General features: G+C 39.9%; 8 protein-coding genes across 9 annotated transcripts in view; 3 read left to right on the top strand and 5 right to left on the bottom strand.

Moving 5' to 3' along the window:
- LOC139290565 (forkhead box protein O6-like) overlaps positions 1–3632 on the bottom strand; it is a 27894-nt gene extending 24262 nt beyond the window's left edge. Inside the window, exon 1 of the mRNA XM_070912383.1 lies at positions 3144–3632. Within this exon, the coding sequence (XP_070768484.1) occupies positions 3144–3632 (489 nt within the window). The remainder of the gene's footprint in view (positions 1–3143) is intronic.
- A 6002-nt stretch (positions 3633–9634) lies between these two features.
- On the bottom strand, positions 9635–11933 carry med18 (mediator of RNA polymerase II transcription, subunit 18 homolog (yeast)). The gene is made up of 3 exons (XM_070912512.1): positions 11731–11933; positions 11453–11555; positions 9635–10571 (listed from the first exon to the last, which is right to left on the bottom strand). The coding sequence occupies exons 2-3, from the start codon at positions 11523–11525 to the stop codon at positions 10015–10017; spliced, it is 630 nt and encodes a 209-aa protein (XP_070768613.1). The 5' UTR covers positions 11526–11555; positions 11731–11933; the 3' UTR covers positions 9635–10014.
- Positions 11934–18800: 6867 nt separating this feature from the next.
- Positions 18801–24781, top strand: cyp4t8 (cytochrome P450, family 4, subfamily T, polypeptide 8). The gene is made up of 12 exons (XM_070911592.1): positions 18801–18992; positions 19565–19709; positions 19885–19929; positions 20020–20147; positions 20342–20466; positions 20594–20748; positions 20935–21041; positions 22376–22566; positions 22703–22836; positions 23421–23485; positions 23822–23904; positions 24604–24781. The coding sequence occupies exons 1-12, from the start codon at positions 18801–18803 to the stop codon at positions 24779–24781; spliced, it is 1548 nt and encodes a 515-aa protein (XP_070767693.1).
- Positions 24782–25418: 637 nt separating this feature from the next.
- ppp1r8b (protein phosphatase 1, regulatory subunit 8b) lies at positions 25419–30935 on the bottom strand. Its single transcript, XM_070911681.1, has 7 exons — positions 30883–30935; positions 30270–30330; positions 29759–29912; positions 29021–29238; positions 28408–28552; positions 27952–28016; positions 25419–27627 (listed from the first exon to the last, which is right to left on the bottom strand). The coding sequence occupies exons 1-7, from the start codon at positions 30933–30935 to the stop codon at positions 27274–27276; spliced, it is 1050 nt and encodes a 349-aa protein (XP_070767782.1). The 3' UTR covers positions 25419–27273.
- Positions 30936–32881: 1946 nt separating this feature from the next.
- On the top strand, positions 32882–36650 carry themis2 (thymocyte selection associated family member 2). Its single transcript, XM_070912458.1, has 6 exons — positions 32882–32984; positions 33409–33549; positions 33627–34052; positions 34324–35546; positions 35792–35909; positions 36538–36650. The coding sequence occupies exons 1-6, from the start codon at positions 32882–32884 to the stop codon at positions 36648–36650; spliced, it is 2124 nt and encodes a 707-aa protein (XP_070768559.1).
- A 1933-nt stretch (positions 36651–38583) lies between these two features.
- On the bottom strand, positions 38584–43511 carry rpa2 (replication protein A2). 2 transcript variants are annotated; one of them, XM_070911892.1, is made up of 9 exons: positions 43471–43511; positions 43092–43186; positions 42713–42814; positions 41877–41990; positions 41310–41384; positions 40839–40949; positions 40469–40597; positions 39847–39941; positions 38584–38961 (listed from the first exon to the last, which is right to left on the bottom strand). In XM_070911892.1, exons 2-9 carry the CDS (start codon positions 43164–43166, stop codon positions 38874–38876), a joined length of 789 nt encoding a protein of 262 aa, XP_070767993.1. In that variant the 5' UTR covers positions 43167–43186; positions 43471–43511; the 3' UTR covers positions 38584–38873. The 2 variants fall into 2 exon arrangements, with proteins under 2 accessions (XP_070767993.1, XP_070767992.1); XM_070911891.1 differs by having other exon boundaries at positions 43407–43504.
- A 1343-nt stretch (positions 43512–44854) lies between these two features.
- smpdl3b (sphingomyelin phosphodiesterase acid like 3B) lies at positions 44855–47493 on the top strand. Its single transcript, XM_070911890.1, has 8 exons — positions 44855–44942; positions 45046–45259; positions 45597–45694; positions 45809–45952; positions 46131–46300; positions 46568–46748; positions 46855–46988; positions 47131–47493. Exons 1-8 carry the CDS (start codon positions 44855–44857, stop codon positions 47491–47493), a joined length of 1392 nt encoding a protein of 463 aa, XP_070767991.1.
- A 713-nt stretch (positions 47494–48206) lies between these two features.
- mecr (mitochondrial trans-2-enoyl-CoA reductase) lies at positions 48207–51700 on the bottom strand. The gene is made up of 10 exons (XM_070912018.1): positions 51412–51700; positions 50618–50715; positions 50333–50464; positions 50105–50248; positions 49441–49543; positions 49052–49154; positions 48883–48956; positions 48728–48788; positions 48579–48651; positions 48207–48480 (listed from the first exon to the last, which is right to left on the bottom strand). The coding sequence occupies exons 1-10, from the start codon at positions 51606–51608 to the stop codon at positions 48317–48319; spliced, it is 1149 nt and encodes a 382-aa protein (XP_070768119.1). The 5' UTR covers positions 51609–51700; the 3' UTR covers positions 48207–48316.
- Between the last annotated feature and the right edge of the window lie 4009 nt (positions 51701–55709).

Below are 55709 nucleotides of genomic sequence, written 5' to 3'. Positions count from 1 at the left end.
CCCTGCACTAGCCCCCACAAAGACACACACAACACTACCAACCCTTGCGCTTTGTTGCAATTGACATGTGCTCCTCCCACGCACAAATGCAGTACGCATCCACACATGGATGCTTGCACTCATATATAATTAGCCATAAAGACATAAAACACAAGCATACATACAGGGCTTCAGAGTCAATTGCTAACTTTAGTTCAGACTCCTGCAAATTTCTATGTTGGATCAGCTTAGTTACAGAACACTGGAAAATAAAGGCCATTGAAGTTGTCTCTAATCTACACTACAGTAGTGACTAGCACCCCAGTGGAAAGTGTAATCGGGTTCACAAGTGCACAATTCTATGTAACCTCCCTTCAGTAAGGAGGTGATTAGGAAGCCATGACCTCAGAATACTGCGGCCTTCCTAGAAGTCAAAAGCCATTAGGTATTTATAGAGGCTTAATGGCACTGTCTAGGTGTACTGGCTGTCTAGTACCCATCATCAAGCCAGCATCACATCCTTTCCAATACCAGTCATGGCAGCATAATTTACGACACACAATCTGCTTTGGAAGATTATTTTTCAAGAACCGCCACATGTACTCCAGGTCTGAAGGGTTCCTTTGCTTTTCCTTGGTCATCCCCCACCCACCACCGCCTACACCCCCAACCCCCCGCCCGTCTGCCAACCTCCTACGCAAACAGCATAGCTATACCACTTAATTTCATTTTATTTCATCAGCAGCTTACCAACAATTCTTTTATCTTTTTTTCCCCTCACCCTGTCACAACAGAAAAAATGCAGACTGTTTTGCATCACATCCTTTCTTCGTGCGTGATATTGTTGATTGAGATGAAAATGTAGTGGATGATACAAGTAGTGTTTTCCAACTTGCAAATGCTGCTGTCAAATATAATTGCCTGATATGATTGTAAAATTACATGTATGAGAATGCAACTGGTTTGTACGCGAGTGATGGGGGAGATAGTGTGATTTTGGGTCCTGTATGGGTTCACAGACTGAATCTGAACATGTGACTTCCCATTAAGACTTGTAAAACTTGGTCTAACAAGCTGCCTTTGCATACAATGTGTCAATTTCTCATAAAAGAGATAATGGTTTATGTTTTTTTATTCCACAACTACCTTAATGAAATAATTAGCATGTAAATTTCTTGTCATGCAGTGAAAAAATTGGCTTACCACAGTAGGCAAAAATTAAGATTTATGGACCTTCTGTCACATTCTCAACAAAGGAATATTCCACGGGGCTTCATTATGTATTCAAATCCTGCAAATTCAAATGGGATTCTCATTTTATGAGCCAAGTTCACTTAAAAGTTGAACACATTGATTGCAAGAGCCAAGGTAGGCAGTTGCATCAGAAATTGGGGTTTTACTGCACATACATGCATGCTGCTGAGCGACAATATTTCCATCTGCTGTTTGTTTGGTTCCTGTAAGTAAGCTACAGTGTATGTTGTCATTACCATTCTGCCTCTGACCAAAACCAGGTCAGCCCTGTTACTGACATTATGGCTGCCTGCTTTAAACGACTTACCTAATGCCCCGTCATTACCTGGAATGGGCCCCATGTCTCGCCTGTGGCCTGAAATAGCCCAGGACCTCAGACTGCCACTGTCAACCCCCCCCCCCTAATTTGCAGTTTCATAAATAGCAGACTGGGAATTTGGCGCTAAACATAAAGAGGCCCTGTGGTTGGTTGACGACTCTTGGTGCAAGTGCAGGGCTAATGAAACCAAGTCTACCTGGAGACACACCTTAGCAGGGTTCAGTTTAATGGGGCAGGCTTAAGGTGTCAGTCAGGTGCTTGTGATTAAGGCTGAGGCCAACAGAGGAGACACAGCTCCAAGGAGGTGACAGAGTTTATGTTATGCAACAGCAACACAACAAGTTTTGACAACAGACCGATTTCTCAGGAAGACAAAAGTATGAATGCATGTTGTTGGACACGTGCCATTATTTTGGTTTTTGACTGTATTTGATGACATGAATGACACTCCTACATAGTTCTGGAGGAGTAGAAAATCATGTGACGCTGCCAACTCAACAATACTTCCTGTCAGTATTTAATGGGATAAATTTAGCAATAAGCATTAACAGTCTTTTCGGTAATGGGTTTATGCTGGAAAAGAGGTATGGCTGGCCAATGTGAGGTCGTCTCCAAATCCTGTTTATGTGGTCTTGCTTTAGTAAAAAACTGATATCCTACAGACCCAGAAATGACATGATGAACAATCTAGAGCGAGATTCTGATGACTGCCAATGCATCCGCAAAGGGCTATGATACTGTACAGACCCTCACTTCTCACACATTTCCATGGAAATTATGCAAACTTAACATCTATGGTCTCAAGATCTCAGCTCAGCAAGGTGCACCATCAGGTCAGGCACTGCTGCCCTACTAATCTCCCTGCCCCTTCTCCCTGTCCTCAGATGGCCATAATGAATAGAAACAAGATGAGGCTGGGAGCAGAGGCTGATAACATGGGCAGATGTCCAGGAGGTTACTCTAGGCTCTCAGCCAGACAAGCAGCGGTGGTGGACTGTGGTCAGTTGTGAACACCCCTCTGAATATTTACATTGTGGACAGCTGACCTGTGATCTCCTACAAGTGTCCCTCTGTTGATTCTTAGATGTGTTTCAAACTGATAAAAAAAAAAAAAAAGACTAGTGTGTGCTGCCGATTTGCAAGGAAATGCATTGAATCTTATGTTTAACTGACACATTTATTCGTAGGCGATATGGAAATAAATCATTAACCATTGTGGTCCTGCTCCTGGTGAAAGGATTTCATGCACTGCTGCGGACGCTGTTGTCCACCATGAGCTGGTCTCTGCAGCTTGGATGAGCGTATAGCCTTGTTACACACACAGCAAGAGACTCCACTCCAGTCTATTACATTCTGCCATCAATGATCTATTAGAATGACTGACGGCAGTAATGAACTAAGACAAGATAACGCATGGCACCATTCATGCGTAACCGACACGGAATCCCACGGTGACATGTGTATGGCACGAGGGGCGAAAAAAATCATAATGGCTTAGTGAATAAGAATAATACTCGATATTATCACTTGACACTCTATGATTAACACGTCAATAAACCCATCATGCTGACCCGTGTGTTTCATTCCTTACCTTCCAGCCAGCTGAGCTATTACTGTCGCCCTTATCTTTGAAATAGGGCACATAACGGACCATCCAGTCGTATATCTGTGACAGCGTGAGTCTCTTTTCTGGGGTGCTCTCTATGGCGCGGGTAATGAGATCCGCGTAGGACTGGTTCCCCCACGCGTTCCGCCGCGAGGATTTGGCTTTGCGCAGCGGTCCGGTCACATCGAGCGCCGCGCCAGCCAGGCATGGGTGCGTCTCGCCTGTGGGTGCCGGGGCGCCGGCTGGATGCTTCAGCTCTCCCGGCGTTCCGCCCACGAGCCCCGCTCTGCAAGCCGGGACGTCCTCTGGTTCCACCTTGATGTTGGCCAGCGGAAGACCCCCGCTGACCTCGTGTCCACCGGGGAAATCCTCCGGGCAAGGCAGCGGCCAGGTGCATGAGCGAGGCCGGCTTTGCGGCTCGAAATCTGAATCAACCTGATGAGCGTCTAGTTCGTCGTCCTCCATCATCAACATTTACCCTTCAGTTGAAAATTGAATAAATCAAACGAAGAGCAAGGGAGGGAAATACCTCCACGATGCCCGTATCCCACTGTCTTCAATGAAATTCACGTGAAATTCACGTTGAAATTCGCCTTGTAATACTGCTATTAAGCGTACAGTCTGAATCAATAAGAGGCAATCCAACGGGGTAGAAGGATCATGATGAATTCAAGCAAAATCACAGCCTCGCGTGTAGCGATAAGAGAAGTAATAAAAGTAATAATAATTTGTCGTCCATTTTACCAGGAGTAAAATATCAAACGGTGATTAAAATGCTTCTTACTGAACAGTCCACATCACCTCAATACAGTCAGTCTCAAACGCGTGTCAGAGCCAGTCATGGGGGCTTTTCAATCCAGTTGCAGCAACAGATGATATTTCAGATAAGGAGCATATTTGCAAAGCAGCCGTCGATAAATCCTCCAGAAGACAACAGGAAGAATGGGGAAAGAGGGGAGAAATCACCCGGGCCGCGTAGAGACCATCCACTGAGGCGATAATGCGTGATTACCGTGAATTATTAAATCTTCCAGTCTGCACGGATTAAGCTGGCAGCGACACATGCAAGTCCATTCAGCCTGAACAGCACCCAACTGTCTGCAATTATAATGAAGAGGCGTGCGCATGTGACGAATCGATAAATTCCCAGTCTGAAAATTCTAAAGAAAAAAAAATAGTCCAGCAATCAAATTTCGTATATCCACTTGTCAGGTTCATAAAATTGGCTTTTATCACTCCTCCTCTTGCACTCCTCGATCCCCCTTGCCTTTTCTCACTCTCTCAGATCCCACACATGTTCTCATTTGCTTACAACTCGTTCCGTCGATGTGAACCGAGGATGACGCGCCGGCGCTGTAGTGGAGATGCTGCCAATTGGAGTGCGCTCACGAAATCAATACTCTCTGAACATGATTACAGCGAAATCCCGAACTCCCTCTCTCGCTCTCTTTCTTTCTCTCTCTCACCCCTCTCTCATATGAACGGAGGGAGCAAAACCCAAATTCTTAATCAAAACTCTGCATAATGATCTTTCTGGCGGAGCGTCACGCGGCGCTTTGTGTGCCAGCCTCCACGTCCAGCCGTAATAAAATAAGACAATCTGGAAACTACACAAGGGGAAATTCCTGCTCAATCTCCAAAAGGGTTTTTGTCTTTTAAGAATGCAGTATCTGATCGGTCTTTGTGCGTAACAAATTGTCCCGTGCAACGTGTGCAGCGTCCAAATGCCCTCCAGGGAGAACTCACGGCGAGCGGGAGGTTTCACCTCTGCTGATTATTTGCGGGCTATACCTCAGTGAGTGTAATTTTCTATGCCGATTAGACAGATTTAGTTCAGATTAAGAGAGATTAGGTAACCCTAGATTTTAATCCGGGAGGAGTGAGGTGAAATGGGGCTTTTCAGAGGCCAGAATGAAAAATCATCTCTGCTCCACATTCCAACCAAAGTGAGGAGAAAACACTTGCATGTTATCATCTCAAATCGCATTTAAGACTCAACGCCAAAGACACGCCGCTCTGGCAGACACAGCCCCGGTCAGACCCGTGAGTGTAATTCTGCTACACTGACCGAGGGGGATTCCGCCCCTCCACCCCACCTCCCCCTCCTAGAATCTGGCGGGCATACAGTCACAGGTGCTCGAATCCCATTGGCTGTTTATTTCCCTCATAAATGCTATTAGGATAAAAACATTTTTTTTTTTAAACAATTGGCCTCATACTGTACCTCGCCCTTTCACCTTTATCCATCCAGAAAAGATTTGCTGAGCCCACAAGCTATTTTACAGCAACCGTCTGCTTCACATTTTTATGCACATTCACACCTGTTATGTTGATGGTTGCTGTGGGGACAATATTACTTATTCATGGACTTTTACAGGCAGTCCTACTTCTACATACTCGCTCACACACGCACAAGCAGCTACAATTTCGGATAATATTTGGAAGTTAGGCAGCCGTTCCATGCCAGCATTTTAACCACCCATGGGTAATCAGTATGACCTATGGGGGCATGTTGGTATGAATGCATTGCAGTCAAAATATTCAACAGCTGAATAATAAATTGTCCCTCACCAAGGAGGTGTGCATTCTCTGCAGAGTCTGGGACCCCAAATTGAGAAACTTAATAAGAGTGGATTCTACTATTTTACTTCGAGTTGAAATAAAACATCCTCACATTGTAGAGAAACATGCGCAGCTCGCGAACACCATCAAAACAAGCACCTGTGCAGCAAGGTGGCTGAAATTGTCTGAGGACCCCGCCCTATTCATGCAAAGTGTGCATGGACACGGATGGAAGCTGTACTTAAAAGTTGCACAACATGGCCAAACTGTGTGCACTCAGACATGACTAATGTTGAGAAATCGGTGTCAAAAATAGCACGCTTTTAAATGCGGGAGGATGTGTCATAGTGTGTCATGGAATGACTTAATGCTGAACATCAGATGGTTAAAATGCCATGTTGGTAATAGTTTGTGTAAAATGTCTACAATCCCTATTGCACCTAGAAATTTAATTAATGGGAAATTGTTTATTACACTCTTATTATCATTTGGCCACTTATATGTGCCAAGAATAAAAAATCAAACCAATCCTGGAGAGAGACAAGTCTTTCATATCCTCTAGTCTCTAACACAAGGTGCTACTCATAATGATTGCTCCCAAGTGCCAGAATTTTGGTGATAACACAATGTGTCTTGATTACACATGAAGTGAAAGAAAAATAATTGTGAACATCAAGAAGACAAACGACCAGATAGAGAGGCTCACAGCAGGACTGAATCTCTGGAGAAACAAGACTCTGAGGAAGAGGAGAGGACTCAGACAGACAGACAGAGAGGTGGGAGGCCCAGGCAGCAAGAGTTTGAAAACTATGAATGTGTTCGGGTCCCTTCCAGGCTGACTGCTACGCTGTCCCCATACCAGACATTCCAGAGGCAGCGTGGCTGGCTTCAGGCTCTGAGTGGCTGATCCTGGAACAGCATGTTCTGCACAGCAGTAATCACCTCAGCCAGCCACAAGCAAGGCAGAGCACCACATCAACAACAAGGCAGAGCTTTGTGCCTGTCAATTTGCACCCTGAAAAAGTGCTCTGGAATTTCATTCACATTAAAAAGGGACACATTTTTTCAGCCCATGCAATGCCCATCCTCATTTCCTTGGCCCTGCCACTTTGGACATCCCTTGCAACCTCATGATGTTGTGCAACTCATCCCTGCAGAGTGGGATTAGGACGGGAGGAGGCTGGAGAAGCCACAAGAACACCCTTGGGAGATCGATGCCTGTCTGGGAAAACACCTCCCCTGGTTCTCCTCCCCTCTCAGCAAACAACCCACACTCTCTAACAAGCATATGGGCTCCCAATGACACATGAAGGAGAGGGCTCAAATCCAAGTATTGGGAATGTTCCTGAGTAGGCGAAGCTGGATTTCACCCCTTTGTGGCATTGGCCCAAAGTAGGCTGACTTAAAGACTTCCTGCCCTGAGCAAGAGCCAGCTTTCTGTGGCATCTTGGAATCTGCGCTGACCAACTATGAACATTATGTTCAGAGGCAGCATAGACAATTGGTGCCAAGAGTTTTAATTAATTGTTGTGGAATGGAAAGTAAAAGTCATGTGCAGGTAATGGCCTCTATCCGCATTTGAGAGGTCTAACCAAATATGATTAACTAACACTATCTGCCTTAGCCAATTAATTACATTTAACAGTTAAAAGACCCAGAACAACCAAATGGACCAAAGAGGAAAATCAGTGTGCACTGCTCTCATACCCAAAAGAGCAGTGAGCATAATTGTATTATTATAAACTGATGATGTCAAAGACACTTAAAGACAGTACGGCCGAGTGGACAGTGCACTGAAATTCTGTACTCCAAATCAAGGTATGGGTACGTATGAAACATAGTACAAACTAATACAATACGATTGTACTTTGTTTTAACGTTGAAGTTCAAGCCTCTCAAATGTGAGGATTTGTTGCTTTTCTCTCTCTTTAATATAATTTTCAATGAAATACTGTTGGTATGCAATATGATGACATCATCTTGGGCTCTGGAAACTTGTTAGGCACTATTTTTGGACATTTTATAGACTAACTTATCAATCAATGAAAAATAAAAAGTAGATCGACTGACAATGAAAATAACTGTTTGTTGCAGCCAAATATAGATATTGAAAATGAACAGACCATCTGTGTCATGAAATTACAAACTTATTTTCACATTTAAAACCACATGATGTTCTGTACCAATTACATTTTCAAATAAAACGATAAAATGTGTTGGAAGAGGGTGTCACTCTAGTCTCAATTTCTTGAAATAAACCATGCAGAATTTCATATTGCCTCCAGCAACGAGTTAAATCTCTCACTTGTGCAAGTCAGTGGTTGGCTGCATCCACAATAGCCGCGCAGGCCTGATGCCAAGACACTGATTAGCCTAGCTATGCCTCTGTTCTCCAGGCAATGCGGAGTGGAGGTGCAGTGGGAGTCCAGCTCATCACCAAAGAGCACTGTGCTAAACACAAGTTTAAGTGGAAGAAAGCCAGCATACTGTAGTGTATCCATGCTGGACATATAAAGCCTTGGGCAAGGAGGCATCTGCCTCTTTAATACATAATTCACTCAGAGCTAAAACATCATGCTTTAGTCCTAAGGGCCAGCAGTCTGCTTCTGGTTGTTGGAACATAAAACTGTCTCCATCAGATAATCCGGTCTCATTGACGGGCAACTTCATGTACTAAGTAGCGAACTATAGAATTAGGTTAAATTTGAGCACAGATCTGATTTGCCTTGAAAACAGACAAATTAAAGAATCCCTGAGCAATTTAATGTACAGTATATTAAGATGTTCAGAGTGTGGTTTTCAAGGTGTACCAGATGTATGTGGAAGCAATGTCATCTCACCTTTCCACCTCAGCGAGCTTGTCCTCATCAGCCTTGATATGCAGGTAGGTCAACATGTAGAGACAGCCATCTGCCCTCGAGCTCTCCCTTCAGACACGCACACGGTCACTTTACATCGCAACCCCTGCAATTGCATCTTCCTGTAGGGTTATTATTAGAAGCACTCCTGTCTTATAACCCACATTATCATCATAACTGACAGGATGTGCATTAGTTACTTCAGTCTCCGCAGCAGATTGGCCATGACACACTAGCGTACAGGCCATTTTGGAATTCAGCATGAAGAGTGAAGAACCTGAAGCAGCTGTAGTGCTTTCATGTGTAATAGTCCCAGCTCAAGTTCCCATGAAAGAGGCACTAATGGGTTAACAGTAGAAAAGAGAGGGGAAGAGAGGGAAAATCAATGCTTTTGTTGAGGGGAAGAAAGAAAGCCTTTCACAGGTCTATGTATCATTAAGCAATTGAGAAAGCTAATTAGAGTGAGGGGAAAAGATGTGCAGATCTCACAGCTAATTATTTCCATGGCAACCACAGCTCCTGTAGATGATCTGAGGTAGCATTCAGCTGGCAACACAGCCAGTTTCACAAAGAGCAAGAGAGACCCCTAGTGGGACAAAATGAACATGTTCATGAGAAGCAGTAGAATCAACATATCAACTTAACACACACAGCTTTAAACATAGAACAGAAATCATATTAAATAGAAAAAAGTTAATTCAATAGAAAATGAACAGGTCCTTGTGCAAAATACATCAAACTCTAAGAACAGTCACTATGGTTAACTGATATAAAATTATATAAAACCTTGTGGGTTTCTTTTAGGTGTTAATCTTGCCTTATAGGAGGGGAATAAATATATTTTAAATCAAAGAACATAATCAAGAACTAACCTTAAATTTAAAACAATTAAGAAATTAAAATACCAGGAGTAACCCTTAGAACTATACGTCATGTAAAGATCTTGTCTAATAGGTGTTTTATAGCAATACTTATTGTATAAAGAAGTCATTCATTTACTGCTTTACACTCAATGCAGGCACTGGCTTCTTACATTTCATCAATTTATTCCCAAACACATCATTATTGTTACGTCTGTAAACACAGCAAACTCTGCAGTGCATAGAGCACCCTTAAGGATATACTATAAATACAAAAACTTAAATGAACTAGCAATGAGTTCAACCAAATATGTGCAGTATTAATTGGTGAAAGAGTGATAAGGTTACCATGTCCAAACTTTTGTAACCTTGCTTTGGTGGAATGCAGTAATATTTCAATAACTGTAGAGTCATTTTGCAGCTCATATAACAAATTCACCAGAAGACGTGTAACTGTTAAGTCAAAGTTAAACTGTATTTCATTTTAGGTGAAATGTACATAAATAATAATAAAAAAAGAAAGAAAAATAGGAGATCTAATTTATCCATGATAGTCAGAGATGACTTGTCCCTGATTCAATGTCTCTGTTTGCTGGGGTCAATCTTCTCCAGGTGAACCAAAGGTTTAAGTTGCTCAGCAAAGCTGCGCATGTCCTCTGACACAGTGTCCTGGCCAGCGGGAGCCAACACACTCAGCTCCACCAGGTATGAAAGTGATAGACGCTCTGTGTTCTCTGTGTTCCCCGGTACCAGGATGCGTGACAGCTTGCTAACCACAATTTTCATAGCGCCTTTGCGGAATATGTGCCCATTGGCCACAAACTCATGGTCCATGCGAAAGCCCATCTCATTGAGGAACTCCGGCAGGCTGTGAGAGGCAGCCACATCAACACAGTTGCGCACCAGAGCATGGCGGCTCTTGTCTCCCACTTCAGGTTGGCCTAGGTAACGTAGGTGCCATGGAGATGTGGGGTGGGAGAGGGAGCGCCGGGCACGCAGGATGAAAGGGTTTCCTTGTTGGCCTTTCAGAAGATACACCAGTTCATGATCTGTAAAGCCCTCAGGTTCCATGTTGTCACACAGACCTCGAAGGCGATGCAAGAGGCTTTCCAGAGCCTGGTCTAACACGCTGCCTGAATTAATAAAGGGCAGATGCAAAAATATATTAACAATGTGATGTGATGATCTGAAGAACATTGTATTTATAACTGTAGTTTCAACATACATTTACACAGTAAACAAGGTTAAGGTTAAAGATCTGTTGTCACCATTGACATGCTGGCAATATTGCAATCTCAAGCAACATTGTAATACAACAGTCCTGCCATAAACCCTACCTTCATGAAGATTATAATATTAGGTTTCTGATTAAACTGTTGACTGTAGTTTGTAGTAATGTTGAATTCCATTGCATTTTAGTGAGTTTCTATTATCTTATCCACTCCATTTATATCAAGGGGGCAGAGTATTTGAAAGATTTTGAAACATGTTAGACAGCGCTCTCCACCACCGTCATCAAAACACCAAAGGTGGAAATATATTTTGGAAGAATGGTACTCATCCCACCACTAGAGTTCAACAGTATGTATGCCAAAGAGCACTGAAGCTATTCTGGCAGCACATTGTGTCCCAATACCTCATTAAGACACTTGTTGTGTTGGTTTTTCCTTTGATTTGTCAGCCATCTGTATACCACATAACTGCCCTCAGTGGTTGTAGGAACACCATATTTTGACATTTGTCTGTTATGCATTATTAATGATACAGAACACCATGTGGTTGTTAGGTTAAATTTTGATTTACAGAGCTTTCAGACATACAGATGCTTATGTTGTTGACATCTTATCACGTCATAACACCATAGTTAGTAGTATTCTCAACCTTGCCACTCATCGGATATTTTCTTTGCATCATTCAGTCCTACAGGCCAAGTATAACACTTATGGATAGTTAACAGTCTATTGAGATGTTTCATTTTCTGTCCTCAGCTCTGCATGTTTGAGACATAGCTTACCTTGCAGCAGGTATTCCATCATATTGATTGTGCCCCCGGTGACAGGCATCACTGTAACAGGAGGAGCTTCCATCTTTTCTCAGGAACAAAGTTGTTTTTGAATCTGAATAAGGAAAATATCATTAGCTTAGCTATATCAGTGGCGTTTAGACACCGTCTTCATCACCTGGCAACCAGTGTTCGCTAACATATATCGAGCTAGCTAATTAAACTAGCTAGTTGACAATTAGCGTTAATGCAAACTCACTCGCAACATTAACGGTAGTTTGCTTAATTACCTGAGAAACCTCGAACAACAAAAAGTAGCTGTTCACTTGCTGAGGAAAACCGAGTAAATGCTGGCGTGTTCGTCTTCGGTAGAGCCTCCACAGCAAAGACTGGGGATCCGGTAGGCCTTCCCGGTTTGTTCAATCAGCACACCGCTTGTAGCTACCCAGCTAACGCTAGCTAAGCTAAGTTAGATGTCATGTGTTAGCCACAATGTGAGCTGTGTTACCTAGTTAACCGTTTCAACGTTAACTTATTTGAATGGGACGACAAATATCGTTCTGTGCAAACAAATAGCCGACTAAAACAAAAAAACAGCTCGGTTAATAATCAGTGAATGGATGAACACAGCTCGCAACCGTGAATGAAAAGCATCCTTCTTTATTCTCCCTCTGTTTTTTTCGCAGCAGTTAGCATCCAACTTGGAGGCGCATTACAGCCACCTACTGGAGTAAGTTATTTTCCTATATGGCAAATGAAGTAATACTACTTTAAAATACCCCATTCAACTTAAACAACATTTACTGCATACAACATTTTCCTCAAGTAGTTAGCTAAAAGTACTAGCTAAAAGTAGTAGTAGTAGTAGTAGTAGCAGTAGTAGCTAAAAGTACTATCATTAAAATGTATTTAGCGTTAAGTATTAAAAATGAACGTCATGCACAATTGTGAATAACGGCCTTTTCCCGTGTATAGTCACATCATTGTATTATCATTAATGATGCATTAACGTGTAAGCAATGGTCGAAAAATTACTCAGATTATTTACTTAAGTAAACGTATGAATACCACGCTGTAAAAAATACTATCTTATTGCCAAATCTTTTCTAAAAGTAATAGTTATTCTCACCAAAATGTGTTTTAAAAGTAAAATTAGGCTACTCTGCATACTGTTAAACTATTGTGTATATTATTACTGATGCTGATTAACATGCAAGCTGCTAAATTATAGCTGGTCAAGGAGGAGATGATTTTTGCTTTATATAGCCTTGTATAGTTTAATATTTAACAACAATTATATTTTATAAGATGGTCATATGTTTTTTATTTAAAATCTGAATCTGTAAAGTAACTAACTGCTGCCAAATGGGTGGTAAAGAGGAGTAAAAACAGTATTTAAGTACAGTATTTTCCTATAAAATGCAATGAAGTATAAGTGTAAAGTATCATGAAATGGAAATACTTAAGTAAAGTAGCGTACTTCAACATTTTACTTGAGTGCAGTAGTTGAGTAAATGCATTACTTTCCACCACTGTGAGTAAGCAGCGTTTTAATGTTCTAGCTCAGGGGTATTCAACTAAAGTTCGAAGAGGTCCAGTTAGAGAAAATTTCCTCAAGCAAAGGTCCGGGAACATCATAATGTCTAACTTGCGTTGTGATTTAGTGTGACATAAATTGAAGTAGCCTAGTAGTTGTATCAACGTCTGCATGTAATCAACAACTGACTGTCAAATCAAATAAAGAAAGTACAATTCAAAAACATTTTGACCATATTTGTTGTCACTTAACATTGAACTATACAGATATATATAATACTGTAGATATGTATAACGTCCTTCTCTCATTAACTAAATGAAGGGCTGCATTTAAAAATAAAATAGAGAAAATAAATAAAATAGCTTTTGAAAAATTGTGCATCTTAAAATAAAGTGCTTAATTTTAGAAAAACAAAATAAAGTGTAGCAGCAGCTTGAGTTTCCCTTTTTCTTTGTTAACTGTTTCACATCTTGACAGTCTCAACCAATTTCACAATAAATGATGTGTCTCCTCGCTCCCACTCACTCGTCTCTCCGCCTTCTCTCTCCCTGTGTCTTTCACTCGTCTTATCGTCTGTCACTCGCCTCTCTCGTCTGTCTGTATTCAGAGTCACAATGTTTATCGCCTGGAATGCACAGATTTGATTGGCTGAGTAGCGTCACGTGGGCTGGCGTAACACGTATGCAATTGGTCTGTGAGTTTCTTGAGCCGCTAAACCAGCGCCGCAAAGACTAGAAAAGCTGGGCCGGTTAAAATAGAAGCGCCCCGTCAAAATTTAAAATCACTTAATAATTTATTGTTTATAGGTGTATATATATTTATAGGTGTTTACAGTGTAGCTAATTCTAACTTTTTTTTGCATACAGTTGAGCAGTTCAATCTATGTTTAATCTGCAAAGTAACTATAGCTGTCAAATAAATGTAGTGGAGTAAAACGGTACAATATTTCTCTCTGGCTAATAATGTACTCAACAAAATACTCAAGTAAAGTACACTACCCCAAAAATGAGCTGACATACAGTTCATGTGTTAATTAATATACTTTCCACCTCTGTATATAGAGTATCTAAAGACAGTAAACACAAGTAATATATTTTATACGTAAAACATAATTATCAACCATTAGTATCAACCCAAAGTTTCTCATTAAATTCTCTGGCCCAATATAAATATTTTGGCTCGAAACATTTGATTTGTCAGTCACGTTAGAGCAAGGAATATATGGAATGGCAATAACCCCTTCGATTTCCAGAAAGAATGTTCCTGTATATGATAGGGTAAAGAAATGATGGAAAGGAACTAATAAAGTACTTATTTATTGTGTAGGGAATTCAATCAGCTCTTATCATGGCTGCTGCTCAGGTCACTTCACTCAGTTAGGAAACTTCCTAATCAAAAAAGAACCCAGTGCTTCATAATTTCCCTTCAGAAACAAGTGGGCGAAGTCACAAACACTTTTGCTCATGAAACACAAGTAGGCCTAACCTTTTTGAGGAATCAATTACTTAATAACAACATTGAGGGGGAACTATCATTATAACAGCGGCAGTTACGGACCATCTCAATCAAGAAAAACATCTTGGGGACCTTTTCTCTATACTTTCATTTCACTATACACACAATGACTGTAAGTCATATGACTGTTTGTTGTCTTCTCAGGTCTCCTGATGACAATCGATGAATAAACCACTGAGCTCTCCTCTTCCACCTGCAGTAAAAAGTAAGAAATTTCATTGCTTGAATTTTCATTACTGTATGGTAGATAGTATTAGGTAATGGCATCATCATCATCATCATCATACAACACTTACCACCACACTGCCATTCAAGCCACAGCAAAAAATTTGAATAGGAAATGCTTTGGAGAGAAAGAAACGGAAACAGAATGAGGAGTGACATAAACTTGACCAGCCCAATGTCAAACATTTACTTCTTTTACATTATATAGCTGACACTTTTATCCAAAGCGACTTATAATAAGTGCATTCAACCATGTGGATACAACCCAAAAATTGCAAGTATCATGCAACTTCATCGTATTTATTTTTAAAGGCAGCAGATCTTTGAACAAGTAATGAACAGGAACAAAAACTGCATATCCTACCTGCCTGCAATCTTTGTCTGAGGTAGCAAATTAAAAGGGCCATTAAAATAAGACTTGTAAGGGCTGCTGCTGTGCCATAAATAACTGGAATCAGATATTCAGGCTTTGTAGGAATACCTGTAAAACCAAAAACATAAGAGTTGATATTCCTTTGATCAGGCCATGAACTTCTTAAAGAGAGATAAGGCAAAACACCCACCTGTTGTTTTGTTTAAAGCATTTGATGGTCCTTGAGTGCTGTTAACTGTACTGTATCCATCAAACATCTGCTTTGCACTGCAATTTAAAGACCCATACATATCTACAAGTTCTGTTGTAGACATTGTGCCTGTCTCCACATTTGATGTGCTGTTTGGTTTGATGTTACTGAATTCCATGTCACATATCACGGCACAAGAAACAGATGAATCCTCACTGTGGTGTACTGTAATACGGCAAAAAAAAGATTCTAAGTTACACCATTTAATTTTTAAGACATTGCATGTGTGTGTTATTTTCTTACCTGCAATTACACACAAGTTGATAATAAGTAGCTTCTGCATGTGTCCATCACATCCACTTGTCCAGCAGGTATATTTCCCAGCATTTGCTCTTTCTACATTTATAATGGATATAGACTTGTTGGAAGTCACACTATATGATTCTGGCCCTTGTATTGAGTTCCTATGTGCAGTCATGTCACTTGCTTCAAAAGTCCATTTTAAGTCAGTCAATTCACCCGGACATGCATGAGTAAAATTGCTTCCAGCATTAATGTAGAATGTCTTATGAGTTTCTTTCACAATTTCTGGAAAAAAAAGATATTGTTTGTTTCAATAGGAGATGGGCTTTGGCAAATGTATAGACCTGGATACACAAAGCAGTTGAGTACTTTATATTTTCAGTTTTAAGAGAACAATTTCTGACCTTTCTTCACACTGAAGACTGTGAGCTGTTCATTCTGACAATGGTCTTGAAAACAATTTTTACACCAGTAAAGGCCTTGATCATCCTCTCTGAAATGATCAATGACCAAGGAACGAATGCTCAGAACCCTCATTCTGGGACGAAAGAGCTGCCAATAGAGTTCTCGTCCAGTCTTATCTTGAAAAAGTATCTGGATCGTGTCACTACGTTCATCTTTCTTGTAAAACCATCGGAAAGAATTTGAGTCATTTCTGTAATGTTGACATGGTATCACAGCTTGACATCCCAGCAAGAACTGAAGGTGATTTGTGGCCGCTGAAATATAAGTTTTCAGTTATACACTAATAGTAAAACGTAAAATATGAATAATGTATTGCCAGACAACAGTTACTTCTCAAAATAGTAATTTAAATACAGTGAAATATCAATGATTTAATCAATTACTTACTGTTTCCTGAGGCAAAAGGGCATGAGTTCCAAATAATCAGAAGAAAAGTAAAGCCTTTTTGCATCATGCTTGAGGCACTCACGTCTCTGCAGACATAAAGACAATACTGAACAGATAGCAACACCTACTCAGTGGTTACACTATTACTGCTCATCAAAACACAGATCAGACGCTCTGCATCACATCAGAAGGTTTTAGATTGAGCGTAACAACTAAATTCAGGTTGACACATCGGAAGTGGTCCAACAGCCAATGCAGAGGAAATTTACTGTGGCTGTCACCCACGCTGTTTTTCTGAGTTTTCTTTTTTTTTGCATTAGCATAGGTGTTGAGATACAGTATGTGCATAAGTAACAAATCTAATTTCTCATATAAAGGTGTCAAACGGTTTGTACTCACTGCTGTTTATGTATTCTAATTTATGCTGTTTATACATCTATGACATCATTTGTAAATTGTTTGAGTAAAACAAAAACTGTAATTGTGCTGTTAATACAATTTACTTACCTGCCAAACTTAAACTTTACTGGAGTTTCTTGCAGCGACAAGCTTACTGTCTTAGAGGTGTATTTGAGCAGCCTACTCTGAAAGTTCAAAGATTATTTAGGTTAACAGAGAGCAGACACTGATTACAAGCCCAGCATGTGGAAAATGCAACAATGGAAAAATGCACATGACATGAACAATATCATCAATCAGATGTGAGTCACATAAACACAACAAGCTAACTAATGCGTAGGACTTTTTAATCACCAATTTTAATATGGTTTCTTCATTCATTCATGACCTCTTTAAAGTTTTGATGACATCATTTTGACTTGTTGCACATTCTTGGATCTGGACAAATCTTAACATGAGTGCCTCCAAAATGATCATACAGTTGGATCAACACCTCTTTACAACAGTTTCAACATAAACCAGGTCTGTCTATCATTTGATAGACCTGATTTATGTTGTCTATCACCTGGGGCTGAACTCTCACACCTTTTACCACCACAGCTGCCCCCCACAGTCCACACTCCTGTTTGTGGACTTCAGCTCTGCCTTCAACACGATCGTCCCGGCTCTTCTTCAGGACAAGCTTTCCTAGCTTAACGTGCCTGACCCCACCTGCAGGTGGATCACAGATTTCCTGTCTGAAAGGAAGCAGCACGTGAAGCTTGGAAAATACGTCTCAGACTCGAGGACGATCAGCACCGGCTCCCCTCAAGGCTGCGTTCTTTCTCCTCTACTCTTCTCCCTGTACACCAACAGCTGCACCTCCAGTCACCAGTCCCTCAAGCTCCTGAAGTTCGCGGACGACACCACCCTCATCGGACTCATCTCCGGTGAGGATGAGTCTGCCTACAGGTGGGAGATTGACCATCTGGTGACCTGGTGCAACAACAACAACCTGGAGTTTAACGCTTCAAAGACAGTGGAGATGGTTGTAGACTTTAGGAAGAGTGCAGCCCCACCCGCCCCCATCACCCTGTGTGACTCTCCAGTGGACACTGTGGAGTCCTTCCGTTTCCTGGGCTCCATCATCAGCCAGGACCTCCGGTGGGAGCTGAACATCAACTCCCTCATCAAGAAAGCCCAACAGAGGATGTACTTCCTGAGGCAGCTGAGGAAGTTTAACCTGCCACAAACAATGTTGGTTCACTTCTACACTGCCATCATAGAGTCCATCCTCACCTCCTCCATCACTGTCTGGTACGCTGCTGCCTCCACCAAGGACAGACGCAGACTGCAGCGTATCATCCGCTCTGCAGAGAGGGTGATTGGCTGCAACCTCCCATCTCTTCAGGACCTGTACTCCTCCAGGTCCATGAAGAGAGCAGGGAAGATCGCTGCTGACCCCTCCCACCCCAGACACAATTTGTTTGACCCCCTCCACTCTGGCAGGAGGCTGCGGTCCATCAGGACCAAAACCTCCCGCCACAAAAACATTTTTCCCCTCTGCAGTCAACCTGGCGAACATGCCCCCCCCCCAACACACACACGTTATACGTTATATTAACGCCCCTGTCCCCCCTGCGTTACATTAACGCACCCACCCCCTACTGGACACTTATTTACCTATTTACTATTTATCTATTTTCCTTTATATTTTTACATGTTTGTTGTCTGTCAGATTACATGTTTAAAAAATTGTAGCACCATCAGACCACGGCAAATTCCTTGTAATGTATGTTACTTGGCAATAAACAGTTTCTGATAGACAGACCTGGGCAGGATCGCCGCCCACCTATGACTGCGTCACCGGCGATTGCGTCATAGCCAATTTGAGAGTTTGCTATGCACCTCACTGTAACACTATCAAGTGGGTCACCATTTGTTGTGTTCAGAGTTTTTACCCCAGCGAGACAGAGGCATCATCGGAATGGAGTTAACTGAGGCTTTCACGAGGTTTCAGTTGGGCTGGCCTCAGATGCATCACTTGTTTGCTCTGCTTTGTTTCATCACCGTCGTCTACAAAGTAAACATTTTCCTCGTCAAAAGAAGAGAGGCGTTTCGAAACACCGAAGTTTTTCCAGGACCACCGGGACACTGGCTTTTTGGACATGTTCTCGAGGTGATTCATGTATGAGCGCTCAGTAACGTCGCTGCAACTGCAACTTTGTGTAACGGTTAATTTACGCAGCCATAGCCTACACAATGTATATTACGAGCCGTTGGGATGAAATGAATGAGCACAAAGCAGTGTTGGACTGTAACAAGTTATTAAGTACGATTATGAGGTAGCTACCACTTCCAGTATTTCCATTTATACTACTACTCCACTACATTTCAGTGGGGAATATTGTTCTTTTTAGTCCACTATATTTATCAGCCAGCTATAGTTATTTACATCATTGATGTGTGCTGTCCCTGATTTAAAAAAATAAATAATTGAATACACAGTATATGTGACAATAGTTGAAATTACCTCTGCCTAGACCAGCGTCATCATTTAATATACACCACTTTCTCATACTGTTGGGCTTTATAGCTTTCATAGGCCAATAACTTAAGTAAAACATATTTATAATACACAAACACACTTCCTCCCAAGTGATTAATTCATACATAAAGGAATTACAAAGCATGCAGGCTACAGGGCTGAAAGGTTTGGTCAAGCTTCCTGTGTTTGAATTTTTCTTTCAGTTTAAACAAGATGGGGAAGACTTGGACAAGATAGTGAAATGGGGACAGCAGTACCCTTATGCTTTCCCAATGTGGTTTGGTCCTTTTGTTTGTTTCCTCAACATTCACCATCCAGATTATGTGAAAACCATCCTGGCATCAACAGGTGTGTGAGCAATGATTTCTTTTACTTTTATCTACTGACATGACACACCATTATAACATTGTAGTCAGTTGCTTTATATGATCTCCTACAGGATCATTAGCTACATTTTTACAACCAGGTCAAAGGAAGGGCAAGGTCAGTGTAACAAAATCTTTCTTTGTTTGTTTCCTAACAGAGCCCAAAGATGATATTGCATATAGGTTTATTGAATCTTGGATTGGTAAGACTGTTTTACCTTTCTCCTACAGCACATTTTGGCTTAGTACAGGGTTGTTTGTTTAACTGCTTTACTCACACACGCTGTCTTCAGGGGACGGCTTATTGGTGTCAAAAGGTCAGAAGTGGTTTCGGCATAGAAGGCTCCTGACCCCAGGTTTCCATTATGATGTTTTGAAACCATACGTAAAGCTGATGTCAGATTCTACTAAAACTATGTTGGTATGTAAATGATTTGTGTAAATCTCAATTCATAATAAGTAAATAAAGACCATCATGGTGAAGTAATGTTAAAAACATATAGGTTTCGGCTGTCGAGATGACACATTTTGTGTCAAAGTCGGTCTAGCTGAGTGAGTTGGAGTTTTTTTCCATCTCCTGCAGAGATGTCACATCTGTTCTCTCACTGTTTCCAGGACAAATGGGAAAGTTATGCAAACACCAATGAGTCCTTTGAATTGTTTGAACACGTGAGCCTTATGACACTGGACAGCATCTTGAAGTGTGCCTTCAGCTACAACAGCAACTGTCAAACCGAGAGGTGAGTCCATACAAACCTTTTCTTGGCATTCACAGTTTTAGTTCTACATTCCCAGTTGTTTACTGCTTCAGTAATTGTGAGTAGAGGACATTTAGTTTAGCTTTTGATGCCTATGTTCTCATTTCAGTGGAACAAATGGATACATCAAAGCAGTGTATGAGCTCAGTCATCTCATTAACCTGCGGTTCAGGACGTTTCCATACCACAATGACCTCATTTTCTATCTCAGCCCACATGGCTACAGATACAGAAAAGCATGCAGGGTGACTCACAGCCATACAGGTAAGATCTGAACACATAATTAGATTCATGACAATCTGAAACTATATCAATCATACTGGATGTGATCAATTTGCAATATAATGCACCAATACACTGAGCCTTCAGTACATATGGTTGATATTTTACTCGTTGCTGTGTTTAAAGAGTTAGTATGCAAATACTCATCCATTATCTTGTCTTTTGAAGAGGAAGTCATAAGAAAGAGAAAAGAAGCACTAAAGGAAGAGAAGGAGCTGGACCGCATACAGGCCAAGAGAAACTTGGACTTTCTGGACATCCTTCTCTTTGCAAGAGTATGTTATATGATATCGACTCCAATCTACTGATTTCAGAAAATTTGACATTTTCTATTTTTCTCAATGTAATGACACTGGTAATGACACAAACCTTTAAGTCAATAAAACAATGACACAGATAAACAGTAAAAAGGTCATGCATAAAACCTGAATATTTGGCGTAATGTGCAAATGTCATATGCAAGTGGCAAAATCCTAGTGCAAAAGGAAAGACAGAAGGCTGCTTTTAATGTGCATACACTATCTCATGTTCAGCATCTCAATGGCCACTGATACAAAGGCAACAGTCAGGTGTTTTGTCCTCTTATGTGGCACTCTTGAGTAGCAGCCCAAAGGCAAACTCAAATTCTTTCGAGTTCCAAAGAACTTTCTTCCAAAGCTTCTGCTTGCTGTGAACTTCCATAAGAAGACTCGTCTCAACTTTCTTGCTGACATAATGGTCTGTATTAGTATTTTCTTACCAGACCAAAAGATAAGACATTTGTCAATAAAACAAAGTCAAAATATCAGGACAAACGTTAAACACCCAGAGGAAAAGAAGTTTGTTGTCGAGCACAGTGCTCAGGTTTATGTAGTGCTCCACCAGCTTTACTCACCTTAAATATGAGCTTAAGAGGCAGAATAACATTTTCTTAGGTCAGTTATCTTGTCATGCAGCATTTAGCTAGAGAAATAGATTGCATTAAGTCATTCCAACCCATTCATAGGCTGACCTTTGGCATGTTTCCATCTAAATGTTAGTAACATTTTAGAAAATGTAAACTAACTAACTCTAATTTCCATCAACTGTTGTTGTGCAAATATTCTCAGTAAGACATAATAAGCTACCCAGTAACACCTCTGTAACTCAAGTATAGCATGGTACATCATTGCTGCTTCCCACCCAAAAATACATAACGGTATGCTAAATGAATCTCCTCTATCCAAACACACTGGTTTTGGCTTTGAGCGCCTGATTTCCAGTTTTTACCAGTTTTCTCCTTGTTTGAAAAGTCGCCTTGTCACTGCTAACTTCACCTTTGACCTGGTGAAGGAGTAGGCAGACGTGTTATCTCCATGATTTCCAACCTGATTGCCATTATCTTCCATTCTGCCATTGTGTATTTTATGTTAATTTATTGTGGTTTTATTGTTACGGACAGTATTGTTTTAAGTGTTTCACAGCAAAAGCAGTAGATAGTAAAGTGGATAAAGTAGATAGTGACTATTTTTATCATATTGTAGTAGTGGTCATAGTAGTAGCACTGTAGTAGTAGTGGCACTTTAACAAATAGTACGTATATATCTTGTTTATTTAAATTTTTTAGAGTGTTTTTGTATCTCCCTTTCAGGATGAGAAGCAGCAGGGTTTGTCAGATGAAGATATACGAGCAGAAGTGGACACCTTCATGTTTGAGGGCCACGACACCACAGCCAGCGGCATCTCTTTCATCCTCTACTGTCTGGCCTGTCACCCAGAACACCAGAAGATTTGCAGGGATGAGATCATTCAAGCCCTGGATGGCAAGGACACCATGGAATGGTAGGCTTGCGTGTTGAAAACATTGCCACATGCAATGCAAATAAGTGCCACAACAGCTGGTTTAGGTGAGCTTTATGATATTACTTCATTGTTTAGAATATTGACAACTAACACCGTGTATATATCTTATTTTAAGGGAGGATCTGAGTAAAATTCCATACACTACAATGTGCATAAAAGAATCCCTCCGTCTATACCCTCCGGTTCCAGGAATGTCCAGAAAAACCACCAAACCCATGACCTTTTTTGATGGAAGGACTTTACCAGCAGGTTTGTTGTTTGTCATTGGAAAGTTCATGTAGATAAGACCCACACTGTGTATGCATAATAACTTTTACCACACTGGTAAAAGATAAAACATTAACTTGTATCCATATAAAATTGTTTTTCCATAGTTTTTGTTTAACAAAGTCAGTCTTGCACAACATACGGAACATATTTACCTTTTAACCTAACCCTAACCCACGTCCTAACCCTTTTGTTTCCACTTAAGTAGCTTTAAGGTATATTCTGTATCGGCTAGTGTAAATTAAGCTTATGTTACATTTACACTCAGTGAATTATTCACATCCATTCTATCAAATGGAAATATTCCAAATGCTTCTGCATCATTTCATACACATTTTCCCAAAGTTCTGTGGGTTTGTAGCCAAACCCTGGTCAGTAGTCAATGATTGACCCAATAGTCAATGATTGTTGCTCATTCATGGGTTAAATGGTAGTGGCAGCTTTACACTAATGTGTCTCACACTTAAATATATTAATGTTTGGTCTTTTTGTATTCATACACTTTGTATGGGTCTAGTCCCTGCACTCTCCTAAACTGTAACACAACCTTTTTTCCTAATTTGTAGGTTTTAATGTTGGAACAAGTGTGTATGGGATTCACAGGAATGCAGCTGTCTGGGAAAACCCTGATGTAAGTTAAGATGATTTCATTCTAAGCAAATCTTTGTGAAGTGAAAGCTTACCTATGCCCACTCACAAGGTAAAAATATGATCCCTCTTTGCTGTGCTGGCACAGCACCCTGCTTTCACATAAAATGTGTCAAGTAATAGTAAGTAACCTGGAGTGCCCTGGTTAGTTAGCTGGCTTGCATATCACAAACACCTAGGAGCTGACATTGTTTATTCACTCACTCTATTACGGGTGTGAATGAGAAAATAAACTCATTCAATTCTCCATGGACAGATGAAGAAAAGGTGTGATTCACGCCACACTGAAATTTGTTTTTTGCATGTTGTGTCAACATAGGTCTTTGACCCACTGCGTTTCCAACCGGAGAATGCTTCCAGGAGGTCACCTCATGCATTTGTGCCCTTCTCTGCTGGCCCAAGGTTTGTCCACACTTGGTACTGTGTGACTTGGTCACTGAGAGCTTGGGAGAGGCTCTCAGTGACCAAGTCACAGTTACATCTACTTGCTTAATTTATCAGACAAAAATCTGCAGTATGTCGATGTGTGACCTAGCACCAGCCCCACTTTTCGCCCACACAATAAAAAACCTATTAGGTTTCTTTTGGGGTCAGAGTAAACAAGAGGTAAGGTGCAATCAAGGATTGATCCAATTTAAAACCCCAAATGGAAATACTTAATGAAATATATAAAAATAATTAAATAGTAGGATGTCAGGCTTGAAAAGCTGTATGATAATGTGCATTATTCTCCAGTATAATATGAATCTCATCAGTGAATGTACAGTACTTGACTAAGGTTTAGTTATTTGTTATCGTATGCCTAACAAACACACTTAGAAAAACAGTCGGCACATGTACATTACTGCAGGGCTATTGCCTTATCTTTTGTCCACTCTATTCTAATATTATGTCAGTCCACATTCAAAAATAATAATAATTCCGGTACTGACTGTTGATTTGATTTCTTTGACCATAAAACAACCCTTGTTGTTTTCCTTCCAAGTGAAAAAAATGAAATTCACTACTCTCATGTTGCTGTCCTCTTATGTTATTGCTTAACAGCATTAAATTTATCATCATATTCCTAATGTTGCTAGTTTTTATGTTTTTCTCACTCAGAAACTGCATTGGTCAGAACTTTGCCATGAATGAGTTGAAAGTGGCGACAGCCCTGACACTGAAGAGGTACCAACTGACAGAGGACCCAACTTGGAAACCCAAGATAATTCCTAGACTGGTGCTTCGCTCACTCAACGGCATCCACATCAAGATCAAACCAGTAGATCCAGAAGTGTAAAGGGAAAAAACTTCAGGAATGCTGTAAACCTGGAAAATAATTTAGTTAGGGAAAATTTCAAGGAGTTTAAGTAACTTAATTTCTAATACTTTACTAAGTCTTTACAATGACATAGAAGAGATAATGATTAAATGATGAAGTGCAGTGTTTTATTTAGTGTCTGAATATGTTTTGGAGGGACTTACTTGCTGAAAAAGAAGTTGCATTTGTATTTTATAATCCATTTCCTTGCACTGAAACAGTTGAGACATTTATGCATTTTCTAGTAGGACATTTGCACCAAATCAGTTAGTAAAAAAATAAGAAATGTCTTGACACTGTGTTTGTTGAACTTTAACAAAGTTTACTTCCACTGTGCGAAGATTCACTTTTGAGCTATCATGACAATTATTTGTCTGTGCCACATGATTTGAACCAGGTCCAAAGTACTCCTGAGACTTCTGGTCACAAAAAAATTGTAGGAAGGTGCAGTGTGCAATACAATAGGCTCTAAATACACTGGATCACCTTTGTCCTCAGTCTATGCTGTTTGCTTAGCATCAAATTACTTGCCTTTATAGGACCTTTCATCAGGTATAAATTTGGAATACAGGTAGTTAATATCAGAGCAAGAAATATTCTTTAATCACAGCTGAAATCACTATAGAGAGTTAGGGGGTCAAAAGTAATTCATTTTTTATTTACAGTCATATGATTACAAAATCCACATGCCCACAAGGACAAGAAGTCACCAGCACAGTTTGTAAACGTGAAACACTTTGTCTGTCTTTGATCTCTAATCTCCAACCTTTCACTCATTTGAAGATCCCATGAAATCGCCAATGAACTTCCTAGAAAACAGCTCCTTCCTGGACATCAGTGCAATTTTTGTAGTGACCAAAGGATACAACTTAAATCAAACCATTAAGGTCATTCGATCTTTCTGCATGTTGTATCAGTTAACTGATACAACGTGTGATTCTATCGTACTAGCTCCTTTGTTTACATTAATTATACTTTTCAGTCTAATGTCCCCATAATAACTTATTTCCAAAGGAAATATAAAGAGGTATACTGTGACCACAATATCCTGGGTCTGATTTCAGATGAGCACTTTTGTTGCAGGTCACTTCCTCTCGCTCTACTATTTCCTGTCACCTCTCTACTGTCCACTTTTGAATAAGAGCAAAAATGCCCATAAAAAGTAATATTAGCATTTCATGGGACCTTTACACTTGGACTACACTCTGTATAAACCATTACACTGTGTTCCACCAGTTCATTACATGTTTGACACGACTAACTGTTTTTCTGCTACTGTGCAAAGACACTGTTCCTATGTCTCAAGTCAGTTTAGGGCAAACAAAATATGAACAGTATACTGTATGAACTTCACTGTACTCTGTTGCATGTGAAAGTTGTTAACGCGCTACATGACCATTAAAACATACTAAATCCAAACCTTTCTTTTTTATCTTGCCGCAAAGTTGGTATTTGTTACTGTGCTGCCATTCCAATTCTGCTATATTCTGTCACTACTTAACAGTCCATTTAATTGCGAACATAGAAAACTGTAAAGTCTTTGTATTTACTGTATACTGGTGCTGGGAAAATGGCAGACAAACCATTTAAAACTCAATATACTGGAAAAAGCCAAATGATAAATATGACGGGGCAACTGGCTTTTATCTGCAGGAGGATTCAAATGAACAACTAGAAGCTTGCAGCACCACTTTCATGGGATGCCACATATTGATTTTGGATTAGGTTAAGATTAGTGCAACAGGCCATAAACAATGGTGCCTGCTAGTCTGCAGCCAATCCTCACTGAAAACTCTGTGCAGTCACCATCTAGTGGTTTATAGGACAAATACAAGATACTTCAGTTGATGTCATATCAGTCTAACACATGTAATGGAAATGTTTCAGAGAGTAAAACATTTAATCACATTATATCAATAGGTTGTCAAAATAAAAAGCAGCCCTGTTTTTGATAGAAATTGACTTCATGTCTGGATTCTCTGGCTTTCCTGACTTCTCACAGTAAAATATCTAATATAAAAGTACTTTTGTCATTTGTTTAACAGCATTATCAAAATACCCAAGGAGTGAAAAAAACATGTTGAAACGTTTTTAGTAGAAAAAAAAAAAATCAAACTTAACATCCAACTCATCAAAAACATAAACACAATGGCAAATCATATCCATGTAGCCTAACTGCCACTCTGAGGCTCAAATGCTCACTGCCAAGGCTTGTAAATGTATGTTAATTTTGTTTGCAGTCGACAAGATTCTGTTTCTGGCCAACTTATTAACTGCTGACTTAGTAATGTAGATGATATCTTGTGACAGTCCACAGGGAAATTGTGTGGCCTTTTTGTGATGATGATGATGATGAGTGATGGTGAACAAATAAAAAAGAAAATTGAAAAGTGAATGACTCCACTTCTGCCAGGTCACAGTCCCTGATGCATCTGCTGGTAACCTGAGAGTCAGCAGCTTTAAGAAACCGGTTAGATGAGTAGTGAAGGGGTGGGTTTCTTGCCCGGCCAAGCTTCTTTGGCATACTTCTTTTTACGTGGTTCGTTGTGGGTCTCTGGTAGGTAGGGGGCTGTGACAGGGGTGGGGTTGAGAGTGACAGGGGGCTGGGGAGCCTCTGGGGCCAGGTCCACCTCTGGTGCTGGATTGGGGAAGGGCAGAGGAAGCCCTCCCTGCATAGCAGCACTTCCTGGTGCTCCTGTTGGCTGGTTCTCATGACTGGTGGGAGGCAAGTCCCCATAGAGACCGCCACCCAAGCTGTAGCCGTGGATGCGTTTTGAAGTCAGGTCATCAAGACCCAGAGTGTTTTGGCCCTCTGACCTGCGTTTCTGCAGCAGGGATGACAAAGTATTAACTTCACAAGCCATACCTTTAGCCCCTCTCAATACACATTTAGTATCTTCACAGATCATTTATATAACCCACTGAAAATTAGCGTGTTATACAACACTCTTAGGTCACCACTTTTTAAACGAAACAGATTAGAACCACTCATTCTGAGAATACTGGTGCCATGCTCAACCAGTGAGCTACACAGGACCAGTTATTATTTTTGCTGAAACATGGCACTGTTAATGACCCAACTGCTCCTGCTCGTCAATGAAATGTATCAACTGAATCAGACATTTTTAAATAACAAAACCAAAGCTTACCTTGATGGGGATGACAGCAGTCTGCACCATATTTCTAAAGCGTCCCACTGAGGGGTCTATATCCTCTGCAAGTATTTAAAGTACAGTAAAGTGTTACAATTTATTGCTGAGTGCATTTCTTCTCATGAAAAGTAGACATACATGTATCTGATCAGTGATATAGCTTGGTTATATATTTACAGCATGACAGGTCCCTCATTGCAAAATCCTTAATATATTTATATATGTTAAATATATTCAAGCCAAGCGTAAACTTGGTTTAAGAGTAAACTTAAAAAGTTATTTCCTTCTCATGTACATGCTGTAAGATTTTCACACAAGAATCTTTTTATTTACAACAGGACTATTTAAAAATAATGCTACAGTTTAGCATTGTCGGTAAAAACGACATAGTTGTTTCAAGGTGCGAGTGTTTCTTTGTGTTTTCTTCAATGCCATCTTCACTTTGATTTGTACCTGGGTTAATGATGGAGTCCTCCTCATTGAAGGTAACCCTGGAGTTCCTCCGTTTCCTCTTAGGTCTCTGGATTTCCAGGTTGCCCTCCTCAATGGTCAGTAGGGAGATGCGCTTGTTGTGAGCTGTGTTGAACTCTGTCAGGTTCTGGCAGGATACAGACAGCAAGAGAAAATGTGTGCATGTGGCTGCACTGATAAAGGTATTACTACTTTACAACACAATACAATACACCAGACTGAGCAGGGCAATAACAGATAGCATAATAAAACTAAGGGACAAGTAAACATAACTACTTGTTAATGAACAGGCAATAAACATAAACAGGTAATTTAATCAGTAGCTCTTACGTTAATGTTATGTTCCTCACAGTTTGGACAGTGCATTTTGTGTTAATACTACTCATACGATCGATGATATGTGGCGATTAAAACAAAAAGTTACACTTGAACACATGAATAACAAACATAAGAATAATTAAAAAGGACTATTAGCAGTCTCCCTAAAACTGCAATTTTTGGCTAAAATAGGTGATAATTAAGACACAAGATAAATGCATTTTATTTATCTTTTATAGTTCATGTTTTAGAACATAAAATATTAATTTAAATGTACCTCCAGCTCTGTCTCTTCCTCTGGAAGCCCAAGCAGTCCTTTCAGCTCCTCATCCTCTCCTGTCTTACTGTCTCCTGTGCCAGCGGTGCCTTGGGTTTGGGGTTTCTCTCTGATGGTGTAGGTCCGTGTTGAGGCCCCAAAAGATATTGTAGAGTCTATGGGAACCTGCTGAGGCTTGTGTGCCTCCAGCCGGATGTGTCCGAGGAAAGTACCGTGTGCTAAAACGGTGACAGTCAAATAAGGAGGTTTGCATATGTTAGGACAGATTATTCATAGTTTTTGGATGTTAAATTGTTATGGAAGTGAAATGTGATTCAGTCCTGGTGGTGATGCATGTGTTGCTGTCACTCTAAGCCTGCGAGATGGAGCAATATTAAAAGAAGAAATACTTCTATAGATATTTATGTGAACCAATCAAAGCATAAATTCCATCCATCAAAATTTCCCAAAGAAAAAAGTCAAATATTCAAATTGCTTGTTTTGTCTGACCAACAGTCCAAAACCCAAAGATATTACATTTACAGCAATATATGACAACAAAGCTGGAACCACATAACATTTAGCATTTTTTCTTGGAAAATAACTGAAATGATTATCGAAGTAGTTGCCAATTCATTGTAATTGTGGCCAGTAAAAATATTTCTTTGCAGTTTTATTCATTTTTCGCCCATTAGTATGTCAAACTTTTCTGGACACGGGTTCTAAATATATAATGAGTATACAAGTATGATGTCTTACTGCTGTTGAGGTCTATGAGAAAGACCCTTTTCAGGTGTTTGTGGTAGACCAAGGCAGCGTGGACACGTGAACATGACTGATGGTCGATGGTGAAGTCACACCAGTCGGGGTTCCTCCCAAACAAATAGTACTTCTTTTCATCTATGATCAGTTTCTACAGGGAGAGACAGTTTCAGTGAATCATGGTCATTTAAAACAACTGGTGAAAAGGTCTGCAAAAAGTTTGTCACGTGTCTGTGCCCCTGAGCCATAACTTAACAGTGATGCTTCCCACTGAAAAGCTTAAATCTCAGGGTTAATGCTGCTCTCGCACCGTTTGAAGCCATGCAGCCATAGAAAACCCCAGTGTGCAACACATCTGGGACAAAGCGACTGTCAGGCTCGTATCTGGTGCATTCAACCAACCCACCTCCCACAATACTATACATTACATGCTTTAGCATGAGTAAAAAATAATGTTAAGCTGATGGGCCACCGTGTCCTGAAGTAATATTTCCAAACTTCCTGTTACCTCCATCAGTTTGTCTCCCTTCATCACGTCTAGATGGAGCCCTGGGGGCGGCTTGCCTGCCCTGAAAGAAAACAGTAGGTGAACGTTTTAAACATTTAAACAGTCAACTTACCAGACATTTGGGCAAAATTGATCATTGCAAGAGATAAATGAAGATCCTAGCTTTATTTGTCTTGTCGTGCTTCAATATGTATTAATAAAAACGAGTGCTTGGACCTCTACTGTCAGCTAATGGAAACATTTATTGCGGTCGTCATTTATTGCAAGAGCAATGCTATCACAGCTCAATACAAGGGCTAGAAATAATAAAATGCACTCTTATATATCACTGAACTCCTTATGTCCATAACTGAAACTCTTAAAATTAAACATATGAAGCATCTTTTCTTCAAAAAACGAATAAAACACCCAACGCCGTTTATAAATCAATGGCAGCGTTAACGGGTTAGCTTGCTAGCTCGCTTAGCTAGTTGCTAACGTTAGCTACAGTCACTATAAGCCTCTCTTTGAGTAAAGGTGAATTATATAAATGAATTAACGTTGTTTTGCTCATTTGCATCTGATATTGCATTACAAACAAACAGTTGCAACATTCGCATGTGCATTTTCTCACCATGTTGGACAATCAAAAGGTGGGGGACTCTCTTTGCTTATTTTAGTCGCCATCTTGCCTCATCTTCTCAAAGCCGAGATGCATGTTGGGTAAACGTCACTTTGGGCTGTTGGGAGTTGAAGTCTTACAAAACCAAAACGTTACATCCAAATTAGACCACCAAATCAATTTCATAAAATATATTATGTCAATAACTTAAAATGAAACTGGGCAAAATCATCATGCTCATACTGTCATTGTGCTAACATGAAGTGAAGGGAATTACAGTGAAGAACAACTTTGAATTCTTTTAAGAACCACTAGGGGCCCTCAGATCCTTGATTTCTGACTCAAAATAGCCATGTGCTGCAGAAAAATACTTTTGAAATGTATCTGATTAATGTTGTAGAGAGCTGGTTTGAGAACCTTAACGGCACAGGTTTCTCAGATGTTTATTTGTTACAAGGGCCTTGCACCTAATGAGGTAAAGTGTTTTGTCAAGGTAGTGTCTGATAAGAAGTGGCATCACCAAGTTGGGTCATGGAAAGGGGGGGGGGCTCAAGAGCTTCAACCAATAGATCAGGCTAATCTTGGGACTGTTGTGTGGTTCATTTGGAAAGTGTTGTGGGTTTTGTCAGATGCTGTGAGGGGCTTCCTCATCATGTCACAGAGGTGGGAGGATGCTTAGTTTGTTCTACGGAAGGAAGTGAAGGTGCTGTCTTTTTGTGTGTCTAAACTATATGTCTGAGGTAGTTTGAATCAACAGAGGTTAAATTCCCGGGATGAAGGATGTGTTAAGGGCTTTGAAGGGCACTGGGACCAGGATATATTTGGAGAGAGGGGTGGTTTCCCTAAAGCTAAGGGAACCCTTTTCCAGCTTGACTGGGTGAAACATGTCTGTCCTTCCTGTCAAGTATTAACCATTATTGTTGTGTTTTGGCATCAGCACTATGTGACAGACTGGGGGAGATTTTCTATTCGGACTTGTGTAAACTGTCCACACTGTTGTGAAATGGTGTAAAAATATTATGTTTGGCCAGGCCACCAAGTTGTCTGCTTGACATGCAAACACCAGATAAGGGGTTTTGTATTGATGTGTATTATTTGATACTAATCATAAAAGTAGTCTTTTCGTAAAATTATATGCAGTACAAAGTTGCCACGTATGCAATGTTCCAGGTAAACAACTAGCAGATGTTGGGGCCCATAAAGATAAGATTTATTGTTGTTTAGGAGAGGTCTTGGTATGTGAAAGGTTATCTCTGAGAGGTTAAGGTACGTGAAAGGTCTGAGAGGTCTCTTTTCCTGACCCCTAGATGGGGAACGGAAGTTTACAGACTTGTGTGTTGTAGTAGGACCCCATGTATGTCTAAAGGTATAAAAGACGAGCTTGAACAGTGTTCGAGGCAGCAGTACTGATTTGGCTACGGGTGCTGTCCAGGTTAAGATGCGCGTGCCTGTTGATCCTGATCTTTGATGCAAATAAAGAATATTATGTGAAAAGTCAGTATCAGCGGAGTTTCCTTCCATCATCGGATCATCGCCTACATCTGGGGAATGAAGAAGAAATTAACAACAGTATCTTTTAGAGCTTTTAACAAACTTTAAAAATAATTTATTTTGTCCATTTGAAAGTGGAGTATGTTATCCCTTAGGAATGTTATGTGTGCACAATGCAGTATTTGCAGTTCCCACACATTATGCACATGTTGACACATGTCCTTATAAAGGTATACATCTTAGAGTGTATTGGTCTGTTTTCTTTGAGTGATAGCAAAGTAAAGCTTTATGTTGCAATCAATTAATAACTCAGATAGTTTCTTTCACAACTTCACAATATGACAAGTTGTAAGCCATACTATTTGGCCTCCGTCTGTGAATGCAAGCATTGTGCAAACAGCTCCTGTAACTTCCTCATTCGCTTTTGTGGTTTTTGACTGAGAAAGCACCCCCTTTTATGCTGCTCTTGTCATTTGCTGTCTGCCTTCATTTTTGATTGCAGCACACTGAGGCAGCAGCGATGGCAGGCACGACTGCTTTGCCTCTTCAGCAATTCATTGCATCGTTGGACAACACTTGTCTGCCAAAAATTCTACAAGTTTGCTCTGGAGTGTATTTCCAAGGTAGGCCGTTTATTGTTTTATTCATTGTGAACTGAAATTGTGATTGTAGATGAGGACAAAACTGAAAAGTTTAGAGATTATTTGAAGAGATTAGGTCGCTACATATCGCAATGTGCCTGGATTTCTGTATTGTTTCTGTTTGTATCTATTGCATGCACTTATATCTATATAGTAAATGTTTCCTTCTTTTCTTAACCCCAAATCACATGTTATTGTAGCCAAATAAGACAGTGAGCATTTGTTTAGTTGAAAAGTTTGCATTATTCATAATTGGTAATTCGAAATATTTCATATTAGAGTACATATTTGTCCCAGTTAAGAAAAATAAGAAAACCTGTTATTTATGCTTGCTATATCTGCCCAATGCTGAATGTTGATCTTGTTTTTTTTGTTCCTTTGCTCTATGTCTCACTTTCTGTTTCAGGCTCTATATATGAAATTTCAGGGAGTGAAGTGTGCTTTTCTACTGGGGATCTAATAAAGGTCATTGGCATTGAGCTCCTATCAGTTTGCTGTGAAGACATCAGCAACAATGACAAGTTTGAGCTGCCCATCAACCACACAGGTTGGTCTGAAGGATTCTCCTGAGAACAGGCAATTTTGTTTTGTTGCTGACCACTGACACTTGTTGCTGTTTCTCAGGTTTCTTCAAGGTTGTTCCAGAGGAGATGCCGTACAGTACAGTCGAGGAGATGATGAGCCTGAGGCCTGTGGGCCTGGAATCCTGCCTCCCTTTCACTTTCACCAGCCGCTCCAAGATGACCTTAGGCGATTTCACACTGGGGGCCGGGAGGGCTTTGACAGTGCTCTCCATTGAGCGGTGTGAGGGCAAGGAGGATCAGGTGCGCTGCCATGTTCAAGGACAACAGGAATCCTCTGCGGAAGTGTGTATTCCACTTTCCTCCCAAGGGGAGTTCATTGAGTGTGAGAGCGAGGAGTGCTTCACTCTGTGGGAGATCATGTCCTCGCCCTTCCTGCGTAGTCGAAGGTTTCACTTCATCAACACCACCAAGTTTGAACGGCCCCTTGTCCTCAGTCCAGTATACCAGGTCCTTGCCATCATGAACTGTGAGAATAATCTACTTTTTCATTTTCATTTACAGTTTAAGTTATATGCATCTTACACACATAAAGCCTATTCTTTTTACACATTTACATGCATTGTTTATCTGTTGAGTAGCATTTATTAACATTTTGTGGATATATTGTGTTTTTTTCCCCCAGTTTAGAAGTACTTTTGTTTCTAGTAAAGATTCTGAATACTTCCATCACCTATAAAGCAGACTGTACTCTGGTTTCAGTTGATTTAATTTAACACAGTTTCTCTAATCTTGTGCAGTGCGGAAGAATGTGTTGAAGTTTCCGTCCAGCTTAGAGGTGGATGTGGTTGATGTCACTGAGCTGTGTAAGGATGTGAATTTTGTGGCACCGCTCAGTCTGACAGAGGTCCTTTCCCAGCCAGATGAATCCTTCCCTGCCGTAGTGGAGATATTGGAAAGCCCAGAGACCCGCTCTCTGTTCAAGTGCAGCTGGCTGCCAGAACTTAACCAGAGCAGCCACCTGGTTTTCCACAAGACAGGAACCTCGGCCATGATTTTGTTATCCAGCCCGAAGAGCCGAAAGGCACAGCAGTATTTCCTGGTATCTCAGCAATATGGTGGACGATTTCGGAGGCGGCCAAGAGAGTTTAATTCAGTGTACGAGCTGTATGTTGCTTCAACCCAAGCACCAGGTCTGAAAGTCAGTGTAACAAGGAACTGTGAAGAAGTTGAGGAGGAGGGCCTGCCGGCCCTCAGTGTGGGGGAACAGCTGGAGGTTGTTCGCTGCGAAAGGATGGACTTGCCTTGTAAAAGCAGCAAGGGAGAGAAGCAGTCCGTTGAGGCTCTTTTGTGTCAGCGTCTCCAAGAGCTAGATGATGGGGATGATGATGACGATGATGAAGAGGAGGTCAAGCAGGAGGATGAGAGAGGGGAGATTTTTCTGCCTCTGTACATGCAGGGTCACTTTGTAGAGGTACTCACTGACAACAAGAAGTACAGACTCAGGGACTTGGGTAAGGACTTTAGTTTGCCGCTGGATGTAAAAGTGGTGAGCCGTGATCCTGAACTTGAGACTGATCCACTATTTGGGTTTGCATGTCTCAGAATAGAGGGGGTTATGTTAGAGCCCACCATCCAGGCTAGCCTTCCACACAGGCCAGACCACTGTTTCGAGATCCCAACCCAGTGGCTTTCTATGTCTGTCTCTTTTACCAAGGACCCCCTGCCATGGCCCAGCTGTCAACCACCTAAATGCCACGTGGACAGGGTTACTGAGGTGACAGACACGTTCTTTTATGAATTTCGCAAACAGGATAACTCAGATGCAGCTCCTCCACCTCGACCACCAAAGCGAAATCTGTCATCTTCAAAATCTTCTTGCAAAAAATCATCATCAAAACCCTCAAAGAAATCATCCAAGGCAGACAAGTCCAAACATCGAGCAGAGAAAAGTGTCCCAACCAAAGAGTTTTCCGATTTGACTTTGAATAACAAAAGAAGGCCCCCAGCTCCTCCACCTCCAGTAAGTATGGTCTTTCATGCATGTATTATATTCCCCAGAGCTATTTAGAACATGTGTTCTTGTCATGTCTCTCAAGTTCCTCCGTAAAGCACACCACAGTGTGACCACTGTCTTAGAAAAAAACATTTTCACATAATATGACTTTCAGGAAATTTCTTTGCAAATACAAAATGTTTCCTCTTTGCGCTGTGGTAAAGAAGTCATATGTGTAATAGAAGTCAATGTTTATTCCTCTTATTATACAGCCTATCTTAGATGATCAACCTCCACCAGTTGTACCCCGAAAGCTGTCAGCGGCTGAAATGAACTCAGGCAAGGCTCTGCCAAACACTTATGTGGAAAGGAAAGAGTCTAAGAAAAAAGGTGAGGCTTATTCTGCAGACTGTATCACACAGGTTTCAGCCATACTGGCAACACCTAAAGGATAATTCTGATGTTATTCTATATTTCTATTATTGTCAACAAGTCCCATGAAAAGACCAAAACTAACAGTACTTTCTAACTTCCCCTCCCTGTCTCTGGCAGTCGCTCCTAAGCCCATTTGTTCCAATTTAAGATGTAAATTTTAAAAACAGGTCAAAAATATATGTAATTAAAAAAAGGCTAAGTAACTTGTTAAAACAGAGGGGCAGTGTAGTTTTTAGCAAGCAAGAGCAAATAGTGCATTTGTTTGGGACTATTTTCATCTGTGGATTAATACACATTTAGTGCTCTAGTAAGTATTTATGGCACCAGGACAGTGCATATAAAGAAACATGTCACCCAGTGAAACATTGTGGCTCATTTAAGTGTTTTTATTGTTTTTTTGAGCTCTATGATACAAAGGAGTATGCTACATCAAGCTTTGTCCTCACAGCTGAAGCTTGTCAGTAGGATCAATTAATTGTTTGTTTTTGTCTTGTCATTGGATTCGTAGACAGTAAGAAAAATATAGAATATTGCAAATATAGAATATTACTAATTGATAAACCATACCCCTCTTTTCCCCCAGTGCCGCTGAGTGACGTTGCAGCAGATGTGGACAGCGACCATGACTATGAAACTGTGGATGAGACTTTGGTGGCAATGGTGACGAAAGCACAAGAGAATATAGTGTTCTACTAAAAAATGTTCTACTGCAACAGCAAAGTATCCCATACTTGCAGTGGGAACACTGACAAAGGAAAATGTCATATTGCAGTTTTCAAGCTCTATCTTCCTATTGTGAATAATGTTATGCCAATGTACCAAGGCATAGTCTTATATTGTGAGACTTCACAGTCAGACCAAGCAATCTGTCCACGATATCCTAAATATTGTGCTGAAATTAATTGGTTTAACATAAGGTTAGATATTTCAGTTAAATATTAAATTATTCAACTATAAATTCCAGAGTATACTGCATCTCTGAGGACCTATGAGATAGTATGCAAGATTTAAAGCAACCCAATGGAGCTTTTGCTGACAAGTGAAACAGTGGAGAAATGTTTTGACGAATGAGTCGCACTGCTGTTTTTATCAGGCAATCCACTGGCATGCACACAAAGTGGATGATTTCGATTTGTGAACACTGAAGTAGTGTTTGCCCACACAAATATTTGATGTCGAGATAGCATCCTTCATGGTATTGAAAAACATAACACCCCTGCTTCTCATGTGGTCAGTGAAACTCTCCACCACTTCATCCTCTTCAAGGCTGTAGCTGTGCCACGTGTGATACACCACCCTCAACCTTTGATTGAACAAATACGACCCTTGTAGTATTTATTGTTGTAGTATTTGCTGAAATATGATATAGTACCTTCGTACTTTTTGTTCAAACTTGTCAACAAATAGTTGATTGAACTATATGGTAGTTTTAGGGGCTGTAGCTTGTAGTTTTGCATACAACACCATTATATTGTGCAATACTAAGCAGTTACTGTACAATATAGAGTCCATCTTGGAACAAACAACAGCAACACTCTACAGTATAATGCACTTATAAGCTTCACAGAGGTAGTAATGAGTTACATTTGATTGTACAGGCATTTAATGTATATGTCAAACTCCTACAGTATATATGCAAACTCTAAACAGAGTTTCCCCCCGGGGATCAATAAAGTATTTCTGATTCTGAAACCAGTCCTTGCTAGGAAGCAACTGTCTTAAACACAAAGCCAACAAAATGGCAACTCTGCAGCTTCTTATATGGTCATGGACTCTAATTTTAGCAATAGCAGAAGCTCTACCAGGGGCCACTGCAAACTAAGGATCTGAGAATACAGTGTTGCCCATTGTATCAAATCCTGTTTTTTTTCTTATTTATTCCATTTGAATGAGTCATTGGTGGTGTTACTTTTCAATTCTTTACTGTACTGTGGACTCGCAACATTTTCCCAAAGAAATGACTGTAGGCTTTGCAACTTTTTTTGCCTAATGGGCCCTCCAATTTTAAAGTCACTGCCAAAGAGATAACAAAATAATACAAAAGTAAATTTAGTGTACCATCTCTCTTCATAATTTCTTTTAAGGCAGAAACCATTAATTCAATGACAAACAAACTGGATTTTAATTTGTCTGGAGTTAAATTTTGACATCTATTATCAGAAAAATTCAGAATGCCGTCAGACCTATTCGAATTATTACAATTTAGTTAAAACCGTTTTTAATTGTGTGGGACCTTATAGACAGATGTGTTGGCCTACATTTCAGCATCATGCCCGGACATAGGTGGACACCATTAAAGACAAACATCTTAAGTGTGACCCTAAGATACAAGATGCAAAATTCAGTTAGAGGTGTCAAAACTAAAGGTGTGAATACCCATGTCAATTAAGTATTTCTGTATTTAAATCTTAATAAACTTGCTTGTTCATCCTGGGATTGTGCATGGATAGAGGGGGTTATTTAGAGGTGTAATGCGACAAAATGTGGAAAAGTGAAAAGGCTTGAATAATTTCTAAATGCACTGTACAAGACTGTATAATAAATAACCAACTTAAAAAAAACACAATTTAAAATGTGTATGTGTAAATGATAAAAAGCTTCCTAAAAGATGCCCCAACTGTATTTCTTGTATAATCTTTTAATTTTGGCAAAAGAAAGTTACATACACAAAAATAAGTACTGATGTTCCAAGTCTTTAAAATTACAAAATGCTTTACAATGTAGAGGTTGGAAGTACAGAATATTAGTATTGACTGCTAACAACAGCTTCTTCAACAGCAACACCTTTGGGACTTGCAAAATAGCAGAAGCAACCTCAGGAATACAGAATGTGTGAACCAAAGGTCTCGCCAAACCTTAACCATGTATCAGGTTCAGTTCAAATAAGTAACCCCACTGGTGTTAAGAAGGTGAAGATTTCTAATCATCATTGTCTGTTGATTTGTAGTGGTCTTCGTCAATGGTGGAAAAGATGTGACCTTCATTGCTTAGGAATTCCACTGCTTGCCTGTTAGAGCACAAACAGAAAAATTAATAGTCTTTTTGAAGCACTTTTTCATATAAACTTCAAGCAATGCAAATAAAACTCTTTAACTTATCAAATAGTCTGAGACTTCTGATTTCCGCTATCTTTACTGAAGAGATAGCTTTTTAACACATTTACAGTTGGAGTTTCAATGATTAGTCATTTGAGAGAAAATTAACTGGCAACTATTTTGATAATGATAATCGTTTGAGTCATTTTTCAAGCCAAAATGCAAAACAATTGATGGCTCCAGGTTCTCAAATGTGAGAATTTGTTTGTTTGCTTTTCTTGGTCAATATTTCAAGGTTTTGGACTCAGGCAACCCAACCCATTTGTGTTTTGTTACCATCCCTGCACTGCAGTTCAGCACCGAAACACTGACACAAAGGGGGAATTTAGTACTAAAAAGGCTTTAACTGATGATACCCACTTGATTTTGGAAGTGTTTGGGAGTTTAACATGATCTGCTACGGATCACGAGGGCTAGCCACTCTGTGAACAAAGTGGTCTATGCAACCATTTTAAATAGCTGTAGCAGTCCAATGATGCAATACTTCTGTGGGCAAGCCAGCTCATGTGAATAAACATGACTATGAGTCATGTGTAAAAGTGACATAAAACTGCAGTTACAATATACTTAGTTTGAAAAGATGGCACCGCTTTTGTCTCTTCTTTAACTAAACTGAGAAGAATTCAATGACCACAGTGCAAATTCAGTGTGAATGAGCAGCCCCCAAAAAGTCACTCAATAATTCAATGCTCTGCTTTTCATTTTCTTTGGTTGTAATAGAGTAAATTACTTTACTGTCCAAATTCGCTAAAACACCACAATGCCAATTTTATTTTTCCCTTCACGACTTCTCTTACTTGATGACAGCCAGACTTATGCCACTGAGTCTCTGCTTCAGGTCCTGAATGCTGATGCCCTGCGGGTCTGGGCAGCTTCTTATCAAACTCAGCACCTTGTGAGACAAACAATGACATATTAAAACATGCACACAGTGTCATTCAAACTGCAAATACAAAAGCATCCTTAAACTCTAGCAACCTCTCTTTTTGAAACCATGACTTCTTTTTCTGACTAAGCTATTTCCATGCAATTCATAGTTACAGTAAGTAGGGGTAGTAAGTGTGTGACACTCTTGTGTGATGGAACTTGTTTTTCTGTGCATGTGAAAATGAAGCTGTTGGCTTGACAAATCATCCACAATTTTTATATCTACTTAAAGCTCTCAACATTTGTAATTGTGGAAAGTAAAAAATTAAGAAGTTGAAAATGTATTGCTGTTTTTTGTTGAAATGTTTAATTGGCAAGTCCATTAATGAACAGTCAAATTCATTAATGACAGTTTAAAGTTTCAATGTCAGTGTTAGTGTGTCCTAGATACCTAGACCTGACCCTGAGTGGTTATCTATATAATAATGGAGCAAACCTTTCTAAAAGTAGTGTATTCTAAAATTCTAATATTAATACATCATTTAGGCTTACCTGATTCTGGTTTGCACTTAAACCATTGTTAGTCATGTCGTTAGCACCTGCATAGCTCCCTCCTGTGCTTTCTATGCCTGGCCGTGACATGGCTGTGACGTTACTGCTCGTTCCTCCTCCAGCACTCGACTGAAAGAGAAACAAAACTTAATAGTTTTGACCCATTTCCTGGTAACAGCACAAAGAACATCCCCAAACAGAAAAACAGTATCTTCAAAGTGAGGGCATGGTTATGCGTAGCTGATATCCAATACTACCTGAAACGAGGCATTCTTTAACATATAGTATTTAATAGCTTATAGCGAACATGACATCCTCACTTTCTGTGTTTGCAACAACAATAAAGGCTGCTGAGGCTTATGCTTCTCACCTGAGGTTTGCTGAGTGCCATGTGCGCTTGGACAACCTCCAGCATATGTGAGGTGATTTCATTCATGTCCTCCAGGGGTCTGACCCCGAATGCCACAACAGATCTGTGGTTCTGAGAGAAGGAAGTCAAAGACACGCACCCTCAGTCAATCTTGAGACAGCTGAGTTCACAGGGGAACTACAGTGAGTGAACAGCTCTGCAAGCCATCTCTACACATCTTCCTCATGACAAACTGCATTGCATGTGTTGAACAAAGTAAAATTCAGACACATGGCACACCAAAACATATGCTATAAAATGAGAATAACAGTTCCAAAACATGAGACTTTCAGACTACAACTGCTCATGAAACAAGCTTACATCTACCGGCAACTTAAATTTCATATGATCGTGCCTCGCAAGGGATCATTAAAGCCAAGTTCCTCTTTGTTTCTGGGTACTGTGGAGAGGCTTATAAGAAAGTAAACTCACCTGGAAGGAACGCAGATTGCCAGAAACTTTGACATACGTGCCTGGAGGCAGGACAGTGCTGTCCACGCTGGGGTCCTATAAAAACCAAAACAACCTTGTTGCTAAGAGTATTTATTTGTGTAGTTTACCAAACAAAGATATGCTACAGCTTCTGAACAAGGAATAATAAAACAATGTTCAATTGTTCAACAGGAATATGTTGAGTTAGTACATACTTGTGGCAAAAAGGCACCTTCCATCACATGTTACATTTGGTCTGGATCTTAATTCATGCTGGTATAGGTGTCTCTGTTATTAATGTATATATTCCACATTATACATTTATGTGACCTCATGCACATTGACCTTTTCCCGTCAAAAAACTCCTTCAGGTTAATAATAAACTTGAAGTGAAATTCATTGCTCACCAGAGATGGTCAGTAATGATTATTCTTGTAACTATTACTTCATACAAAAATGCGGACTTCTCTGTATTTAGTTTTATTTATCAAACATTTACATTTTACTGACAAAAGGTTCATGCAATTTTAAAATTGTTTATGCAAGGGTAAAAGCTCCCTCACTGACCTCTGTGTCAACCCACTGCTTCACATCCATGGGAGCACCCGTCATGTCATCGACCTTGTACTGGATGTTGGTCATGGATTTGTCTGTGCTCCTGATGACCCCCACTATGGTAACCTATGACACAGAGCATGAACTGTTATCCAACAGCGAGATCGAGAAAGTTAAATGGCTACATTCTTATTATAGGGGTGTAATAATATGCTGCAGTGCATCATCTCTTGATTTAGTACATGTGGCATTAATCAATTCATCTTTTTTTTCCTAAAATTGTCTTTATTTATTTATCTTTTTCAGGTATAACTACTGATATTTTATAGGGGAGGTATCTTCATAAGGCACTTTAGGCTTCTAAACACTCCTGCACAATGTTTCATTCTTACTGTTTAATTTAGATGTATGTGCAAATAAACTAAACTAAACTATTAGTTGATCAACGCAGGTTGTGGGTGTTTTGGGAAATGTTCTCCCTTTTCTAATAATATCTAATGGTCAATTTCTCAAACAAAAATACTAAACATTTGCTAGTTTTAGCTTTCAAATTGGGATTTGCTGCCTCTCTCTTTTTATACCATTATAAATTAAATATCTTTGGGTTTTACACTGTTGTTTGAACAAAACAAGTAAAATAAAGACATCAACTAGGGCTCAGGGAAATAGCTAGGCATCTTTTCCTACTTTCTGACATTTTTGCTGTCATGACCCCGTTTAGAAGCCAAAAAGAAAAGAAAATGATAGAAATAATAATCATTAGTTGCAGTCCCAATGCAATTGCACCACTGGACACAATTGATAGTTATTTTCATGTGCTGCCACCTTGCAATCCCTGCTTTGCTTACCTGGGCAACTTCCACATCTCCTACTTTGAAGGCCTCATCAGCCTGAGAAGCAGACATCAGCTGAGACACTGTGCAGGGGATTATCTGTGTGGCGCGGGTTCTCTGCAAAACATATACACACATAGGTTAACTGCTATGCCTCACCATCCAACTGTCTCCATCAGTAACGTTACACAGGAATATGTGCACAAATGTGTAAATTGGGAAATACGGACCAAGCTTATGATAGATGGATAAACTTAATCTATTTAAAATGTGAAAGTACAATTTAAGGGATGGTGTTGTTTTGATGAACATTGAGCTCAATTGAATTGCTCTATGTCTGTTTCAAGTTTCCAGTGCATTACAAAGACGTTGTAGTGTAGACTTCAGTACAAACCCCTTTCTTCTCTCCTCCCTGGGATAGGGAAGGTGATGCAAAACCTCCTGGAGACTGAGTGTAACCTCCGACCATACTAGACTCATTGTATCCTCCTGAAAAAGCAAAAAGGAAGATGACAGCTGAGATGAGGAGCCGTTTATTCGTCATACTTTCCATTTAAAACACTATTATTTTCGCCGACTGACGTTAACGTCAAAGACACAACAACAAAGAGGCAAGTTATTAGTCAAGCTAACGTTAGCCGCAGCCCGACCACATCAACAAGCCGACCTGACCACTTTATGAACACAACAGTGTGTACATTAAACTTACCCTGATTCCACATGTTGGCACCTTGTAATTAAGTTAATAAAATCAAATCTGAAATGTCACTGACACTGTGGAGCAGGGACGATAGCCGCACGCAGTTTTGTAGACTCCTTCCTAGTGTACTCCCGCGCGCTAAACTCAATAAACAGCGCATGCGTGTAGCAGAAGTCCCGCGAAAGTGATACAGACGGCCTGTAAATGTTACAGCCCTGAGTTTCGCTTGTCAGACAGTCGTTCATCTCTGGATGTGTACAAATAGCGTCTTTATCGCTATGATTGACAACGCTAAGTCTCAAATATGTGTATATTTACTCGAGATTTTGACTCATATAGCTTGTTGGAGGCGGCACACAATCTTAGAGTAACGAGTGCCTGAAATACTAAATTGGGGGTACAATAAGTCACACAAATAGGCAATTCAAGGTTTTGCTGCTTTCATGTCCTCTTGGAAATATTGCGGGTGCTGACAATTTACTATATCGCTCCATCCGTGTTAACTGCTGCGTGAGCATCATCTACACTGCACTTCGAAAGTCTTAGTAAATAATATACACTTCTCAGTTAGGCGGCAAGCTTCAACAATTTTGGTATTCTAAAATGTCTACCTAATATCTACTTTTTAAACATTGTTCTGCTTAATTAGCATCTTACTGTCAAAAATCAACTGTAAGGAGAGATATTTGCTTCCTGTAACAATTTCAAAGAAATCAATCCGCTACAGTTAATAGTCCATAAATTTACAACCCTTCACTCTTGGACGTACGAGCATCACCCGAAGGCAGCATAAGCACCTCCAAACCTTTTTTATATTCAAAGAAATATTACATTTACAACGTAACAAAAATGGAAGCATTAACATGCCGATTAAAGAAAATACAAACATGCACCCATTTGTGCTGAGAGCAACTGTGAAAGTAGGTCTACTGATTTTATCTTTAGCCTTCATAAAAATAGTTTGTATGGAGGGATTCGGCACTCAAGTACCCGGATTAGTATATCTGATGCCTTTTTATGGCATCAAATCTGTAGCCTATAAATACGTATTGTCTAGTCATTACACTGCTTCAATCATCTATTGAATTAAATCTTTTGAGTAATTCCACGATACAGAATCTTGCCTCATGGCCTACTGTTTTACACTACAGTAGGTGTGTTCAGAGTCTGCTGCCAAAAATCCTTTAATATAGCGGCTACTTCTTTTAATTAAAAAATTGCACGATTACGTATGAAAGTCTGTATTATAGGCATGGTGTAGCCTACATGATAGGCTATCAGAGACTGTAAATGTTCATTTTATAGACCAAATTGACATTTTTACAATAGAGGAAACATTAAAGTGTCTCACTTGAAGAGAAATGGACCACCTTCAGACCAAAGACGCGTCATGAATAGCTGTATCTTATCTTCCCTTTATAGACTTACCTCTCAAACCTCGACTTGACTTTTGTCTGATGTTTGCTTTCCTCAAAGAGTTCAACATGTCCAAAGTAACGCTGGTCCTGTCTTTACTGCTTTTCAAAGAGATTCTTGCGCGGTCAGGTAAGTAGCCAAAAGACCATATTGTGGTCTATATTTCTTTAACTGCTCCTGTCATAGTGCAGCGACAACCTCGTGTGCGCAATTACGCATCGTTTTTATCCAGGAAACTTTTGGCACATCACGGATCTGCACTGGGACCCGACATACCAACTGACCGATAATCCTGAACTTGTGTGCGCATCAAGCGGCAAACGACCAGCAGCCAATGCAGGGACATTTGGAGACTATGCTTGTGACTCGCCATGGCATCTTATAAACTCCTCTGTGTATGCCATGAAGGATATTCTACCAGACCCGGACTTCATCGTATGGACAGGGTATGTATCTGCTTTAGGCTGATTGTAATATTTTTTCATGAATCCTGCTGACATGGTGCTGGCTTGTTGAGTCCCAAATCCATCAGAGACAAATGCATGTGCGGCTTCATAATCATCGTGTTTACGTATTTTTTTTTTTTTTTGACGAGAAATCATGCACTCGTGGTACAGCTTGGAAGTCTTGTCTCACTGAAAGGATATTGCTTTGGACCACCATTGTAAATTACATCCCTACTCTACTTTAGTGAACCTTTTTCTTAAGCCCAAGAAATCCTCATTTTCCCCACTCCGTATTTATTCCTAAAACCTATCTACTATCTATTGTTTTGCTTCTCAGAGATGACACACCACATGTACCCAATGAGGATCTGGGAGAAGAGGCAGTGCTCCTCATTATCAGCAATCTTACCCACATGATACATCAGGTGTTTCCAAGTAAGTGTGAGGTCAAGAGACATCATGTGTATTTAAGGGAGAAAACATCAGAGATCAACATATACTTATCAATTCATATTAATGATGAAAGCTTTACATTTTTGCCTTCCTAAGACACTAAAGTGTACTCTGCCCTGGGCAACCATGACTACCACCCTAAGAGCCAGCTTCCTGCAGCCCCAAGCTACATGTATGACCAAACAGCAGAAATGTGGCAGGACTGGTTGGATCCAGAGTCCCAAGGAACATTTAAAAAAGGTGGATAGAGCCTCCTGTCATACTTTGGGATTTGTTCTTTTGATATTAATGCAAGTGCTTTCCTAGGAATCATCACCTTATGGCACAAATTGTACATAAAACACAAATTATACATTTGAAAGCTCGTCAAATTGTGTCATGCATTTTCTTTTCTTTCTCAACATTTTTCTTTACATAGGTGGATATTACACTGAAAAGCTGCTGAATCGAACAGGTTTCAGGATTCTGGTCCTCAACACTAATCTCTACTATGACCAGAACAAGCTGACCCAGGACATAGATGACCCAGCGGGCCAGTTCAGCTGGGCCGACCGGGTTCTTTCAGAGGCTGCCAACAACAAGGAAAAGGCAAAGCACCTTCAATACATCATTTCTCTTTTTAACGCTGAGTAAATAGGGTAAACAGGAGGAGTACTTTAAGTCTGCATCCCCTGTATGAGTAATTGTCTCATGGAAAAGAGACATTTTCGACCAGACACTCCCAGAATCTGAGCCCTGGCAGGGTGCTCCAGCTCAAATTAACTCATGCTTTGCAAAAAAATAAATGAATAGATTCAAATAGTAAAACTCAGGCTACTGATTCTTTTTGCTAACTCCACATTGGTTGCTTACCAGGTGTACATCATTGGCCACGTTCCCCCAGGTTCCTTTGAGAAGAAGAGGAGTAAGCCGTGGTTCACACCTAAATTCAACCAGCTATACTTGAATTTAATTCAGAAGCATCATTCGGTCATACTGGGACAGTTCTTTGGCCATCATCATACTGACAGCTTCCGAATGTTCTACAACTCAGAGGGTAAGGTTAGACTGTTACTGCTCTCACAAGTGTCCAGATGTTACCTATTTCCTTTTGGCACATGACACTGTGGTAATCAGAGCTGATGGCCCTTCTGTTTCTACAGACTCTCCTATCAGTACAATTTTCCTCAGCCCAGGTGTCACACCGTGGAAAACAACACTTCCTGGAGTCGCGGATGGAGCCAACAATCCTGGGATTCGGGTCTTTGAATATGACACCCAAACACTCCTGGTCAAAGTAAGTCAAGGCCAGTCTGTGTCATTTCCATTCAAATATGTTTAGGAGCCTTTCTACGCTGCAATATACATCCTATTTGTATTTTGTGCAACTTCCACGCAAGCACCTATTGTTCTGGTTTCTGTTTTTTGAACACTCTCAGGATGTGGTGACTTATTATCTGAACCTGACTCACGCCAATGCAGCCCGCGGACGCTGGGAAAAGGAGTATCGGCTCACAGAGAGCTTCAGAGTACCAGACGCATCCCCAGCTTCCATGCATCAGGTTCTGGAGCGCATTGCTAATGACCGCTGCTACCTACAGAAGTACTACGAGTTCAACTCTGTCAGCTATGACCTGACGGAGTGTGACAGCGCCTGTCGTGTCGACCACGTGTGTGCAGCCAGAGAGGTAGACTTTGACAGGTATGAACGCTGTCTGGAAAAAGAAGGGGCATCTGCCATTCATGGTGGGTTGCTGCCGGTCCTCTCTGTGGCTTTAAGTCTGGTGCTGGCCAATCGGTAATGATCATCATGATATTTAAAATATATTATTCATTGGACAGAAAACTGAAAATCAAGATCAAGAGCATTGTGGTAATGTAAATATTTGTTTTAAATGACAATATCTGACAATCATGTTTTAGATTATATGACATCTATAATTTAAGTGAGTCACGGATTAGATGTACTTAAGCAGGGGAAAAAACAACCTTTGGCTTCAGCAATCTTTGGTGTGGCCTCTTTACCTTGGTTTATTGGTACTGGTTGAATATTTAGTTTCCAGTCAATAGAAAAACTATGTGGTATTCATGTGGCTCAAAAGGCAGAAGTACATATCATTCAACTGTGATGTTCTGGATCAGATCCAGACTTTCCTGTCTCACTCTACTGTATCTATTTAATAAAATGGCTACAACAGTTGGTTGAATGTTATGTTAACAGCTAGATTCAATGCCCCGTGAATATCAGTATTATCTCAACAGTAAATCTGTTGATTAATATCAATTGCACTTATTCATGTCCATATAATGTAGAACTAATGCAAACTGTTCTAAACATATCAGATAAATCTGCATTATCTGGGCTCTATAATGCTTCATGTTATCCCATATCTCTATATAAAGATTTAATGAGTTTTTAATTACTGCCAGTAAAGTTAAGGGAACTCAAAATGTCACTGAATAACATGACAGATACTGGACTTTGAGCCTGCTATGAAGACACTTTTACTGAGTGTGTGCTTGAGCAGTTTATTTGGTTGACCACAATAATGTGGCACTCCTGTAGTTTCACTTCAGTTCATACATTTGGGTAATGACAGTAAAGTGATTAACTGATGAGTCTGTTCACATGATCAGGACCTGTTTAGCTGAAGTGAAAGGCTGCATGGCTGCATCCAGAGCTTTGCTGTAGTCTTGGAGGCCCAACTCGGTGCAGGCAGGAGCTGTCAACTTTCCCTGCTGGATGAGGTAGCACAATTCATCCAGCATGGCTCTGAATGCCCTCCCATCTAAGGAGAAAGTCAGTGTAATTGCTCATTAAATCCATTTTAAAAGACTTTATTTGGGTATCTTGAACTGTGAAAGAGGAAACTTCTTGCAGACTCACCGTTTGAGTGATCTTTCTTCCACTGTGTGACCCAAAATCCTCGAACCTTCACATCCTTGAAAATAAGAGCGCTCTGGAGAGAACAAGTTTAGTGAGAGTACTGATAAAAAAGTGTTAAATCTGGGAAACCGTAGGAGGTTTCATCTTACCACAGGGACAGTAACTGGCTGTTTGGCCATCCCTCCGTATGTCACCATAGATCCTCCAAACCTGGAACGCATGGGAATTATGGCATTTTATGATCAGATTTCTCTTCAGTGTAATATATTATATCATGTCAACAAAGATAATTCAGCTTCCTCACTGAAGATGACGGAGCAGTTCTGTTGCACTCTTTCCTCCGACTCCATTCAGTGCCAGTTTAGGCTTTGAGCAGGCCTTTTTAAAAGAAAAAGGAACATAATGATATTGCGACTGTGTTAATTCACCAATAGCCAAAGCCACATGATCAGATATTTTAATCGGTCACAGACCTTGAACAGTTCCTTAATCTCAGGCCGCCTCAGTGCCTCTTCTCTGATCACATGAGTTGCTCCGATGGCCTTCAGCCTATCACTGAGCTGTGTGAACTCTGGCCTTTGAAAAGGAAGACACAAGGAAGAAGTCCATAACAGTCATAAATTCCAGCACACAAAAAACTCTTGGAGTTACTCTTGGACAAAAGACCACACTATCTAACAGTCAGGTGGCCTACAGGGACAGACTGATAACCTGGGTCAATGATTAGGACTGAAAAGTTGTCTCCTGAAAAGACTTGATATACTTAGTAGGAAAGAATGGTGAAGTGTAACCAGTCAGTTATTTACCCGCAATATCTAAAAATGCAGCCATTTAAGAGTTTATCTAATGTGACTGAGTTCACCTGTCTCTGATGACGTTGATAGTGTTTATTCCTCTTGCAGCAGCAATCTGTATTACAGCCTGTCCAACTCCACTGTTGGCTGCGTTCTGGATCACAGAATCACCTGCAAGGACAACAGATTGAGGGAAACAGCCACATGATGGCTAAGATTACTGCGCAGCATGTCACGTTTTTAGACATAACTTTCTAGTTCTTCAAAATATTGTTATTACATTATTACTGAGAGTTTCTTCAACCAGGGTGCTGATGATTTCATCAATCTAGTGGCCAGTGGTGGAAAGTAAGTACATTTAGTACTGTACTTAAGTACAATTTTGAGGTACTTTTACTTAACTTAAGTATTTCCATTTTATGCTACTTTATACTTCTACTCCACTACAATTCAGGGGCAAATGTTGTACTTTTTATTCCACTATATGTATTTGATCACTTAATAATACAAAATACATAGCTATCCAGCCGTATATAAAGTAATTTATATATAGTTAGTACCACATTTACCAGCTGCAATATTAAAGTGATGTACACATTAATGCATCAATAATTATAATCCATATATATATATTGGGACTCTATTATACATATATATATATATATTTATATATATATATATATATATACACACATTATTCTCAAAATGGCAAATGTATGAAAAAATGATTACCTGGCTTGAGATCTTCAAAGTCTGAGAGCATCCTGAAGGCAGTGCAGGGATTTACTCCCAGTGTGGCAGCAGACAACAAGGGAATGTCATTTGGCAGCGAGATGACATCGTCCTCAGCTAGCACTGCCTCTGTCCTCCATGTCCCTGCTCACACAAATGCACAAAACTCTTCAGATCTCATGTTTGGAGACATGTGAACTCATTCATGTAAATCAAGCTGTAATTCACCTAGACCAGCATCTTTTGGAATGATCCAGTCTCCTGCTTTGAGGGACTTCACCTGGCTGCCCACCTCTATGACCTGGGCCACTCCCTCATTGCCTCCAACAGCAGGGAGGTCAGGCAAGATAGCATAAGTACCTGAAAAAACACTGTCAGATAAACAACTGATCTTCACACCATACAAACGTATATACTGTGTTGGGTTTCTTGGCTATCTTGTTCCTGTTTGTAGAGCTGCTTTCAAAAAAGGCTGCTGCACAAGTGCTGTGAGGTAAACAACAAACCAAATACCTTGAATCATGTTGATGTCAGATGGGTTTATTGGAGCTGCAAGCATTTTAACCAGGACATCCTTTGCACCCATCAGGGGCAGATCTACATCCTCCAACCTGGCAAACAAAAAATACTCATGTCATTCTGTACATTAAATCATTATTTATACAAAAACCTGCATATGCCATGTAGTTTCTGGTATGGTTTGGTGACAGACTGAACATCAGACTTGGTCACAGATAGAACGACAGAGTTCTGGGAGTGTTTCCATTGTGGTTCCTGGTGTACCAGACATATATTTGGCAAACCAACCAATTAGCCTTCAGCCTTTAATTATTTTCTCTTGTAAAACCGAAAAATACTGTTTGAAAACACAGAGTTTTCGAGTGTGGAATGGGCTCGTTGGTGCCCCTTGTGGCCGTTGGAGAGAAAACAGCCACTAGAGCTGCGGTTCTGACCAACCGTGAAGTATCAGTGGGTGTTTTTTCGCCCTCCGACCTCAAGGGGCAGTAATGATTCCATTACGGCATGGCACACCGTAATAAGGCGAAGAAGACGACCCGCTAGTAAACTTACTTGGACTAGCGATACAAAGGTGAGATATATGCTTTATCAAAAGTGTTTTCAAACTGTATTTTTCCATTATAAAACAGAAAAGACTTCAAGAATATAGACCAAGTGGTTGGTTTGGCTATTGTACGTCTTGTTAACCGCCCCACCTCCGTTAAACTATGGGATAGTGGGAGACAGTTGCATGGTCACTGAAACGAATAAACGATATGTTTAATGTTTATTTAGACGAGAACTCTTACTGGACGACTTGGGAAGGGTCTCCGTGTTTTCTGTAAAGAAGAGCCTTGCACGTTTGTGCTGCAAGTCCAGCTGAATGACTGAAGAGAGAAACGTTTGCAACATCCCTGTGCCGTGAACATTTTAAAAGAGCAGCGGCGAAGCTTCTTCTGTAGACTGTCTGGCTTCTTAAACCGACCGTGTGAAGTGGCAGCCACATCGCGACACAAGAGTTCACTTCGAAATATAGAAGCAACACCGCTGTGCAAACATATATGCCATTTGAAATGTGAGTTTTGGTAACATCCCTCTTACTGCTCGGCCATATTGGATTTTACCCATAAGGTTGTGTCATTGAAAATATAAACAGAGAACAGCGCCCCTAGTGGATAAACGCGGTAACTTGCTGCTATTAATGGCTAGAGGCGTGCTACGGTACTTTTGGTTTCATGGGGTTGCCAGTCAGGAAAAAAGAGGAAGTGGTTGTTTCTTTGACATTTCACTTCATGGAAGATGTTTCTCATGCACACCCTGTGTGTTTTCTTTTTTAGTCATACCCAACTGAAAATGTCCTCAGATGATGACCCATAGGACAAAATCTTATTAACAGTGATGGACTGTAACTATGCACATTTACTCAAGTAATGTACAATTTTGTGATGCTTCTACTTAAACATGTTCATACATATACTTCAACTTCAAGGAAGTACTATAAGACTACAACGTCTATGTCTTCTTTTGTCAAGATAACAGTCCAAAACACAAATAAATATCGTGACATGCTAAGGGAGAAAAGCCCCAAATTTAAGGAGCTAATTTTTTGCTTGAAAGGAACGATTAATCCATTTGCCTACCAAATTGCTGGCCATTCATTTTTCAGTTGATTGACTCATTGATAGATCAACTAAATTTCCAGCATTTAAATATTGTACTTTTTACACCACTACATCTATTTCAAAATTACAGTTACTAGTTACCTTCAATTATAAATAGATTATTTTAAATAAAAAAAAACATAGTTATTGAGCATATAAACTATGACATGGCCTACTTTATAAATGGTTTATAAGTTGTAATGAATGGCTTCATTAATGTATTAAAAATTATTTTTTTAAGACTTTATAGAGTCATTATAAATCATTAAAAGGAAAAACGTGGGTTGCCAACTATTACAAAAATCCTTTTGACTGGTCATTTGTAAGGAGCCATTCTGCATCATGAATACTTTTACCTTTGATACTGCAGTACATCCTGCTGCCAATAACATTTACTTCAAGAAGATTTTGAATGCAAGTGTTTTTGTTGTAATGTTAGTTGTTTACAATTTCTGTTGTAAGAGCAGGAAGGCAAAAACACACGAGACACATGAATATTGACATATTTACTAGGAAATGGAGCAGATCTTTACATATAGAAACATAATCACAGTAATACTTTGAAAAGCCTACATGCTGCTCATCATTGACAAACTAGCCATTAAATCAAGATAAGATAGATCAAGATAGTTGTAGTCTTATGGCAGTAAACATTGATACATTCATTAGCAATAAATGCATTTTTTTTTTGGAAGTAGCTCGAGCCATTTATCTGGTAAGATACAACACCACAAGTTAAATGGCTGATGGTCACAAACAAGATGTACCATGAAAAGCACACATGAAGCAAACTGTGACACAGAATGCTTTGATGTGCTTTAAATGTTACCCTGAGCACAAAGTCATATAGGTCCCTGGATTTTCAAGGTATATCTAACTCACCTAACATCTGACAAACATATCACAATAACACACCATTGAGGGGGTCAAACAGGTTTGTTGCAATCAGAGTGTCTTTCATGGACTTTAGTTTCCAAATGATACTTTGAAAACATCATCAAGTACAGGAGAATATTGCAAACATTACAATACAACACTTTAACTGTCTTTCAACCTTTATCTAAATAATGGGTGTCAGTATCCAATTAAGAGTTTGAAGATGAGTTAGTCAGCCATTTCAGGGATTTTAAAGAAAGTTAATCACAGAGATGAATAAAAGTCATCCATGTGTGTCCCTTTTTTTAAATGGAGAGAAAGGAAAGTGTTTAAGTTAGAGGATACACGGGCACTGCAATCATAAGTGGTAAATTCAAAATAAAAATACACAGAGAAGTAAACCGTTCTGTCTAATCAGAGCACTTCAACAATCTTTTCATCCTTTCATATCCTGAGTGAAATTATCAAAACGATGTTTGCTTCTGCAACCTTTAAACTTGGAAAACGTATATAGACACTACCTAACAGCAGAGTATGAAACAATATTTGAGTGTTAAGTCATCCATGACACATTCTTTTTGTCATAAGCATTGATAGTCTGAAACACCAAGTATCGGCCATGTGTTGAGATGAGACAACCCCAGATTATATACTACTAGCCCCAATCCCTTTAACAATATTCTACTAAATCCCCATCTACAACGATTATAGAGGAAAAAATACAATAATAGCGGAACATTTTCTTCATATCACATCATGGCAAGTTATGTCAAAAGAGGAAAAAATTTAAAGAACATCATCACACTGGGTTCATGGACAGTTGACAAAGTATAAGAGTCAAAAAGCGTGTAAATCTCAGTTTCACGTCATTTGTAATCATTGCTTTTTTGGCCACAATCTTTATATTTTCCTTATAAGTAAAAAGAGAAACTGTTGCACCAATACTTTCCCAAACCAATTTTACTTTGGCTTCCTTGTCCAATGCTGATGAGCATTCAGCCCCTACTTTATCTTGAATAAACACTCCTCGACTCCTTCCAATCAATCTGAAGTATTCCCTGAGTTTTCAGATTGGCATTTCCTGAGATGAGCCTAAGAGTGGAGGGCTGTTTTCTTTCTAACCAGCAACCGACTGTATGTAGTTTATGAAAATCAAAAAAATATAATATAGAATATGAAACATATATTCAAAAGAGATTAAACTGAATATAAAAATTAATGCATCTTACACATGATTAGTGCAGAGTAACATTGCATTGGTTTTTGGCATAGATAGGAATAACAATGGGACTTTCTTCTGAAAGCCTCATTGTGCACAAAAATAATGAATAAAAAAAAAAATCATACAAGACAAAGAAAATAAAAACAAACTCACAGTTTACGTCAGTCCTCATAATACTATGTACCTGTACAGTATGTGCTGTATATTGTTACTCTTGTGTTGCAATATATTACTGTATTTATACTGCATTGAATTATTGTTAAAGGACAATGACAATGATTTACCAAGCACATATGTACAAAGTAATACTAGTACCTTGATGTTAAAAATGTGTTACCCAAATATATTCTCAAGTTACATGTAGCTTTGAATGACATTTGGCAGTTTTTTGATGTTTACTAGAACATTCACTGCTGAGAGGTTTCAACAGGAGCAGAAGGACAAGCGGCAGCACTCTTGGATGAAAATAAATAAGTAGTATGATTTTCTTTAAAAGGCTTTAGAATAATCTTACATATATATTAATTGGGTGTAAAAGTCTTGTCAGCTTCTCCTGTAAAACGGGAGTAAAACGCTGATTAGCTAGCTAGTTCTACATGCTCCTCCGTGCAGGCTTGGTGTTCCTGAACTATTACCCTACTAAGGGTTATAGGGAGGTAATGTCTTAAATAACTACCTAGAAATGGATCCTACTGGATATAAACAAAAATATCAGCCTTCCCACTGGCAACATCATGTCTGATTCTGCCTCATTTTATTCAAGTATCAAGATGAGAGTTAGCTGGACCCCTCAGTAACTCAGTCCAGTTCAAGTATCTTATTAGCAGTGATGATGTACATGTATTGGGTTTAGTATCACATTGGTTGGAATTCTATCAAATCCAAGTTGAGGTCATTATAAAACAGCAGCATTTCACACAGCAGCCAATAAAAGGAGAAGAATATACTGATGGAAAGTTGACTAAGATCATGCTTCCAGCTCCAAGAACGGTTTAGGATTAACTTAACACCAGGCTGAAAAGCATTCTTTGCTGCCCTCTGGTTGCAATTTTAAAGAGTAACCAAAGTAGCTAAATAGTGGTGATAACATGTTTTTCGGCACTCTGAGCAGCTGTGACGTACCGTGGAGCTATAGTACCTCGCTACATCACACACCGAAGTACCACAGACCACACCTGACCACATCCAGCTGTGATCAGTGGTCCAAGAGATTTAAGTAGCCAATATACTCCAGCTTCGGAAACAAGTTCCGCCTCCCTAGCAGCATCTGTCTAGGTGTGCCAGGTGACAAAGTTGACAGTGTTTGAACTTCTCCCTTAAAAGACCCTAACTCCACATTGCCTCCCTG

Source organism: Enoplosus armatus, chromosome 9, assembly GCF_043641665.1.
Source record: "Enoplosus armatus isolate fEnoArm2 chromosome 9, fEnoArm2.hap1, whole genome shotgun sequence".
NCBI classification, from domain to species: domain Eukaryota; kingdom Metazoa; phylum Chordata; class Actinopteri; order Centrarchiformes; family Enoplosidae; genus Enoplosus; species Enoplosus armatus.
The sequence above is the reverse complement of the archived record's forward strand: the minus strand, read 5'-3'. Positions and strand labels throughout refer to the sequence as shown.

What these genes read in the sequence shown, in the direction of transcription:
- smpdl3b (XM_070911890.1), top strand. Translation starts at nt 44,855, where the DNA reads ATGTTTGCTTTCCTCAAAGAGTTCAACATGTCCAAAGTAACGCTGGTC. An exon ending in AATGTTCTACAACTCAGAGG is followed by an intron (nt 46,749 to 46,854) that starts GTAAGGTTAGAC and finishes CTGTTTCTACAG; the next exon opens with ACTCTCCTATCAGTACAATT. An exon ending in CCCAAACACTCCTGGTCAAA is followed by an intron (nt 46,989 to 47,130) that starts GTAAGTCAAGGC and finishes GAACACTCTCAG; the next exon opens with GATGTGGTGACTTATTATCT.
- med18 (XM_070912512.1), bottom strand. Translation starts at nt 11,525, where the DNA reads ATGGAAGCTCCTCCTGTTACAGTGATGCCTGTCACCGGGGGCACAATC. An exon ending in GATGGAATACCTGCTGCAAG is followed by an intron (nt 10,572 to 11,452) that starts GTAAGCTATGTC and finishes TTATTAATTCAG; the next exon opens with GCAGCGTGTTAGACCAGGCT.
- ppp1r8b (XM_070911681.1), bottom strand. Translation starts at nt 30,935, where the DNA reads ATGGCGACTAAAATAAGCAAAGAGAGTCCCCCACCTTTTGATTGTCCA. An exon ending in CCTTTTGATTGTCCAACATG is followed by an intron (nt 30,331 to 30,882) that starts GTGAGAAAATGC and finishes GTTTTCTTTCAG; the next exon opens with GGCAGGCAAGCCGCCCCCAG. An exon ending in AGGAAGAGACAGAGCTGGAG is followed by an intron (nt 28,553 to 29,020) that starts GTACATTTAAAT and finishes GTATCCTGCCAG; the next exon opens with AACCTGACAGAGTTCAACAC.
- cyp4t8 (XM_070911592.1), top strand. Translation starts at nt 18,801, where the DNA reads ATGGAGTTAACTGAGGCTTTCACGAGGTTTCAGTTGGGCTGGCCTCAG. An exon ending in GTTTATTGAATCTTGGATTG is followed by an intron (nt 19,930 to 20,019) that starts GTAAGACTGTTT and finishes CGCTGTCTTCAG; the next exon opens with GGGACGGCTTATTGGTGTCA. An exon ending in TGGAAGGACTTTACCAGCAG is followed by an intron (nt 22,837 to 23,420) that starts GTTTGTTGTTTG and finishes CCTAATTTGTAG; the next exon opens with GTTTTAATGTTGGAACAAGT.
- mecr (XM_070912018.1), bottom strand. Translation starts at nt 51,608, where the DNA reads ATGTGGCTGCCACTTCACACGGTCGGTTTAAGAAGCCAGACAGTCTAC. An exon ending in CTTTGAAGATCTCAAGCCAG is followed by an intron (nt 49,544 to 50,104) that starts GTAATCATTTTT and finishes TTGTCCTTGCAG; the next exon opens with GTGATTCTGTGATCCAGAAC. An exon ending in AGATTAAGGAACTGTTCAAG is followed by an intron (nt 48,957 to 49,051) that starts GTCTGTGACCGA and finishes TCTTTTAAAAAG; the next exon opens with GCCTGCTCAAAGCCTAAACT.
- rpa2 (XM_070911891.1), bottom strand. An exon ending in GCAATCTGCGTTCCTTCCAG is followed by an intron (nt 40,950 to 41,309) that starts GTGAGTTTACTT and finishes TCCTTCTCTCAG; the next exon opens with AACCACAGATCTGTTGTGGC. An exon ending in TAAGTGCAAACCAGAATCAG is followed by an intron (nt 39,942 to 40,468) that starts GTAAGCCTAAAT and finishes TTGTCTCACAAG; the next exon opens with GTGCTGAGTTTGATAAGAAG.
- themis2 (XM_070912458.1), top strand. Translation starts at nt 32,882, where the DNA reads ATGGCAGGCACGACTGCTTTGCCTCTTCAGCAATTCATTGCATCGTTG. An exon ending in CTCTGGAGTGTATTTCCAAG is followed by an intron (nt 32,985 to 33,408) that starts GTAGGCCGTTTA and finishes TTTCTGTTTCAG; the next exon opens with GCTCTATATATGAAATTTCA. An exon ending in CCCCAGCTCCTCCACCTCCA is followed by an intron (nt 35,547 to 35,791) that starts GTAAGTATGGTC and finishes CTTATTATACAG; the next exon opens with CCTATCTTAGATGATCAACC.